The following is a 72,089-nucleotide window of genomic DNA, read 5'->3' on the forward strand; positions in this document are numbered from 1 at the left end:
GTCATACAATGTTCTTTAGCAGAACGGATCCTGTTAGGAATCTCAATCTCTGTTAGGAGATAAGTCTAATTAAAGACTACCTTGCTAGAGGATTTTAGATCCACAGATGTGAACCACCTTGTTAGAGGATTTACAAAAAGGCTTTTGGGCCTACCTGGTTAAGGGCTACAGACTTGTCAAAGATGTGAGTAATCAACAAGTGAGTGATCTAGCTAATAGCACGGATTGCTTGGTTAGATCCTTGATAGCTTGTTCCTAATACATTCTAGTATTACTTCAGTCTTCTACACATTCATACTCTCTCTAACTCATCAACCACCTTAAACCCTCACAACATTATCAATAGTAACAACAACCTAAAACCCTAGACATGATGTCCTTATAAAGGAATCTGATTTCATGTCGGTCCAATAGGATTACAATATAATTTCCTAGGTTCAATGCATCTAGACATATTCTGTAACACGACACAAAAAACACCGTTAAAGTGTTGGCACCATCAAACAATCGAAGGATGGTAACTCATCACAAAATGTCAGTTGGTAACTCATCATAGAGTATTACTAGTTTATACAAAATACCGGTTGTCGGTTTGACAAAATGAAGACTAGGAAATATGTGTTCTATCGCTTTAATCCTTTGTACCACTTGAGATCCTTGAACCGCTTGGGGTCAACATACCACTTCAGATCGGTAATCACTTTCTACAAAACACCAATAGTCTAAGGACTATAATGCATCATACCGGTTGGAACAAGTACCAGTTGAGCTTTAACTTATACATACAAAAGTGATCTCAATGCAAGTGTGTGTCCATCAATGACAATCACAACATAATCATCTAAAATGCCAATAATCTCCCCCTTTGGCATTGATGGCAACACTTAAAAAATTTTGACATCTAAGTGTTTTACAACAAAATATGCCAGAATCAAAATTACCCCCCCTAAGCATATACACTATCCCTTTTGCAGAAAATACAATGTATACTACTTCTTAATAGAAATAACATGAAAGTATACATCAAAACACTCAAAATTTATACTTCTCCCCCTTTGCCAACAATGACAACAAAGTATTACAAACTAACACCTGTGTCATTAGTATTAAAAGAATAAGAGTTTATGACAATAAGGAATAAAACTTGTCAAAAATAGATTTAAAGTCCTGCAAAAATTGTTTCATAGATAAAGACCAGGACTCAAGTAGGGAGGTGGCTACTTCTTTCTCTGTCTGCATCTGGGAGACTTGTTCTTCCATGGCATCTATTGTGCTCATCTCCTATGTCACCGTTAAGGCATCTAGATTAAGATAGCACTTCTGAAGTATTTGCAGATGTGGGAGTAGAACCAGTTGTAGCTCATACAAATCTCGTGACCAAGTGTTGATCTCATGCTCTATCTTAGTAGACTGGATATGAAACTGGTGAACATTTTTCCCATAAGCTTTAAAGGAGTCATATGGCAGCTTGAAGGTACTCATATATAACTGCAAGTCAGTTTGAAGCTTTTGCTTATGTACAAGCACATCATCATAGAAGATATGGGGTTGGAAAATCGTACTCAGTAGTAGATTCCCCTCATCCAAAACATTCCTTATGTCTTTTTGTGCTTTTTGCAGTTCAGACCGGAGCTCATTAAGCTTCTTCACTAGGGCAATGTTGAGAGCCTTTTGTTGCTCTTTCTTGGCATTTGCCTCTGCTACCTCCTCTAGGCTCTGCACTTGATCATCAACAACTGTGCATAGGAGCTTCAATTGGGCCAATGATGAGTTAGTACTGGGGATGTTTGTGTTGGGTAACAAACCATTTAGAGTGTCCACCACAGCTTGGATCACATCTTCCTCCTTCTTCCTCCTTAACACTTCAAGGAATTCTTGAGCAACCTTGATGCTCTGCAGTGGCTACATTTCACTTGCAGACTGGAGGTCAATAGGACTAGTGAGGTCAGCCGATTTGGCTTAACTACCGGTTGCCTTTGGAGTCTCCATCTGTGTGCTCTTTGCTGCTTCTGCTTCCTTGTCCTTCTCTGCCTTCTTCTTCTTCTTCACTTTTTTTCTCTTTTCCTCTTCCTTATCCTCCTCTGCCTTCTTCTTCTCTACTTCCTTCCTCTTCTCCTCTTCCTTTTCTTCCTCTTCCTTCTTCTTTTCTTCTTCCTTTCTCTTCTCCTCTTCCTTTCTCTTCTCCTCTTCCTTTCTTTTCTTCTCTTCTTCTTTTCTCTTTTCTTCATGTTTCCATTTCTCCTCATCTTCTTCCTTCTTCTTCTTGTCCTCTTCCTTTTTATTCTTCTCCTCCTCATCCTTCTTCTTCTTCTCCTCTTCATCCTTCTTCTTCTTCTCCTCTTCCTTCTTCTTCTTCTCCACTTCTTTCTTCTTCTTCTCCTCTTCATCCTTCTTCTTTTCCTCTTCTACTTTCTTCTTCTTCGCTTGCTTCTTTGCTTCCTCCTTTTTGTCCTTAGCTTCCTTTTGCTTATCTACCTATTCTGCTTGCTTCTCCTATCTTGTTGCTTCTGATGGTGTACTCTGAGCAACATCCTCTCCATCCAAAGTATCGACATCAATGGTGTCTATCGGTTTAGTAACCAGGTTTCCTTCATTATCAAACACTTCATCCGGTTTATTTATTGTCAGTTCTTGCTCAGCCTTCCTGTTGGCTTCAGCCACCTGGTGCATCTTAAGAGCTTTTAGAAAAAGAGTGTGTATTCTTGAGCACTTCTTGACCCTTCCCTTCCAGTAATAGGAGTCTTCTTCTTCTCATAAAGAAGAGGCCTTTGTATTTATTCATAACTTCAAATAGTTATGAATTTGATACGTCAAGAAAATGTTCAGCAAAAAATTTCTCTCTCATTTCCTATTCCTTCTCTATGGCAATGCACCATTTATTGTCTAAGGAATTATACAAAGAATCCAGTGTCTCAGATCTAATTTCTGAAGGTGACTGTTCATTAACACATAAATACTTAATGATTTCTTTTTCAACTGCTTCTTTTTCATCACCATTAAAATCATCAAAACAATCAATCAAATCATTCAGCACTTTTCTCCTAATATTTTTGATAGTTCTTTGACAATGTGTCAAAGGTTTGTAGGAGGAGATGTCAATATTTACCAGTGTCGATGATGCCAGTTCATTCTTTGTCTTTTTCTTTGCTCGTCTTGTCTTCTTAGGTTTTTCCTTAGACATAGTTTCTTCTGATTCCAGTGAGTTATTCCTTGTCTTCCTCTTTCTCTCGAAGACTTTGGCAGGTGCTGTTACTGGTTTCTTCTTTGCAGGTGACCGCTTGGTCACTTTGGGACTGGGTGCAGTAACCGGTGCTGATGTCGATGGCACTGTCTTTCCTTTCTTTTCAGGAGGTTCTTCAACTGGTGCAACCATTTCCAGATAGGTGTCGGTTCTCTTTTCCTTAGGATCAAGAGGTGAGGCGATTAGGGTAGAAGCATACCCATCTAGCATATCATACATCACCTCATAGCCCATAGGCTCCACTTCTTCCTATCTGGGCTCAACAGCCTCCATTATGCATTCATCAACTTTGATGATAAAGCAGATATCCTCTTCATATTTCTTGACAATGTCACTAGATATCCTCATCCTTAGGCTCCTCTTGCCTTTGAACTCATCAAAGTACTTATTCAGAACATCAGGGTAACCGGTTCCAACTGCTTGCAGTCTTTCTTTGATCTGCTTGGTAACCGGTTGGTCTGCAGACCACTAAATATCTCCCACTCTGGTAAAGTAACCTTGGAAGTAGAAAAATAGTCCTACTAGAAGTTGTCCAAACTTGAATTTTAATGCATTATCATGTTTGATTGATTTAAGATTCAATATGAGTTGCCTTTGCATACCGGTGCAGAGGTCAAATGATGCATCTTCCTTGATCATCTGGTAAGCAGCATTTACCGCTGTAGTAGATACAGAGTTAATTCTATTGGCAGAGAACATCCGGTATCCAATCACCATTCATGCATATTTCACGAGGTCATCCTTGATGGAATTAACAGTCATTCTTTGTGAGTCTCTCACTGAACCAGTGAGCTTGGACATTTACATCTTGCTGACCTTCCTAAGGGCTGGCACTTCCCCTGTATTGCAAAAACTAGTGACGGCATGAATAGCTTATGGTGTAATATCATGCGTTCGCTCTAGGTACATCTTGTCACCATGAACTCTTCTTAGAATGATCCTAATGTGGTCATCTGTGAAATCCTCTAGGAAGTAAACCGCATTGTGAAGTTTCTTCTTCTCCAAAATGCTATACTCTAGTTTGATCTTTTTATCCTTCCCACAGAATAGACCTAGCTACGAATGGATCACAAGAGACCCTAGGTCTTCGATTTTGCAGTCTATATAATCTGAAATCCCTTCTTCTACTATAACCCCAGCTGGTACTTGTGACAAAGAATTATATTTTGATTTTCTTTGAATGAAATCCATAGAATCGACAATTGCACTACAACTATCATGAGATGTGAAAGCCATGATTAAAACTAAAAACTCAAGAAATACCTTTCAGAAATTGTGAATTTAGGGCTTTCAGATTCTACTTCACCTCACACTCTGTCAGTTGCAGAATCACAGCTTTGTTTTCTTCCCTTGACCATTTGCAATTTGCTTTTCAATCTCCTTCAAGGTTTCCAACTTTCTCTGAATCACAACACAAATCACTTTATCGTCGCTCTGCACTTGAAAGCCTTCTTCGTTTCAAAAAATAATAGTGAGAAATGATTTGAAAAATTCCTTTTAAGCATATTCCTCACCAACTGTAATTAATGCTCCACCATTAGGGCGTAAACCCTAATTTGCCTTTTACCATTTTCGGTCTTCCGCCAAATGATAGGTATCACATACCGGTTAAGGTCTTTTACTGGTGTAAACCGGGGGTTCGAAATATTTCACCATTTTCTCCCCCTAAGATTTTCTGAAGCTTAGTTTGTCGGTTCCGTTATTTCCACACTAGGTGCAGAAACTGCTTCTTCTTGTAACACTGTCGGTTTCTTCTTCCAAGTTTTGTTCATATCCGCTTGAACGATGTCAATATCAATATTTCCTTCCGGAGTGACTGGTATATCATCTGATATGTTCTTTCTTGATCTGCATAATCTGGCAATGTGACCCGGTTTGTTGCAGTGATAGCAGACCATTCCAGGTGCTCTCCAAGGTCCATTATTCATGTTGTCATTCTTCCTCCTACATGTTGCAGTAGTGTGACCATGATTATGACAGATCAAATAGTTTTCTCTCCATCCGGTTGCCGCTTGATAGCCACCATTTCTTGACTGATGATTGAAAGCATTAAACTAGTTGTGATTCCGGTTCACAAAAGGTTCAGGACCAACTCCTTGAGTCCTCTGAGGATATCTTCTAGTGTTGTTCATAACAGTCTTGCATTCAGATGCTCTATGCCCAAACTTGTTGCATGCATTATAGTTACCATTGAATTTATAGGATCTAGGCTTATCATTAGAAAATAAAGAAAATTATTGTAAGCCTTACTCCTACACACATTGGAAGTATGTCCTTCTTTAAGACAGTTAAAGCAAATAGGTTTAAACTTTTGCTTACCTTTATCCTTTGATGTCGGTTGTTTCTTTGATGCTCCAGCATTTGTACCAGAGGTCTCACCTTCCTCATGAGAAGAATAACCAAGTCCATCAATATTCTTGATAGGTTTGGTAGATTCAAGCTTTTGCTCTAGCTAGACAGTACTCTTGTTGAACTTAGCAAGTATTTCCTTTGACTCAGAGAGTTCTTTGGAAATAGCAGCATTTTCTTCCATCAAGTTTTCATTTTCAGAGATGGCAATGTTCAGTTCTCCTTGCATGTCTTCCTTTTCCACTTTTCTCACATGGAGTTGAGCAGTTAGGGCACTGATCTCTTGCTTCAACTTGGAGTTTTCATGATCTTTGTCTTTGACCAGATCTTTAGCTTTCCTCCGATTCTCAAGCTCTTGACACATTAGAATAGTTAGTCCTTCCAATTCTTTTCTCAAGTTGGAATTGGATTCATTCATCTTTTCTACTTCTTGAATCAGGGCTTCCATGTCCGCTTCATCAAAGGAACTATTTTCAGATAGCTCCATCAGCTTTTCAGCATGTTCTCTCCTCTTTGCTTGAGATGCCTTATATTTGACCATAAGATCATCATAGGCTTTCTCAGACTGAGTGAGCCGATAAGTAAGTTCCCTCAATGTGTATTCCACCATATCTCTTTCCAAGTGGTTAAACCTATAGAAAGGTAGGCTCTGATACCAATTGATGAATACTAAGAGGGGGGGTGAATTAGTATGCCAAAAATCTTTGTACTTAAACACTTTTCTAGACTAACAGTAAATCGGTAAAACAGTTTAGCAGACAAACTGGTTAACACACATGCAAACCAAATAGCAACTAATGCATTCACCTATGGAAGCACAAACACCATAACACAAGAGATTTTGACGTGGAAACCCAAATGGGAAAAACCACAGTGAGATGGAACTCACAAGTAACTATCTGTAGAATAGAAACCAGACCGGTTAAGGTCATACAATGTTCTTTACCAGAACAGATCCTGTTAGGAATCTCAATCTCTGTTAGGAGATAAGTCCGATTAAAGACTACCTTTCTAGAGGATTTTAGATCCACAGATGTGAACCACCTTTTTAGAGGATTTTCAAAAAGTCTTTTGGGCCTACCCGGTTAAGGGCTACAGACTTGTCAAAGATGTGAGTAATCAACAAGTGAGTGATCTAGCTAATAGCACAGATTGCTTGGTTAGATCCTTGATAGCTTGTTCCTAATGCATTCCAACATTACTTCAGTCTTCTACACATTCATACTCTCTCTAACTCATCAACCACCTTAAACCCTCGCAACAACATCAACAGTAACAACAACCTAAAACCCTAGACATGATGTCCTTATAAAGGAATCTGATTTCATGTTGGTCCAATAGGATTACAATAAAATTTCCTAGGTTCAATGCATCTAGACATATTCTGTAAGATGACACAAAAAGCACTGTTAAAGTGTTGGCACCATCAAACAATCTATGGATGGTAACTCATCACAAAATGTCGGTTGGTAACTCATCACAGAGTATTACCGGTTCATACAAAATACTGGTTCAAGCAAAATATCGGTTGCCGATTTGACAAAATGAAGACTGGGAAATATGTGTTTTGTCACTTTGATCCTTCGTACCGCTTGAGATCCTCTAACTACTTGGGGTCAACATACCGCTTCACATCGGTAATCTTTCTGCAAAACACCAATAGTCTAAGGACTATAATGCATCATACCGGTTGGAACAAGTACCGGTTGAGCTTTAACTTATACATACAAAAGTGATCTCAATGCAAGTGTGTGTCCATCAATGACAATCACAACATAATCATCAAAAATGCCAACAATGGAAGCTAATCTACCTCATATCTACTGGAGAGAAGCAGTGAGTACAACAGTTTATACATTCAACAAAGTACATATCAAAGGGGAAACCAGTAAGACACCTTATGAATGGTTTGGTAATACACCTATAGTTAAGTATTTCAAAAAATTTAATGGTAAATTTTATATCAGGAGAGATGATACTATTGGGAAATTTGATCCTAGATGTGATGAAGGTATATTTATTCATTATTCTAATGAAAGAAAAGCATATATATGTTATAACAAGAGATTGCAGAGAATTCTGGAGAGTGCTAATGTCAAAGTAGATGAACTTAACAGAATTCAAATTAGAATTTATGAGAAGGAACCGACAGTGGAAATGGTTATATCTGAATTGGTAGCAACTTTATCGGAATAGAGATTTGAACCAGTTACTCCGGCAACATGAGAGAATTCTATAGTAACTGAAGAATAGGGAAGAGGAACAAAGAGTCAGAAGACTCCTAGGTATGTGAGATTGAATCATTCTAAAGATCAAATCATTGGGGATAAGAGAAATGGAGTGATGACAAGAAGAATACTGACAACTAATGAGGTATGTTTCATTTCACAAGTTGAACCAGTATCAGTAATTGAAGCATGTAAAGATGAACATTGGTTAAAAGCTATGGAAAAAGAATTAGATCAGACTAAGAAAAATAAAAAATGGACTTTGGTTCCCTGACCTAAAAATAAAAATGTTATTGGAACTAAATGGGTCTTTAGGAATAAATTGAATGAGGATGGTCAAGTTATAAGGAATAAGGCTAGATTGGTTTGTAAAGGATATTCTCAGAAGGAAGGAATTGATTATGAAGATACTTTTGCACCTGTAGCTAGGATTGACGTTGTAAGATTATTTATTGCCTATGCTGCTTATAAAAACTACAAGGTTTATTATATGGATGTTTAATGTGCATTTTTGAATGGGGATCTTGATGAGGAAGTTTATATTGAGAAACCTGATGGTTTTTCACTATCAGATGATACAGATATGGTTTGAAGGTTAAGGAAAGATTTATATGGATTGAAACAAGCACCTGAGGTTGGTATGCAAGGTTGGATAAATATCTTTTGAAGCTTGGTTTTACTAAGGGTAGTACTGATAGTAATTTATATTATAAAATTATTGATGATGATATACTGATTGTTGAAGTATTTGTTGATAACATTTGTTGGCATTCTACACTCAGATGAGAATAGTTGATGTTGTCATTGATGATAACCAGCTAGTAACATGGTTCACAACTTACACTGGCAACAAAGATCATCTACCAGCACCGGCAGGCACAACCAGATTATTCTCACTGGCACCCAGTCTACACCAACAGAAGATCTTATTGGCACCCCAGTCGACATGGAAATTATATTGTTTTGTATTGTAATATTATTATATAGCCGACCTGATGTATTGTAAAGACTCATACATGTATGAGATCTTATAGGTCATTTTGTAAGTGTGATAGGTATGTGAAATATGTATGGGTAATTAATGCAAGCAGTAAATGAGAGAGAATATTTGTATATGCATTTTGATGTAATAATTTTGATGAGAGAATAAGAGTAGAGTAGAGCAAAGAAAGGTTTATGGTAGAGGTATTTGAGAAAGCTTAAATTGGTACTGAATCAAGCATTGTAGATGCTATTTTGAGTAGTACATTGTCATTGGATTTAATCATCCAATTTTGTAGTCAGTGTGACTCATTTTTGTGATTGAGCAGTGAGCTCTAGGCTGTTGGCCTTCCTGCATGTGCAGGCCCCTATTGTAACAATAATATTTAATCATATTGGCCAGTGAGTAAATATTGTGGGTCACAAATCACATCGAGGTTTTTCTCCTACTGGGTTTCCTCGCCAAAATATCTGTGTTATGGTGTGCATTGATGGTTATACTCTTATTTATCTTTATTTCTTTATTACTTCTTTACCAGTACATTAATCCGGGTTGTAAAGTTGCAAACAAGTTTAAATATTTTATGTACCAGTTAGACACTGATTCACCCCCCCCCTGTCTTAGTGTCTTTGGGACTGATCAAGTATCTAACAATTGGTATCAGAACCTAGTCCTCTATTTGCAGAAGCCTAATAGCTTGAGGAAGATTCTGAAACTGGTATCAATGGAAAGCTTGAGACAACAGTTGGATGGAGCTCTTGAAGATTTTGATGCAGAAAAATTGAAGAATATCAAACTGGAAGATGAACTCAGAATGCTCGGGAATTTATCAAAGCACTTCAAGATAACCTAGTTATAGCAAAGAATAAGAGAAAATAATTACATGTACAATTGCAAAATCAAGATGATGAAGGAAAAGAAACTCTTAGAGATATTGCTGACAAATTAAGACAAGAGAACAATAACATGAAGGATGAGATGCAAGATTTAACCATGAGACTATGCAAAGATATTGAAGATAGAAAGAGGAATGAAGAAGATTTGGCAAAAAGACTAAATGAAAGATCAGATGATTCTCAAAGGCTTAGTTATGAAAATGATATGCTCAAAACTGATTTGATTCACATGCAACATGACAAAGATGAACTTTTGAGACAAGTTAGCACTTTGTAAAATGAGTTGATCACTTTAAATGAATACAAAGACAAATTCAAGAAAAGTTTAGATAATCTTGATGATATGTTGAAATGTCAAAAACCTGATGGAGAAACAGTTGGACTTGGATTTGAACATGGAGAAAGTTATGGGACTGCAAACAACCATGATCACAGCAAACCAATAAGGCAACCTAATGCTTATAAATTTAATGGGAAATGTTTTAAGTGCAACAAATTTGGTCATAAAGAAAATCAGTACAGATTTAGGAATAATCAGAATACAAACTCACCCACTAGTCAATGTTCAAAATGCAATAAAAATGGTCATAACTCAGACAATTGCAGAATGAATGTGAAATGCTATGTTTGTGATAGATTTGGACATTTATCTAATTGATGCAGAACTCAAACCGGTCAAGGTTATGGAAAAGCTATTCATAGAAACAATGTAACTTGTTATGCATGTAACAAGACTGGGCATATTGCAAAATTTTGTAGAAGCAAGACTATACCGGAAAACAAAAAAGGATCTAATAACAAAGACAAAGAAAAGATGACTGAAATCAAGCAAGAATTTTAAAAATAATGGATTAGGAAGAGAGATCAGAGAGGTGCTGAATCTGTCACTACATCAGCAGAATAGGGTAATCCTGCATCGGCAGGAGATTCTTCATCCAACTAAGGAATAATCCTTAGGGGTAAGGAAACAAATTGAAAACCATGCATTTACCCTCGATTGATGGTAAGAAGTTATATTTCTTTTTTACTAGTAGATATGTGGAATTTTTCACTTCACTAGCGAGCATTTATTGTGATTGTAAGTCAAATTTTGGTTATAAAGGCAATGTACCCTCTCATTTCAATTCACCAAGCATCCAAAGCATTCAAAGAGAGAAAAATTGAGAAAAGGAATTCTAAAGGCAAAGCAACAAAGGTCTTTTTTAGGGTATTCAAGGATTTCACAATTAAGAGGTATTTATCTTTCGCAATGGCATCTTCATCTTCTATTCCTGAATTCGTAGCAAACCCTACCATTGTGTAAAACATTCAATGACCTAGACCCATTTTTTAAATCATTCCCAAGATAGAAAAACAGGATGATTCTATTGGTGCATTTTCCAAAATCCCGAAGGGAGTCGCATTCACTGAAGACCCTAGGGCATACATACATTGCAACATAGAAATTTTAGGATCTGATGATTTAATGAACATGTACATGAATGTAATTACTTACAAGGATATGATAGTGAAACAAGAACATAAGGTAGTTAAGGATTTAGGTTTCATAGACATCCTCCATATGCCAGAATTCTCAAATGAAGTCATCCGTTATGTCCTTAGCAGGGTTCACGGAGAATTTATGTGGTTGGACTCAGTATTCAAGATTACCAAGGAAGCTATTAAAGTTGTTAATGGTTTACCCTCCATCGGTTCTAGACCTGACAAGAAGAATAAAATCCCTAACAAGGAAGTTATGAGCTTAACCGGAGCTACATATGACAACCAGACACTTAGGGTTAATGACATAAAGGATAAAAATGTTAAATTTACTAGCATGATAATTGGATATAAAGTTGGTCACACAAATAGGTTGAATTTTGTGTCTAGTTCATGCATTCATAGTGCACATGAGATGATTGTAAACAATGCAAAGATTGACATTTGTGAATGGTTGAAGGATGAATTGCTAGAAAATTTGGATAAGATAAAAGGTGATAAGAAATGAACATTCAAGTTTGGAAATCTATTAGTATGTTTAATGCTTTACTTTTCTAAGGAATCCCCAACATAGGTCATAAGGATTTTGCCTATGATATTTCTGTTGGAAAACAGATAAGGGAGATGATCACCGGTATGGGAGCTAACAGTGATGAGTTGGTTAAAGATTATTTTAAGAATTTTCAAACCAGAATAAAATAGAGAGAAAGGATTTGCCAAAGCATCGTAGATAAATATGATAAATAAATATGCTTCGTAGTAAAGAGAGATGAAATTTGGATGGAAGCAGTTAGACCCAGAATAGTATGGATTACTAAAATGGGATATGAGGTGGACTTTCACATTTTGGAATCATATGTAAAAACACTCCTAGATGCTCCACCAGAACCATCAGAGAAAATATTTGATAGTGTTGAAACAATTGAAAGTGATGTAGCCATGATGAAGCAGAGAAAGAAAAGAGACAAATTCATGAAAGATGCTCCTAAAATGGTAAAAGAAGTTACAGAAGGGTTGATGAGTCTTGGTGCTATTGCTGCTAGTATGAAAGAAAGTCAGTTAAAGCAGACACTGGTAGCTCATGTTTCCCCGGTTGTTCCTTCTTCTGAGACAGAAAGTGATAAAGTAGCTGAATTTAAAAGAGTTGAAATGAAGAAAAGAAAACCTTCACCGGCACCTGCCCCATCTCCAAAGAAGTCAAGGACAAAAAGAAAGAAGCAATAGGTTGTAAGAGAGCCTAGTGGTCCAAAGAAGAAGGTAACTCCAAAGAAGAAACAAGAACCTAAGGCATTGGATACTCTTACACCGGAAGAGTTGATAAATGAAATCACACAAGAAGATAAGAAATTAAAAGTAGAGGCTCTAGTTGTTGTGCATCCTGTTAACTCCAAAAAGGAAATTGATGACTTAATCTCAAAGGCAAGCAGAATAGTTTTTGTAAGTGGTCATCGGCAGGTTAGCCTTATGGCAGGCTGAGTTAAGGAAATTGCAGATGAGACAACAAACAAGTGGGCCATATTTTTTGTGTAAAGAGAAAAGAAAGAAGAAAAGGATAGATAGAAAATGGATGAGTCATTTGAAAAGGTAAATTAGAAGGATAAAGGTAAAGGTAAAATTGGTAGTGTACCTAATATAACGGTCAAGGATAACCTTCCTCCACCAGCACAAGACACCCCACCAATGACTGCAGAGGCACTGGTACAAACTGACAATCAACCAGAAGAGAAGGAAGAGGAAATAAAAAGAGATGACACCAATCTAGAATCTGAAGTTCTTTTTACCATGAATGTGGACACACGAGACTTCAACATTTTCATGGACAAGGAAACCACAGAGGTAAAGAAATTTGAAGCTACAAATATTGGGATCTCTGAGTCACCAGTCAACACTATTGACTCTCAGAACATTGAGATACTAGTAGAAGTTGAGAAACCTGATACCATCCCAGATGCTACTTAGACTAACATTGAGAAACCGGCAAAAGCACAAGCAGAAGCAAAGGTAAAAGCACAAACTGAACTTATAAATGTTGACACTTAGCAGAAGGTAGAGAAACTAGCAGAGAAAGAACCTGAACAGAGTATAACTGAATCGACAGTCAATAAGACAGAGAGTAAGGATGACAGTAAGGTTGAAAACAAAATTGAAACACAGAGTGAGCAAAAGGCAGAAATAGTGAATAAAGAAGAGGTCAATGATGGAAACAAGGAAGAAGTGGTTAAGGCAATTGGACAAGTATCTAAAGAAAAGAAAGTTATTGCTGATCCTAGCACTTCCTCCATGGATTTCAGGCCTACAAATGTGACCGATGTACTTTTGGATTCAATAAAGAGGATCACAAATTGCAATGCCTTAGAATTTAAGGCTATTGATGATATATTACTTATATTGAAAATGATTGCATCGGCTTGTAAGATAGATCATATTGATGGATCTTTAGGTAAATTGGACACATTGTCCAAATTCATTGCTTCAAATATTCTAACTGAGGATAAGATTAATGAGGAGACTATTAAGGAAAGGGTGAACAAAGAGAAAAGTGAATTCTTTGATAAGACTATCAAGGATTGTACTAAGCATATTGACTCTTTATTATTGGTACTTAATTCCACTATTTGGGAATATAAAGAATTGTATAAGGAAGCATGCAAGCCTCACAACTTGACAGAAGACATTGAGGAAGAGATAAAGAAAACACAAAAAGAGATTGATGATATAGCAAACAATATGATAGGTTCTTCAGAACTTACCTCAATTTTTTATCAAGAAATGATAGTTTTTGAGGAAAAGATTGAAAAACTATAAAAAAGAAAAAGCAAGGATAAAAATGAAGGCATGTGAGCTGAAAAAAAAACTTGGTCCTAGATTGGAAAACCTTATAACTCAGTGGATTGAGCTGTCTAAAGCAACAATTCAAGGAGAAAGATCACCGGAGCAACAGATGCATTATCTGACTAGTATGATCCAACAGACTAAAACCATTATCTCTGACAGTGCCAAATTCATGCAGAGTCTTAATCTGATTTTGGCGGATATCTTTCAAATTGTACATAACTAGATACAATCTATGAGGTAGAATTTTGAATTCTTTGATTATTTTTTACATCCTTTGTCATTGATGTCAAAGGGGGAGTAGTAGTGTGGAAAAAAATGTACAGAAGAGATCATTTGCTCAAGGGGAGCACTCCTATTTTTGGATTTTTCTCATGAGTGTTGTCATCAATGCCAAAGGGGGAGATTGTTAGCATTCTACACTCAGATGAGAATAGTTGATGTTGTCATTGATGGAAACCAGCTGGTAACACGGTTCACAGCTTACACCGGCAACAAAAATCATCTACTGGCACCGGCAGGCACAACCAAATTATTCTCACCGGCACCCAGTCTACACCAACAAAAGATCTTACGGGCACCCTAGCCGACATGGAAATTATATTGTTTTGTATTGTAATATTATTGTATAGCCAACATGATGTATTGTAAAGACTCATATATGTATGAGATCTTATAAGTCATTTTGTAAGTGTGATAGGTATGTGAAATATGTATGGGTAATTAATGCAAGCGGTAAATGAGAGAGAATATTTGTATATGCATTTTGATGTAATAATTTTGATGAGCGAATAAGAGTAGAGTAGAGCGAAGAAAGGTTTATGGTAGAGGTATTTGATAGAGCTTAAACCGATACTAAATCAAGGAATGTAGATGCTAATTTGAGCAATACATTGTCATTGGATTTAATCATCCAATTTTGTAGTCATTTTGACTCCTTTTTTTGATTGAGAAGTGAGCTCTAGGCTATTGGCCTTCCTGCATGTGCAGGCCCCTATTGTATCAGTAATATTTATTCATATTGGCCAGTGAGTAAATATTGTGGGTCATAAATCCCATCGAGGTTTTTCCCCTACCAGGTTTTCTCACCAAAATATATGTGTTATGGTGTGCATTGATGATTATACTGTTATTTCTCTGTATTGCTTTATTGTTTGTTTACCGGTACATTAATTTGGGTTGTAAAGTTGCAAACAAGTTTAAATATTTCATCTACCGGTTAGACACTAATTCACCACCCCCCCCTCTCAGTGTCTTTGGGACCGATCAAGTATCTAACAATATTAGTTTTGGAGGTGAAGATATGTTATGCATAGAATTTATAGGAGTTGAGAAAATACAACACCACAGGAGCCTAAAGATCTTCTGCAAGCCAAATAACCTGTTACAAGGAGAAGCAATGAAGCAAAATCTGAAGAACATACAAAACATAGAGAATATGCTCAAAAAGAGAGAGCTCAATATTCACAAAATATGTAATGTGATTCTTACAATGAAAAGAAGGAACTCAACCTTTAATAGGTCAAGAAACCCTAAAAAGGGAAAACCTAGGTTTGCACATAATAATTAATTAAAACAATTAATTATATGCACCTAAAGTTAGCTTAAGTGTAAAAGAGATAAAGGGAACTTAAATAATTAAACAAAGAATGTTTAATTAATCAAGTAAATACCCGAATACTCTAACACCCCCCCTTAAGCTAGACTTAGGGAGAAGCTAAAACCTAGAACAGCTACTGAAAGCAATAAAGATGGGTCCTAGCAACAAGGCCTGATTAGGTACCCAAATACAATGAAATCTTTATGAAACAGAGACAAAGGAGAAAACCCAGTGGGAGAAAACTCCTCTCCAAAAAGAGATAAAACAAAACCACTGAAGCATGAAGAACATGCAAACTCTGTCGAAAAATAACTACTAATCTGAAGAACATCCACTGAACTAGAACATGACCAAGTAGAGAAGACTGTAATCTGCATGAGTGCCCTCAAATGACACTACTCGAATCAGGAGGCAAACAAGGCAAAACAACTGAAATCGAAGATATAGATGGCATGAGAAACCAAAGCCTGAAGAGCTAATCAATCGAACCACGGAAGCATTAGAACCAATAGGATAAACCTCCCCATAATGCGGAAGTGGGAGAGGGACAAGAACACTGAAAAGGACAGCCAAAAACAACTGCATGACGAAGAACCAAGAACATCAAAGTTGCCGAGACACATCATCATGAGGCGAATGTCATGGACGGAACACTCACTTGACAAAGGAAGATGGCAAACAAAGGCAAACATCAACCCCCTCATGGCACTTGATCCACAGTGCATGTACAACAAGACACAAGATATGCAAGATTCCAAGTAAACAATGCATGATGGCACTTTATCTTAGTGCATTTGTATAATTACAAGCTACAATGATAAGAAGACTGGAAATAGAAACAAGAAGAAAAATAGAGACACCCTAATTAGAAAAGAGATCCCAGGACCTGAAACAACCACGATATCCACTAGAGTGCTGAAAAGAAAAAAACTAAATAAAATATGCATGGAGAAGAATCTGGAAAAAAACTCTTTTTTCCTGGAAAGTACACAGCACAAACTTTCCAAAAATATAAAGTTTTTGAAAAACGGAGTTCGGATGCTCATTCTACGTCTCCCGGAGTGCAAAAAAGAGACCTCACTTTGACTGTAAATACAACACAGTCAAACAGAAAAATTGGAAAAAATTACTAACACCATGAGGTCAGCCTCGGAACCAGCTTTTCGACGCCTATTCGTTTTCGAAAAAATGACTCTGTATGCCCAAGATAGGGCCAAAAAACCAAACCCCCCCTTGAAAAAGCCAAAAAAGGGGGTCTAGTGGCTTGTGGGTGGTCCGGTGGCCAGGGAGCGGTGCTCTGATGGCACACTGGTGGTGGCCGGGTGGCGGAGCAGTGGTCGGCCGAAAAAAAAAAAGCGTCCGGGGAGCGGAGCGGAGGGCGGCCGGAAGCGGCGGCGGGGGCCAAGGAGGAGGCCAGGGGCTGCAGGCGGCGGCGGGCCGGGCAGCCGGCAGTGCAGGGAGGCGGCAGCTAGGCAGCGAGAAGGCCAGGGAGCTGGGTGCTTGGCGGTGTAGCGGGGCTAGGCTGGGCAGTGGCAGTGGAGCCAGGCGGAGCGGCTGGGTCGCACACGGGGGACCGGGATCTGCATGGCCGGCAGGGGCCGGAGACCGAGAGCTGTATGGCCGGCGGGGGCCGGAGAAATGGCGGCAGCGGCCGGAGAAGGATGGAGGGGCCACCGACAGGGGCCGCAGGGGCCGGACTGACAGTTCTGACAGGCCTGTTAGTCCGGTACCCTGCGGTACCCACAAAAAATGTGCCCCAAAAAAAAAGAAAATTCTTAAAAAGAAACAAACCTCCCTTTTTTTTTTCGTTTTTTTGAAAGAATTTTTTTAAAAGCAAATTTCGGCCTGCATGCCGTAAAAAGGCAAATTTTTTATTTTTTTGAAATTTTTTTTCTTGATCTGCATGCCAAGGTCGTACGGCCTGGATCTGAGAAAAAAATTGCTCCCAGAGGCTCAGGAACCAAAATAAGTCGAATTTTATATGACCATAGGGGTTTTCGGGCCTTCTGAGCACGATGGTGAGGTCTATTTAGGCCTAAAGTGCTCAGAAAAAAAGCTCAAACCCTAGGTACATAAAAAATTCCTGAAACCCTAGATCTGCTTCCAAAGCAAAAAATTCTCAAAACAAGAGCAGGCAGCTGTAGATCCGGAGCTCTAATACCATATAGGAGTTGAGAAAATACAACACCATAGGAGCCTGAAGATCTTCTACAACCTGAATAACCTATTACAAGGAGAAGCAATGAAGCAAAATCTGAAGAACATACAAAACATAGAGAATATGCTCAAAAAGAGAGAGCTCAATATTCACAAAAATATGTAATGTGATTCTTACAATGAAAAGAAAGAACTCAACCTTTAATAGGTCAAGAAACCCTAAAAAGGGAAAACCTAGGTTTGCACATAATAATTAATTAAAACAATTAATTATATGCACCTAAAGTTAGCTTAAGTGTAAAAGAGATAAAGGGAACTTAAATAATTAAACAAAGAATTTTTAATTAATCAAGTAAATACCCGAATACTCTAATAGAATTTTCTAAGAATATGGATTGGTGAGATGAATTTTTTCTTAGGCTTGCAGATTACTCAGACTGACAAAGGTATTTTTATCTTTCAAACTAAATATGTAGGAATTCTTGAAGAAATTTAGTATGGGAGATTCTAAACCGGTAAGTATTCCTATGGTTACAAGTGAGAAATTGACAAGGAAAGATACTGATAAATCCTACAAGATACAAATCTATGATTGGAAGTCTGCTTTATTTGACTCAGACTAGGCCTGACATTATGAATGTTGTTTGTATTGTTTCAATATTTCAGAGTGATCTTAGAGAAAATCATGAGATGGCAGTGAAAAGGATTTTTAGATACTTGCAAGGTACATCAGAATATTGCTTATGGTACCCTAAGGATGATCACTTTACTTTATGTGCATATACAAATGTTTATTGGGCTAGATGTTGATGATCGGAAAAGTACTTCCGGTGGGACTTTCTTTCTTGGAAAGAAGTTGTTTTCATGGATCAGCAAGAAATAGTCATGTACTTCTTTATCTACTGCTGAAGTTGAGTATGTTGTTGCTGCTACTAACATTACACAAGTTTTATGGATGAAGCAAATGTTAAAGGATATAAAGGAGGATTGTGATGCACCGGTAGTTATTCATTGTGATAACTCTGCTTCTATTGATATATCAAATAATCTAGTATTTCATTCTAAGACAAAACACATATCTATCAAGTATATCTTTTTCAAGTAAAAGGTGGAAGCAAATGAAGTTATACTAGTTGATGTGAATGCTAAAGAATAGATTGTAAATATTTTCACTAAACCTTTATACAAAGAATCATTTGAGTACTTGAGAGACATATTGAGAGTTTTTACCCCTTCGGTAGAGACTTGATTGATACAATTTGGCATCAGTCTGACATGCATTATCTGAGATACTATTCATTCTGAGATTGATGTGGGATGCTACTGCTCAGGGGGAGTAGTCATCTTTGAGATTCAGAGGCTTATGTTTTTGCTTTGATATTTTTGTCAAATTTTTGGCATTGATGTCAAAGGGGGAGTGATATTGATGTGAAAAAGTAAATGTAAAAGGGGGAGAGATATTGATATTCAGAGCTATATGTGGGTGATTGTTGGTTGTCTTCCACAAAGGGGGAATTGTTTGGAATTTCTTGGTACTTAGATGTTTTTCACATCTAGTGTTGCCATCAATGCCAAAGGGGGATATTGTTGGCCATTTGGTGGAATTGATTATGTGTTGCATTAATGTTTTCTCATTGATGTCAACACTAGCTGTTTGAATGCTTTATCGACACCCTTCTTGTCTTGGTAGGTTGAGTGGTTTTTGGTTAACTTGGATCTGGCATGATCCGATATAATCTGGTGATGGAATTGGTTTTTTCATGATACTTATACTCATATTTGGCCAGTTGGTTTTGGTCCGGTGATTGGATGCTATCCTGTTTACTCAAAAGATTGGTTTCTAGTTCCGGTGAAGGTTTCACTGGCAGATCTTTTGGTGGAGATCTTTGATGAATTGCATAAGTGGTGTTGGTGCATCTTTTGATGGAGTTTCAGGATGTTGTTGGTGATTATGTTCGAGACTTGGCAGTTGGAGATCTTTGTTGAAGAGTGTGGACCTATACTTGGTCCCGGTTGATCTAGGTTATGGACCGGCTTTAATGTAACGTGTGGATAGGACCTATTGATGCATTTCCAAGATATCTTATGTATTGATATTATTTGTTTGGTCTAAGGCCGACATGGATTGTAATTATGTAATCAGTTTATTGTCTAGTGGTCGACCTGATTGTTTATGGTCGAGGGTTTGTATATATAGATGTAAGATCTCATTGTAGATCATCATAGTTGATGTAAGAGGTCATGGTCAAGGAATGTAATTTGCGAATAATGTAATATCATTCATGAAGAGTAGTTGTCAATCATTGGAGATTGAATTGGGTTTATGTAAGAGGATTTAGTCCTCTAGTATTGAGCTTAACCAGAACTGTACTCTGGCATAGGAGATGTTATCTTTTGCAGTTCAACACTTCTCCGGATTGTAGTCTAGATTTATATGTAGTCAGTGAGGCTCCTTTTGTGATGAGCAATGTGCTCTAGGTTATTGGCCTTCCTACAAGTGTAGGCCCCTTCATTATAATTCACATACTTACTATAGAAGTATTATCTAACTGTGGGTAGGCTTCCCACCATGGTTTTTCCCTTTACCAAGTTTTCCACGTATAAATCTTAGTGTTGTGTGGATGGCTTTTATTATGTGATTACTGTTTATTCTTAATTGATTAACTATTATTCTGGTATTATTGTTTTGGGTTCTGATATTAAAGTTTTAATTGTTGAATGTTCCTCTAATCTGTGACAACTTATTCACCCCCCCCTCTCAATTGTCTTCCGGTTATTTGAACTGTCTAACAATAACTAGGTTAAAGTAAGGAGTCAAAATAATATAAAACAACATTTACAACTCCTTGGGGGACTTATGTTTACGTGAAAATGCTATTTAAACTAACAAATGCTAGACCAACATTCTAGAGGGCCATGGATGTTACATTTTTTATTTGATAAAGATCATTTTGGTGGTCTATTAGGATGGTTTAACTGCATTTTCCAAGTGTAATGCCCTAAAAATGGTCACCTAAACCATGGGCCCCTAATCTCGACTACATCACCAAGGTCCTAACCAAAGGCAAATTAAATCAATCATGAGCACCTAATTAATTAATTCTCAGTCATCAATGTCACATGGCAAATAAATCATTCTATATTAATTAAATATTTATTTAATTAATTAATCATTCCAAGTGGATCATTTTAATCAATTATCCTATTTATTTAATTAAATATCCTAGCATATTTAATTAATAAATCAATTTGCCATTAAATCATTAAAAAATGAATTAATTTGAAAAAAGAATTAAAATTGAGAAAAGAAATCAAAATGGAATTAAATTGAAAAATCTCAGAAAAAGCAATTAAATCAATTAAATCAATTAAATATCAAAATTGAATAAAATATGAAATAAATCAATTTTTTCTGATTTTATCTTAAAATTAGTTCAATTTCCTTTAAAGCTGAGAAAAGTAGCCAATCACATCAATTCACCTGCATTGTGCTTCCTCTTGGAGAATCTTTGTCATTCATCATTGGTCAATCTTGACCATTGGTCTCTCTCTAGATTTTCTATAAATTCAGGCTCTCATCTCTAAAAAAAAAACCTAGAGATTATTGTTATTATGTTGTTTTTGCTCTAGGTCTATTGAAAATATTGCATTAGCTTAATCATATTGATTGAATCATGTTAGTTTGATTAAAATCATATAGATGGATAAATTACTTAAATCATGTTAGCTTAATCTTCATATCTTGCATCCACTTAGCTTAATTTCATACTCATATAGATTAATCCTTTGTTTAGGTGTCTTCTAGTCATTGGTGTTGTATAAACAAATCTGAGAGCAAAACTAAACTCACATCTACTAAAAGGCAATAGGTCTCTTTGTAATGGTTTCATTTTTCATTTATTATTGATTTACTAACCATGCATCTAATGACTTAATTGAAGTTTTGTGTATTCAAATACAGATACAGATACAAATCCACTTTTCACATACACATTTTTGGCGCCCATTGTGGGGCTCGAGAATTTAATTTTCGGCTTTGCAAATCTTTTTTATTTTTAAGGTTTCATCCATACAACCTCTTCAAAAGGTCATACAAGTGTTTACAACATACAGGACGAGTTTTGAGATTTGTCTTTCAGCTCTGTGGGAATCATCGTACGAGTATCTTCTTTGTTATTGTCTTTTGGGGTTTACTCATTCGGCTCAGTGAGAATACTCGTTCTTCTCTACGAGAATTGTCATATGGATTTTTTCTTTTCTCATTTTATAAATAGTATACCTTTTTGGGGTTTTCTTGATTTGTCTTTGGATTTTACTGACGCTAACCCTGAATTGTCTTCTATCTGCCTGAGATTTTCACAACCTAGCTGATTTTCTGCAGAATGCCTGTCAAAGAATGTCTCAAATCAAACTCACACATGTCAAAGAATCAAAAGCAATATGACTACTAATGTGTTGGTTTTGCAGGTTGCCTAAGGAGAATCGACCAAATATTGTGTATTCTTTAATTCATTTTTAGGCACTTAAATTTCTATTTGGTTAATGAACAAATCTATCTTTTGTGTTTGAAGAAAAATCTAAGAGGTATGAGCATATTCTCTTGTCTGCACAGACAATTAGAAATCCAAACCCTTGAAGCTTTTTCTATGTTTGAGATTTGTGTACCTTTTAGCAGGCCTGTCATAGCGGGAAAAAGTAATCACCCTATCAGAACAACCCAAGTGAGTACAGCTAAACCCAAGCATTCTGACTCACTATAATAAATAGGCCTTCCAGGATTAAAGTTTTAGAGGACGGGGTTATTTGAGTTTTCTCTTTTGAGATCTCTCATATTGGGCATTTTGTAGGGCGTCGCGGTCTCAATCATGCTTGCATGACTACAACTTGTTTCAGTACCTTGTCAGGCTATAGGCCTTAATCGCACTTGTGCGACTTTAAGGGGTAATTTCAAACAAAAATCTTTACTACAAACTTTAAAATAGTAGCTACTCGGTTCACCTCCAAAAGGGAGATAATATTTGTGCAAGAGAGATAGTAACTCTCCCAAGATACTTGCCATTTTGTGCTCCCATTAGCATTTGGAGTCGGCTAATACGACATTAAGAATCCATTGCGTGAGACTCAGTGGCCATATTTTGATTAGCTATTAGGTGTGTACCTGAGTCTGCAAGCAAAGTTTTTCTCTCTTAGCCAAATTCCTTAGAATTAGCGTGTTGTGTTTGAAATCACTTTGGATCTTACGTGTTTGTTGTGTTTTTTGTCCGAAACTGAAAAATTGAAACTCTAAAAAACTGGAAAAAAAAACAAAACAATCGAAAATAAAAAATAAAAAATAAAAATCAAATTCAGTGGTCACAAACTCAGTTTCCTTGTCAAAATTTTGTCCTCTGATCATAATTGTCATACGATCTTCCTAATTCATTGTCTGGGTCATCAAAATTGTCGTACGAGTTATCTACATTGTCGTCTGAGTCATCTAGTTTGTTGTTTTATCTTCTCCAAAATGTTGTTCTGATCTCTGAAGATTGTCGTATGTGCTTATAAACTCTTTCGTACGAGTCATACTGGTCTCTGAAGAGTTGTCACCTGGTGAGCTTTAGATTGTCATTCAAGTATAGGCAACAACTCATATGAGTCTGTCTTTATCATCTGGAAGATACTAAACTATCGTCTAGGTTGTTATATTTTGTCGTACGAGCCTTGGATTTTGTCAGTCCAGAAGTCTATCTTTTTGCATCCTTTTTTAGATCTGTCGTATTTGCCTAATCAATCTGTAGTGAGCGTAAATCTGGTCATTTTAATCTTGAGCATAAACAGCCTTGATAGTGTACCTTTTTCATTGTGTTGCATGACTTTTTCGATCATCTCCCAGCTAGTTCAATCAATTGCTTATCAAACTTAATAAACCTAGGTTGCATAGATCGCGTATTATACAAGATAGATCATTCAAAAAACCAGACTAGGTCTTAGTCACCTCTCTCAATCACTATGTTAAACACATAACTAGCTTTAATTTGATCTTGACATTTGTATCACATCTAACTCTAGGTCACGTTGGTTGTAAATGCCTATTCAAACTAGGAGCTCTTCTAAGAACAAGAAAAAGAAAAAGGAAGAGATAGTAACATTGCAAACTAATCCCTTTTTCCAAGAACAACCAATTTTTGACAAACCTTTTGAACAACAAACCTTAGACAAACCTTTGTATTCAAACAAACCACTTTTGGATCAATCCTTATCTTCCAATATGTCTGAAGGAAGACAAGAAAAAGAGACCAGTAAACATAAAGCTCGTGACGACCTTAGCATCTAGGCTAATGACAGTGATTCTTCTTCTAGCGATTTTGAAGTTTTCGAACCCAGAGAAGATACAATAGTAAAATGTCAAAAGGATAGACTTCAAAAAGATGATGAAGATTATCATGGCCTAATAAAAAGAAGAATACTTTCTAGAATTGGCCAAACAAGGAGCCAAACTCCCCCTATTTACAATGTTGAAAGTATTATCACTAAAGAAAACGATACTATTGGTATTATGGATGACTTCCTCATGTGTTGCATTGGTTTTGTCATTGATGTCAACACTTATCTTTTTGAAGGTCTACATTGTTGATTTGGCACTATAATTATATTGGTTTATCATTGAATTGACACATTGTGTTCACCAGCATGGTTATTGGCTTATGTACAGTCACCGGTATATGATTCACCGACAGGTTATATTATTCATCGGCAGTGATGATGACTTGTTATCATCTGGAGATCATTTGGTTATGTCGAAGACATGGATTGGATGTTTGGATTTGGTGTTTTTCTTATTGGTCTAAATGAGTTCACATATTTGCCTTTATCGGCAGATAGGTCTAAGTTATGGACCAGTACAAGATATCTATTCCAGATCAGCACGGAACGTTTTGGAAATGCTTTATTGATTGAATAATGTATTGAGCTGACAAATTGTATCGCATCAAGACTTATTTGTAATTGATTTAATTGTAATATCTTTACTGAGCCGACCTTAACATTTGGTCTTAGGTTTTGTATAAATGATTGTAAGATCTTATTTAAGATCATCATTATGAGTGTGTGCGAATATTGAAGAGTGAAAATAAGTAGATCCTTGTGTGAATCACGTAGACATTAGCCGAAGGTTGAAGGAAGGTTATGAAGGTGTTTGGAACTCATGGTCAGATCTTAAACTGATATTGAATCCAACATTCTAGATGCTATTCTGAAGCAGGACAATGGTTATTGGATTTAACCATCCAATTGTAGTCAATGTGACTCCTATTTTGTGATTGAGCAGTGAGCTCTAGGCGGTTGGCCTTTCTGCATGTGCAGACCCCATTTGTATACACTTACTATCTGTAGTAGTATCATCTAATTGTGCATAAGGTTTCCCACCATGGTTTTTTCCCTTACAGGGTTTCCATGTCAAAATATATGTGTCATGTGTTGTGGATAATGTTTCTCTTTTTGTTTCATGCATTAAGTTATACCACTACTGCTATAATAGTTAATCTATTTTATTGGCATTAAGTTTGTTTTACCGGAACTAAGTTTCAAGTTGGATTAATTGGTTTTGGGTTGTAATTTATTAACAATTGGTTCACAACTGATTCACCCCCCTCTCAGTTGTCCTTCCCAGTTCCTAACAATTGGTATCAGAGCTAAGTCCTCTTTTTGCAGAAGCCTAATAGCTTGAGGAGATCCTATGGCAACAAATATTTTTAGGAAGGACAGTCTGAAACTTGATGGAACTAACTATGGTATATGGAAGATCAGAATGGAAACACATTTGAACTGCATTGGAAGAGATATATGGGATTTTACTAAGAATGGCTATGGTGGTCCTACTCTAAATATCCCTCATCCACTGACATTGGCTAAAGACTTGGAGAATGATTGCAAAGCAAGAGAAGAACTTCTGAGTGCATTATCAAATCAACAAATCATGGGTTTATCAGACAGATCTACTGTTAAATCTATTTGGGATAAACTAAAAACATTGAATGAAGGAGATACCACTACCAAAATTACAAAATTGGAATATTACCGGGTCAGGTATGAAAATTTTTAAAATGAAAGAAGATGAAACAATTTCTGCATTTATGGAAAGAGTGAATGAAATTATTTTAGGAATACAATATTGTGGAGGATCCTTAAGTGAAGATGAATTGTCTCTAAAGTTTAAAGAGCTTTGCCACCGGCTTACAAAATGAAAGTGACTACTATTAATGAGTTGAGAACAGTGCCTAATACATCAGTTTCTAGAGATACTTTGGTTGGAAAACTTTCAGCATTTGAGCTTGAAGAGTTTGGTCCTGTTGCTACAATCAAAACTGATATAGCTTTCAAAGCATCATCATCATCAACATCATCATCATCTGACAAAAGTGATTGGAAAGCACTTTATACAAAAGAACTTGAAGATATGAGAAGAGAAAATGAATAACTTGAAGCCCTATTTGCAAGGAAGATGCCTAAAGGTCCAGCAGGAAGTAAGTATGAAGGTAAAGCACCTTTCAAATGTTTTAATTGCAATAAAGTTGGTCATATGGCTTCTAGGTGTCCAGATAGACATGCAAGACTAAGGGAGGAAGCAAAAAGAACATATAAGCCTAACCCTGAATATCAGAGATACAGATTTAAGAAAAACAGAGATAAGTCATGTTACTATGTAGATGAAGGTGCTACAAATGGTTCAGATGAAGATCCAACAGATAATGGATGGGCTTTTGTTGCAATAAAAGAAGATCAACATGCACCTATTGTCAAACTGGTAGAGTAGGCATTAGCAGCAAAATTGAAGAAAATGATAAATGGATTATAGATAGTGGATGCTCGCATCATATGAATGGTGATAAAAGAAAATTCTTATCACTATAGGAAATTCATGGAGGTCTAGTAAGATTTGGAGATGACAAAGCTTGTTTAATCAAAGGAAGAGGCACTATATCTTTGGATGGTAAGCATAATACTAACAATGTTTATTATGTAGAAGGTTTAAAGCATAATCTTTTGAGTCTTGGTCAGCTAGTGGAAAAACGATTTCAATTACAATTCAAGAATGGAAAATGCAAAATCATGAATAGAAATTGATTGGAGATTACAACCGGTAATCAAACTAAAGGTAATATCTTTCATTTGAATACCAGTGATAAGAAATGTTTGATTGTACACATTGATGAAAGTTGGTTATGGCATAAAAGACTCTATCATGTGAATTTTGATTGCATTTTAAAGATCAGTTCAACTAAGATAGTAAGGGATTTACCTAAGATTGTGAAACCTCATAATCCGGTATATAAGGAATGTCAAATGGGAAAGCAAGTTAGAACAACATTTAAGAGCATTTTTGAGAAATCCAATAATATTATTGATTTAATTCATATTGATTTATATGGTCCAGCAAGAACAAGAAGTCTTCAAGGTGATAGATACTTTATGCTAATAATTGATAATTATTCTAGAATGTGTTGGGTTACTTTTCTCAGGGAGAAATTAGAAGCTTTTGGAAAATTCAAGATATACAAGGCAATGGTAGAGAATGAAATCAGCAAGAAAATCGGATGTTTGAGATCTGATCAAGGAGGAGAATTTACATCTAGGAAATTCAATTCATTCTATGAGAAGAATGGAATCAAAAGATAGCTATCAGCACCCTAGACACCCTAGCAGAATGGTGCTGTGGAAAGGAAGAACATAACCATTCTGGATGCAACAAGAACCATGATGATGGAACCAAATCTACCTCATGTGTACTAGAGAGAAGCAGTGAATACAACGGTTTATACTCTCAACAGAGTTCACATAAAAAGTGAAACCGATAAGACCCCTTATGAACTATGGTTTGGTCATACTCCTACTCTTAAATACTTCAGAATATTTGGAAGCAAATGTTATATTACGAGAGATGAGTATATTGGCAAATTTGATCCTAAAAGTGATGAAAGAATATTTCTTGGTTATTCAACTAGAAGCAAGGCATATAGATGTTATAATTAAATATTACAGAAAATCATTGAGAGTACTAATGTGAAGATAGATGAACATTTTAGAGGAGAATCAAGATCTATAGAACCAATAATTGAAATGATTATAAATGAGCTGGCATAGATTGCATCGGTACAAAGTGAAGAACCAGTCACACTAGCATCATCAGAGAACTCAATTGTGACTGAAGAACAAAATCATGTGAATGTAAATCGGAATAAACCCAGGTATGTAAGATTGAATCATTCATAGAATCAGATAATTGGAAATAAGAATCAAGGTGTTATGACAAGAGGAAGATTGGCAAATGAAGAGGTATGTTTAATTTCTCAAGTTGAACCAGCCTCAATTGTTGAAGCATGTCAAGATGAACATTGGATAAAAGCAATGGAAGATGAATTAGAACATATTGAAAAGAATAATACTTGGATATTAGTTCCTCGGCCTAAAGACAAAAATGTAATTGGAACTAAATGGATATATAGAAATAAACTTAATGAGGATGGTGAAGTAATCAGAAAAAAAGAAAGATTAGTTTGTAAAGGTTATTCACAGAAAGAAGGAATTGATTATAATGAAACCTTTGCATCGGTAGCCAGAATTGAGGCAGTTAGACTATTTCTTGCATTTGCAACTCATAAGAACTATAAAGTTTATCAGATGGATGTAAAATGTGCATTTTTGAGTGGAGATCTTGAGGAGAAATTTTACATTGAACAACCTTATGGATTTTCATTGACAGATGATAAGGATATGGTTTATAGGTTAAGGAAAGCTTTACATGGATTGAAGCAAGCTCCCAGAGCTTGGTATGCTAGACTTGACAAATATCTTTTATAGCTTGGATACACAAAAGGTAATGTTGACATCAATTTGTATTACAAAGTTACCAATGATGACATTTTGGTTATTGAAGTATTTGTGGATGATATCATTTTTGGAGGTGAAGAAGGATTATGAAAAGACTTTGCTAACACAATGCAGGAAGAGTTTGAAATGTCTATGATTGGAAAGATAAAAAAATTTCTAGGTTTGCAGATTTCTCAAACAGATAAAGGTATATTCATATGTCAAACAAAATACTTGAAGGAACTTTTGAAGAAATTTGGTATGGAAAACTCCAAACCGGTAAGCACTCCTATGACTAAAACTGATAAATTGACATTAAAGGATGATTCAGCTCCTATAAATCTGACAAGGTACAAATCTATGATTGGAGGATTATTGTATTTGACACAAACCAAACCTGATATAATGAATGTAGTGTGTATTGTTTCTAGATTTCAAAGCAATCCTAAAGAAAATCATGAAAGTGCAGTAAAAAGGATTTTCCAGTACCTACAAGGCACAACAAATCTTGGTTTATGGTATCCTAAGGATGAAAATTTTGATTTATGTGCATATACAGATGCTAATTGGGTAGGAGATGTAGATGAAAGAAAGAGTACCACTGGTGGTGCATTCTTTATTGGCTAAAGATTAATTTCATGGATTAGAAAGAATCAGACTTGTACTTCATTATCTACAACAGAATCAAAATATGTTGCAACAACAACTAATTGTACTCAGGTATTATGGATCAAGCAAATGTTGAAGGATATAAAGGTTAAATGCAAAGAAATGATAATTATTTATTGTGATAATTCAGCAGCAATTGATATATCAAAGAATCTGGTATTTCACTCTAAAATAAAGCATGTTTCTATTAAGTACAATTTTCTGAAAGAGAATGTTGAAGAAAATGAAGTGAGATTGGTTTATGTGAATACTAAAGAGCAAATTGCAGATATTTTTACAAAGCCTTTGCTTAAGGAAACATTTGAATATCTCAAAGAATAGCTTGGGGTAATTTCCCCAACGGTAGAGACTTGAATGATGAAGATTGGCATCAAACCAGCAGGGACTAACAGAAAAATCTTTTTCCGACTTTGATGAAGGAGAGCTATTGTTCAGGGGGAGTAGTTAAATGTATTTATGTTTTGATTCTTAACTACTTTAGCATTGGATGCCAAAGGGGGAGAGATATCTATGGAAAAACATTGTACTTTGGGGAGAGATGTATTTTGATTTTGATTTCTGGTATTGATCTATTTTGGGATATTGTTAGTTTATTGGTATTTGGCATTCTGTTTTTGGTACTTAAATGTTTTTTCATCTAGTGTTGCCATCAATGCCAAAGGGGGAGATTGTTGGTATTATGGATGACTTCATCATGTGTTGCATTGGTTTTGTCATTAATGTCAACACTTATCTTCTTGGAGGTCTACATTGTTGATTTGGCAGTATGGTTAAATTGGTTTATTATACCGGCACATTGTGTTCACCAGCATGGTTATTGGCTTATGTACAGTCACCGGTATATGCTTCATTGACAGGTTATATTGTTCACTAGTAGTGATGATGACTTGTTATCATCTGCATTTGGTTATGTCGAAGACATGAATTGGATGTTTGGATTTGGTTTTTTGCTTATTGGTCTAAACAAGTTCACATATTTGCCTTTACCGACAGATAGGTCTAGGTTATGGACCGGTACAAGATATCTATTCCAGATCAGCACGGAACATTTTGGAAATGGTTTATTGATTGAATAATGTATTGAGCCAACATATTGTATCGCATCAATACTTATTTATAATTGATTTAATTGTAATATCTTTACTGAGCCGACCTTAACATTCGGTCTTAGGTTTTATATAAATGATTGTAAGATCTTATTGAAGATCATCATTATGAGTGTGTGCGAATATTGAAGAGAGAAAATAAGTAGATCCTTGTGTGAATCATGTAGACATTAGCTAAAGGTTGAAGGAAGGTTATGAAGGTGTTTGGAACTCATGGTCAGAGCTTAAATTAGTACTGAATCCAGCATTGCATATGCTATTCTGAAGTAGTACATTGTTATTGGATTTAACCATCCAATTGTAGTCAGTGTGACTCCTATTTTGTGATTGAGCAGTGAGCTCTAGGCGGTTGGCCTTTCTGCATGTCCAGACCCCATTTGTATACACTTACTATCTGTAGTAGTATCATCTAATTGTGGGTAAGGTTTCCCACCATGGTTTTTCCCCTTACAGGGTTTCCACGTCAAAATCTATGTGTCATGTGTTGTGGATGTTGTTTCTCTTTCTTTTTCATGCATTAAGTTATACCGGTACTTCTATAACAGTTAATCTATTTTACCGTCATTAAGTTTGTTTTACCAGTACTAAATTTCAGGTTGGATTAATTGGTTATGGGTTATGATTTATTAATAATTGGTTCACAACCTATTCACCCCCCCCTCTTAGTTGTCCCTCTCAGTTCCTAACAGATACTCCACTAGCATTGGTGACAAAACAATTACAAGAACTACAAACTGAAATTAAAGAAATGAAAGACAAACAAATATCCTATGAATTATTCCTTGGATACAATTTGCTCACGTCTATTTGACAAGAGTCTTTACATGCCTCAATTTCCTTCCATAATAGAAATTCCTAAGTTTGATAAATATGATGGCAACTCAGATCCCCAAGATCACATCTGAGAATTTTGTGCCCTATGTATGGAATTCATGCACGAATAGACTTATCTCATGTGCCTCATTCCAATAATTTTAGGAGGACAAGATATGGAATGGGTTTCAAGCCTGCCGATAGGAATTAAATCTTTTGAAGAACTAGTTGAATTGTTTCTCCAACAATACTCATATAACATTCACCATCTAGTCATAATGATTGAGCTTTGTAATACCAAACAAAAGATAGGAGAACCTTTTCTCTTTCCTTCAGTGTTGGAGAAAGAGATTCTCTAGATATTCACGACCCATTCTTAATTCTGAGAAAATGGACATCTTTGTCAATAATTTGATTCCTAAGCTGAAATATAATATCCAAATGCAAGTATACCCTTCATTCAACAAAATGGTGGATAGGGCTCTCAAAATGGAAGACGTGCTTGTAAGGAAAGGAGATCTATCACTTTAGAAACAAACACATCAAGGCTCTAGTTCCAAAGAAAAGAACAAATACTGGAAGTATGACAAAGATAATAACACAAATGTTGTTAATGATGGAGTAGTTGATAATGTCAAAACAAAATCAAAACCCGTAGTATTCAATCTGACTAGCAGAACACAAGCCCTCAAAGCAGCTGAAAGCACTACAGAAAACCCACTTAAGAAATCAAAAGAGTGGTTTAAAGAGAAACCTTGGGTTTCAAAACCTAAGCGTGATTTTATTCCTCTGGGTGAATCCTATGAGTCAACTTTTAAAACTCTATTAGCAAACGAACTGATCACATTGCCTGACAACTCTAAGCCATATGACCCTAAGGTCAAACCTAAATGGTGGAGGGAAAATGAGTATTGTGAATATCATCAAAACAAGGGTCATACAACAAATAACTAGATGAAACTCAAACACGAGATTCAAAACCTCATCGATGCTAGCAAAATTGTTATTGGAAATCATGCAACCAATACTGATCACAAGGCTTCAAAGATCCCTTGCCTGCTTATGAGCAAGGTGATTCCTCAAAATCCAAGGGACGTGCCAAAGTAAATTACACCTATGCCAACAATTACAATGTGATCAAAATTATTGAATCTTCCCAATCTGAATATTGCAATATGATCATAGTTAAAGATGAGCATAATAAAACGCAAACTGCAAATGTCGTAACCCATGCTCAAAAGAAGGTTACTCTTAAAGGAGCTAGCTCTTCCTCCCCTGATCAAACATCATCAAATCTATTGACAGTGTATAACCTACCAACTTCTTCAAACAAACAACCAGATATGATCTGTAAGCACCGAGTCAAGCGTGTTTTGATAGATTGAGGTGTTGGGTTGAATATTTGTACCTACAATTTACTAAGACGGTTGGGATTTTCTAATAAAGTCATTGATCCAACAAAGAAAATAACAATCAAAGCTTATGATGAAGAAGAAAGAATCTCTAAGGGTCTGGTACTATTACTGATCAGGGTGGGACCTATAGAATGAGATGTTACTTTTCAGGTGCCTGATCTTTCTCTCTCCTACAACATCTTGTTGGGTAGACCATGGATTCACAAAATGCAAGCAGTGTCATTTACTTACCATCAATGTTTGAAATTTTCCTACAATGGAATTGAATTCAGTGTTCATGTTGATACAACCTACACCTATAATTCTTTAAAGCAGTGTGTTGATACCCTTGTTCCTCATAACAGAGCAGCCTTTGTAGCTGAAAGTTCAAAAACTTTGATGAAAGACAGAAAAGATTGAAAATCATAGGTACTGGTATGGATGGATACATGATAGAACTTGTACTCTCATTGATGTCTCTTCCAACATCACCAAGACAGTTAGGAAAACCATCAGAGGCTATGAAGCCACAAACTTCAAATAAAAATGTCATTTATGATGGTATTTTTGTATAGTCCTCTACTTCCCTTGCAGATGAAATAGAAGAGGTGACAGTTCTCAAATGTCTTTTCAAAGAAGAGAGTAAAAATAGCAAAGGACAACACATTGATATTTCTCTTCACCAATATGGTCCATCTTATAAGATGATTGGCATGGGATATTCAAGTACCGGTCCTTTGGGAAAGCGCCAAGAAGGAATCATTAAACCTAGCAAGTTACAAACTAAGTCTACAAATGATAAAATTGGACTCAGCTACCATCTAGAAGAGTCATCAAATCAAAAACACACTTCTCATTAACATCCTAAGTGGAGGAAAAAGATACTATATACACCTAAAAATGGTCTAAAGATAATTAATTAAATAAGAAATTATTTAATTAATCTCTACTCCCCAATTTAATTAAATTCACTAAGCAATTTGATTAAATTTACCTTTTCATCTACTTATTAATAAATCTAAGGATTTATTAAATAGGTTCATTTCACCCCTTTAATTAATTAATTCAAATTAATTAATTTCCTCCACCAAAATAATTTCTTCTAATCCCTTAATTAATTAAAACAAATCAAATTTATGAGTTGTTGAGATTAATTAGCCTTTTCCTATTATTTGAATTTCTAAATTCAAATTCTCCTAACTTCTACCACTCCTAAACCTAACCATTCCTAAACCTAACCCATTCTACCTACCACCATGTCTCCTTTCATCCAACATCTTCTAGAACCTTTGTGACACTTGTCACTAAGTGTTTGCTTTCATCTAAATCCTTCTAGAAGCCTCTTGACACTTGTCACCATAGAGATGACAGATGTTCCCTTTAATCCAACCCCCTTTGCCATCCTCCTCCAATTTAACCATTGATATCTTCAGATCAATCTTGACCATTGATTCATGCCAACTCACCCCTAGCCCTGGAAAATCCTATAAATAGACCTTAATTTGGAGAAATATGGGTCCCAATTCATATCAATTTGATTCATCATTTGCATTGTTACTATAGGCATCTAGCTTATAGCTTATCATCTTTAGCAATGTTATCATGCTCAATTTTAGCTTAACTGCATCTTAATTATAGCTCATTTTCTAGATTCAGATAGCTTAATCATGCTATTCTTTCTAGATCATGCATTTTCAACATTCAAATCCTCCACCTAAGTGTAGTCAAGTCACTGAAGTATGCAAAATTAGATCTGAGAGCATTTTTCATACTCGCATTTACTAGGAGGCAATAAGTCGATTAGCTATGGTTTTGTCTTTCATTGTTTCAATTTACTAACCATTGCTTGTAATGATTTATTGAGTGCATTGTGTTTGCAGGTACAGGTACACTTCACAGAGCACGACAAATACTACATCCAATATCACAAGAAGTAAATACTCGGCAAATTCAGGATGAGTATAAGAAAGAACAAGAAGAACTGGAAATCAAGAGAGAAGAAGCAACTTGTAATCAAGTTCCAACCATATTAGAAATCACACTACAAGAAGTAGATGTTCCAAAAGACATGAGAGAAGAGGTAGAAGGAATTAAAAACATGTTTGCACCACTAAGCATGCATGTCACATATACAGGAAGAATGCAAACAGAGGATTCTGAGATAGACTTGAATGAGTATGAATGGGGTCCAGAGCCTTTATCAGATACATCTACTAAAGAAACTCCTGAAGAACCTAATGATATCATAGACTAAGTACAAGAAACAATACACTTGAAGCTCTAAAAGGAAATAGAGGAAATCATACTAAAATGACAAGAAGATTATGAACAACAGCTGAAAGAAGGAAAAGCATAGGAAATTTCTTCACCTACTATATCTCCCTCTAATGAGATAGAGAAAATCAGATATGGGACTACAAATTAAGAATTGGAGGCTAGAGAAGTAGGACAGGTCATCAATCGAGAGGAAGTTGAATGGGAAAGAGGATAGCGACTAACAGAGTCATCAAGGTTATGTCAATAGGTATGTCAACTACAAGTGATCATTTAACCAAATCATGAAGGAACTTGCAGCATCAAAGATGTTGATATTGATACTACACATGCTTTCACTAATCCACCTAAAGAGGAGCCAGAGGCTTCATCTTTTGACTCTGATCACTCTGAAATAAGATCTATTTATGACATTGCCTATTAGACACCACACTATGACTACTTTGTCATGAATGTTGAAACTCTATCTGAAAATCTTGTTACTTTTGAACCACAATATGTAGTCATCTGAAGTAGAGGAAGGTGCTAGTGGTAGGTCTGTTGGGTTAGGTCCCCTAAATACTAACGTAAAATTCAATAATTGTTTTCTAACTCTTCCCGGTTTCGAGACGCTTACGCAAGGTAGTCTTCTAGAACTCAACTTGTCGGTCTGAGGTTGTGATGAAAATATCATGAGTTCCCTTGAACGTATTGAATCTTTATCCCTGGCACATCCTGAGCTCATTGACTATAATCTCCAAGATCAACCCTTGAATATTCCTACCTTTGCCAACAACTATACATTAGCCTATTATCTTAATGAAGTTGAACAAATGGGCTCTTCCACTAGTGAACAAAGTGATAACATGACAGCAGCACGTATCAAGTATCTTAGTCTCTAAAATCAAAAAAATCAAAATAAGTGTTTTGATGGAAGAAACCACACTATGGCGGTGTCAAAATCAAAAATAGTAAAAATAAAGGACATACCTAACGGTGAAAATCTCTCTAAGGCACTTGAAGGTGAGATACTTGATATTTTGCCTAATCACTTTCAAGAGCGGTCATTAGTTTTGATTGAACCTACACAACCAGTAAACATTGGAACAGAAGAAGCTCAACATACCATACATGTGGCTCAATCCTTATCGGTAGATGAACTGAAAGAATTTGTTGATTTCTTCATGGAAAAAAAAGATCAATTTTGCATGGACATATGTTGATATGTCGGGTCTGGATCCTTACCTCAAAATGCATTATCTTTCTATCTCTCCCTGAGTTAAACATATCAAGCAAAAATACCAAAAAAATGCATCCTCATGTGGCATTACTTGTTAAGGCTGAGTTAGAAAAATTAAGAAAAGTTGGATTCATCAAAGAAATTGATTATGGTGAGTGGATATCTAATATTGTATTTGTTTTCAAACCTGACAAATCAATATGTGTTTGCACAGATTTCATAAATTTAAACAAATCATGTCCAAAAGATGATTTTCCACTGCCCAACATAGACAAGATAGTGGACATGACTGTTGGTTATGAAATGTGATCTCTGATGGATGGTTTTTGTGGATACAATCAGATCAAAATTGCACCAGAGGATCAAAAGAAAATAGCGTTCACATGTGCATGGGGAACTTTATGCTGGAATGTAATGCCCTTTGGCTTAAAGAATGCAGGTGCCACTTATCAAAGAGTTGTAACAACAAATTTTCATGATATAATGCACAAAAAATAAATGACTATGTCGATGATAATCGACTCAAATCTATGAAAAGATCAACACATCTCTCAGAACTGGGTCCAATCTTAGACAGGATGGAAAATTTCTAACTCAGATTAAATCCCAAGAAATGTGCATTTGGAGTCACATCTGGAAAGCTCCTAGGATACATTATTTCAGCGAAAGGAATCGAAGTGGACCCAAAAAAAATTAAAGCTATTATGGACATGCCACCTCCAAAGAATGTCAGTCAAATGAGGACTCTACAAGGGAGGCTCCAATCATAAGACATTTCATCTCTCAGCTTGCAGATAAAGCCTTGTCATTCACAAAAGCTTTACGGAAAGGAGTTACCTACAACTGGGATGAAGACTGTGAACAACATCTAAAGCAAATCAAGGAATATCTTTCTAATCCACCTATCTTACTGCCATCGATTCAAAACAAACCCTTGATACTCTACATATCAACTATTGATACATCACTGGGGGCACTTTTGGCTCAACAGGATGAGAATAAAAAGGAAAGAGCTATATACTATATCAGTTGGACATTGGTGTCCTATGAGATGAACTATATTATTATTGAGAAAGCTTGTCTGGTATTGGTCTTTGCATCATAGAAATTAAGACATTACATGCTAACACATTCTATCAAAGTAGTGGCTAAGATACATCCGCTCAAATATCTTCTCAGCAAGGCAACGCTTATAGGGTGATTGGCTAAGTGGGTTATGATACTTATAGAATTTGACATTGAATATATAGAACGCAAAGCTATCAAAGGAAAAGTCATTGTAGATCAACTTTTTGATGCTCCGCTTGAAGACAATCAACCTTTGCACATAGAATTTTTTTGATGAATCCATAATGCACCTTACTCGGCGATCCTAGAAAATGTTCTTTGATGGGTCTTTTACTCAACAAGGTTCTGATGCTGGAATTTTTTTATCACTCCTCAAAGATACTCAATCCCAAAGGCATATAAGATCCTCTTCCCTTGTACAAACAATATTGTAGAATATGAAGCCTTCATAAATGGAATCAAGCTCGCTATTGAATGGAAAGTTGTTGAGTTATACATATATGGTGACTCTTAGCTAATAATCAACTAGATCAATGATATATATCAAACTTGGGATGAAAAAATAATTCTCTACAAATGAATGGTTGATGAATTTAAGAAATATTTTACCTTTGTATCATTTCAGAAGATTCCCAGATCAACAAATAGAGAAGCCAATGCTATGGCTACATTGGCATCTATACCACAACTACAAGAATTTGAGTATCACTATGAATTCTTGGTGGAAGAGATTCATTATCCTACTTATGATTCCCTTGAGTCCCAAATGGTTTTTTCTATCATTGGACATGACTCACTTCATTATAGTCATATCTACTCTTACTTACGTGACCAAATTATCCTGATAACCTTACCTATAATGAGAAAAGAAACCTGATCTAAAATGTTTCACGGTATGTCATCATTGCTAACGATTTGTATAGGTGAGGTTTGGATAGTACTTTTCTTAGGTTTCTAGAACCTCAAGAGTCCCAACATGCATTATCTTAAGTCCATGAAGGTATTTGTGGATCTCACTCAAACAATCTAACTTTAGCTCGAGAACTGCTAAGGGTTGGCTACTATTGGCTAGATATGGAAAAAGATGCTATGAAATTTGCTAGAACTTGTGAGAAATGTCAACTACATGGGCATCTCATACATGCTCTAGCAAGAGAGCTAATACCTTTTATCACACATTGGCCTTTTCAACAATGGGCGTTTGATCTCATCGGCCAAATGTATCCTGTATCCTGTAATGGACACAAGTTTATCATAACTACAACTGAATACTTCACCAAGTGGGTTGAAGCGGTTTTGCTAATCAAAGCAACCAGCAAACAGGTAGCTATGTTTATTCTTAACTATATCATCTGTAGGTATGGAATACCTTCTTCAATTGTGACTGTTAATGAAGGACAAATCAAAAACAAGGATCTAGATGATCTCTTCGAAAAGTTCAAAATCAAATAGCATTGGTCTTCTATATATTACCCTCAACGTAACGAACAGACTGAATCCTCTAATAAAAATCTACATACTATCTTACATAGAACGATCAACAAATATGGAAAGGATTGGCATCTGCAGCTCAATCTGGCACTATGGGCTTATCTAACAAGCATCATCACACCTATAGGAGCCACACCTTTTGCTATGGTATATGGGGATGAAGCAGTCTTGCCTATAGAGGTGGAAATCCTTTCTTTGAGAGTTTCTCTACAAGGTCTTGTCACTAATGAAGATCACACAATATCTAGATTGCAATAACTCAAATTGCTAGATGAGAATTGACAAGTGGCATTTGATCATCTGAGAGATTATTAGAAAATAATGTCTATAGGTTATAACAAGAAAGTTCGACACAGATAATTTTAGGTTGGTGACCTTGTTTTAAGAGAGAATCCTCAAAATCAATAGTTTCGAGAACAAAAGGGGAAATTTGAACCCAATTGGCTGGGTCCCTACATTGTTACTGCAACCTTTGGCTCTGACACTTATCAACTCTCAACATCAGAAGGAGAATAGTTATGTGAACCGATCAACACCATCCACTTGAAGAAATTCTAAAATCAGAAAAAGTCTTGAAGAAATTCTAAAAATCAGAAAAAAGTCCTGAAGAAATCCTAAAAATCTGAAAAAGTCCTGAAAAAAGAATAGAAAAAGAGAAAAGAGAAAACAGCAAAAAATAAAAATATAACAGAAAAATGCTTTGGTGAAAACCTGGTAAACAGGCACCTTGGTAGTAAAAAAAAAAAAAAAAGAAAGAATTTTTACCAAGCAGGTGAAAACCTGGTAAACAGGCGCCTCTTGTACTAAAGTGCTCCATCTATCAATGCAAATTTGGCATTTCTTTCTTTATTTCCCACTTTTATGCATCTTCTCTTTAGCTTGTATATATCCTTTAGTCGCTTCCATGACACCTTGGTTCTTTTTGGAACCCTCATGGCTTGAAACTGATCAATGTCCTAGTCTTAGGGTAATCAACTGATCAATTTAAATGTCCTAAGAAGTTCAACTAGGTCATCTTTCTGTCGGTAGTACCAGGTCATCCAATCCGAGTCGGTACTTGTCTCTTATCCACTACAAAGTTATACCACTGAATAAACACACAAAGCAAGAACACTAAAAACAATCACTGAAAACTGTTTGAGATTTGATTAATTTTTTCTTTGTATGATGTCTTTTTAAAATTGGTTTTCGCTTATTATTCCCTCTGAGCAACTTGAGGAAGTCTATCTTGACTAAGAGGAGCAAGGATAGGGGGCATGATATTTTTCTTTGTTTTCTTCTTGTAGGAATGATTCTGATGTTCTGAAAACATCTCATAAGTTGGGTGTCTGTGATAAGTGCCTTCACATCAAGGTGACTCGCCACACATACCTCGACTCCATCTATTTGTATGCTACAAGGAGGTTGGAATCATTTCCTTGTCCATTTTGAGTAACTTTCTTTATCATGCAATCTGGATACATGCTTTATCTTTCCTAGGATATGAATGATACAAGGGTCATTGTGGATAAGATAATCAATATTGCATATAACAAGGAAGGAACTCTGCTTTGTCTGGTGTGTTTGCATGCAAGAAACATTCAGGTCATCCTGGCTCTTTATTCCTTGATGCTTATGTCCTCTTTCTATATTAAAAAGGATGTGGCATTCAAGTCCTGGCTCTTCATGCTTTGATGCTTATGTTTATTCCTACATTTCTACTCAATGATGATAAAAAGAAAATTAAAATTCAGTGACTCAGTTCTAGGTTGCATTCATTCTTAATTTTGTGCATTACAAGTTATTTCAATAAAATACAATTTATCTCTTTGATCTTTTAATGAGATACTAACTTCAAAACAATCATCATTTCTTTGCCAAGTGGTCAACTGACTTTATTGACATGATTGAGTTCTTGAGCATTGAGTTCTTGAGCATCAAAATCTAAATCTTACATGAGATGTTAGCTACATTCATGAGCATATCATATATAGATCCATAAGTTCATTAAGCATTCATTTTCATTCATATTATTACATGGAAACGAAAAAAAAAAAATACATTTACATCATTAGCTCATCATTTTTATCATTTATTGCATATGAAAAAGAAATAACAACATCCATATTCATCTGTATTACATACATACCAAAAAGAAAGGCATTCATTTAGAACATCACGTAGAAAAATGCATATAGAAAGACATCTCATAAACAATCTCATATAACTCAACACAAGAACAATGAGATCGAATCATGTGTTGTATATATCTCATCAAAAATATCAATGACAAAGGGGTACATATGATATAAACTATCATAAATAATGTCTATCAGGGATAGAATCGCATAAACTACAAAAATGGGGTATACAACATAACATAGAGCCTATAACAAACTAGTTGTGGCCCTCTCCCACATTGCCTAGTGGAGGAGGAGGTGTCTGCAGAACATCAAACTATCGAGGTGCCTATGCTCCCTCTGATCTAGCCATATACTATGAGTAAGGAGCCACTTGTTTGTCTGTCAGCACTACTGCCTATATGCTGCCACATAATGCACTGCTAGGCTAGACTGATGAAAAACCTCACATTGAGAGGCGGCTAACTCTCCTCGTAATCTCAACACCTCCTGGTCGGGCTTTGCAACCTGGGTCTACGTGATTTCCCGTTGTGTCTGGAAAGTCCTCACCTTCCCTCTCAGTGTACGGATCATATCCGCTGGTGTTTGTCCCTAACGTATCTCCCCCTCTACTCCCTTAGCCATCTCATCCCTCTGTTTTTGCACCTATCAAGGGGTAGCTCTCTCTCCCATCTCCCCCTCACTGCCAATAGAACCTCTAGCCCCTGCACCCCAAGCTCCATCTCCCTCACGTCCAACTGCACCCAATGAACCACCCTCTCCCCTCCTTAGTTGTTGACTAGTCACTGGTTCCCTACTACTACTTGTACCAGGATCACCTCTTGTCTGCCTAGGTGGATCTACTCCCTATCCCTGTCCCTGAGCCGATCCTTGTGCCCAAGCTAGTACGTCCTCTCCACCCTCATCAATCTGAGGCGCTCGCTCTCCTGGATCTGTAAACCGCAGGAAAGGATGTCTCAAGGACTCATCCCTATACTCTAGGGTCACCCCCGCATCAGTAATATCCTCTAAATAATCCCAGTGTTGTGGCTGGAGGGCTATCATCTCCTTCCTCTCCTCATCCCCAAATTGAGTGTAAGCAGTAAACTCCTATGAAATGTCTTGCACTCGCCCGCACTACCTCATAACCCGACTAACAACAAACCGCTCAATAACTATTTGTGATCTCCCAATGAGTGGGCATGTCATAAACATCAATCTTTGCTCACGCCTCCAGTCATCCCACTCCTCTAAACCCCTGTAAGTCTTCCAGACAGCTACAATCAAGTAATCCAATTGGAATATCTAGAAACGTGTCTTCCCCAAGTGGGGTTGTGTCAAATAACCTGAATATCGGCACACAATGGGCTGATGTGCCTCTCTTGAATCATTGACCACTGGCCTACAAACTGGGATATGCTCCCATGCCCATATCTATAGTATAAGAACCCCAATAACCATGCTCTTCGCATCTCGGTATGCGATCTCGTGCATCTCATGGTACATGTGTGCTAACAAGCAATATCCCCAACCTAATCTCCTTAGCTGAGAACCTAACATCTCCAATATCCTCCCCCAGCTATACAAGAATCTTTATTGTCCTCTGTCAGGCATAACAAAACATCCTATCAGTCGTTGAGCACATAAGAAATGAGAAATCTCCCTCCATATCTGCTCATCATGTCATCCCATGAAATAGATCTCACAATAAGACTGTCATCTTGAAATACCATACGTAATGTTGTAATCCCCACTTAAGGAGAAGAATCATAGTCCACTCTGCCACCTGAAAATGGAATCCTTAGAATCCTATATACGTCCTCGGGAGTGATTTTCATCTCCCTGGTAGGCAGGTGAAATGTGTTATGCTCTGAATGAAATCTCTCAACTAATGCACTCAGCAATCACTGATTCATACAAATATCCGGCATCTACAAAAAGTGTCCAAAACCACATGCATCAATATAAGCCCTCTGAGCATCTGAGAGCTACTGAACTAATCTCATGGTAGGTGGATAGGTACATCAAAACTATATGTCCAACAAGCTAACCTACAAAATTAAATGAAAAACTCATCAGTATGTAATACAAATTGAGTTAGAAAGTTGTCAAAAGTGCCCATAAATCTGACTAATCAATCATGGAAATCAAAATTTCAAGTTTCGATGCTAAAAAATGCTCACTATTTTTTAAATGAGTAAACATAGAGGGGTAACAACTCGTACAAGTAAATATTTCATGTAGAACGAGTAACCTATTTGATACGAGTAACTAAACATTGCAGAATGACTAAACAGACCCTAATGAAATGTTTTGTACAAGCTAAGGGCACACACCAAATGACAAAACAAATGACTTTATACAAGTAAACACTATTTAACAGATACTCGTACGATAAACCCTACTCGGCAATATGACAAAACAACAAGACATGAGCTAAAACAAAATTTAAAATGAGATATTCATGCAAAAATTTACAAATCTGGAAATTTAAGAAGCTCAAGATTGATCACTTACCATAGGGGGATAATTCCTAGGTCGATTATGTCGTCTTTGCAGCTCAAATTGGTGGATATGCTCAGGAATTGCCATTTTTCTCTAGATAAGGTTTTTGAATTTTTAAACTTTGAGAAGTAAAAATGAAATCAAAATGACCCTTTTCACCCCTTATATAGAGAACCCTAATTTTTCAACTTGCTCCGATGGATGTGAAAATTCTACCCTCGACTAAATCGACCATCCTGAGTCCATTTTCGGGATCGAAATCAAAATCTGAGATCATTTTTCTAGTCAAAATCTCACAACGTTGACCACTTGGTACTTTCATCTTCAGATCACTTTTCTCATCATTTTTTCACTCAAACCAATTCTGATTTCAACTTAAATCTCCAATACATCTTCGCGCTTAGATTATCATCATTAAATCTTTATATCCTTTCAATTGCCTAAAATCATTGTAACCTCTCCATATTTCGATTTCACTCCTAAGGGGGCATAATCATTACATTATTATTATCAACGATTGCATCATTAAAAGTCAAGATTTTTTTCAAATCTTCATCTAAAGTCAAGCAGAAAATCCTTTTAATCAAAGATTAATCAAACAAAACCTTATTGTTCTTCAAAATTGAATCAATCTCTAGGGGCATATCAGTTTCATCGCATCAAATCAATTTGATATTGTCTTCATCTGAATTGCGGTTAATTCAAGTCAGTGTTCAGTTTCATCGCTTCAAATCAAGTTGGACATTCTCTTCACTCTTCATCGGTTCTAGTTCAATCAAGTTTGGAATTAGTTTCATCTCTTCATCTAGTTCAATCAAGTTCTAGATCGATACTCATTTCTTGATCCATTAAGTTCAAGATCGGTATCTCTCTCTTCGTCGTTTCTAGTACAATCAAGTTCGGGATCAGTGTCGCTTTAATCAAATTTGTTCAGTTACGTCGCTTCAAATCAAGTTGAACATCTCACTCTTCATTGTTTGTGATCCATCAAGTTCAAAACTGATAATCTGTTTGACATTAAATTTTATTTGAATCAATGTGTTGCACGCACATCAATTCAAAGAGGGGCAAATGTAACGCCCTAAAAATGGTCACCTAAACCATGGGCCCCTAATCTTGACTACATCACCAAGGTCCTAACCAAAGGCAAATTAAATCAATAATGAGTACCTAATTAATTAATTCTCAGTCATCAATGTCACATGACAAATAAATCATTCTATATTAATTAAATAATCATTTAATTAATTAATCATTCCAAGTAAATCATTTTAATCAATTATCCTATTTATTTAATTAAATATCCTATTATATTTAATTAATAAATCAATTTGCCATTAAATCATTAAAAAGGAATTAATTTGAAAAAAGAATTAAAATTGAGGAAAGAAATCAAAATGGAATTAAATTGAAAAATCTCAGAAAAAAACAATGTAATGAATTAAATCAATTAAATATCAAAATTGAATAAAATATGAAATAAATCAGTTTTTCTGATTTTATCTTAAAATTAGTTCAATTTCCTTTAAAGCTGAGAAAAGTAGCCAATCACATCAATTCACTTGGATTGTGCTTCCTCTTGGAGAATCTCTATCGTTCATCATTGATCGATCTTGACCGTTAGTCTCTCTCTGTATTTTCTATAAATTCAGGCTCTCATCTCAATAAAAAAAAACCTGGAGATTATCGTTATTATGTTGTTTTTGCTCTAGGTCTATTGAGACAATTGCATTAGCTTAATCATATTGCTTGAATCATGTTAATTTGATTAAAATCGTATAGATAGATAAATTGCTTAAATCATGTTAGCTTAATCTTACATATTTTGCATACATTTAGCTTAATTTCATACTCATATAAATTAAATCCTTCATTTAGGTGTCGTCTAGTCACTAGTGTTGCATAAAGAAATCTGAGAGCAAAACTAAACTCACATCTACTATAAGGCAATAGGTCATTTTGTAATGGTTTCATTATTCATTGATTAATTATTTACTAACCATGCATTTAATGACTTAATTGAAGGGTTGTGTATTCAGATACAGATACAAATACAAATCCACTTTTCACACACACACACCTGCTATATGCATTTAGAAAAAAAAATCACAAAGGCCATAGAATATGGGATATCTCTAAATCCAAAGAAATGCAACTTTTCTATGACTAAAGTAAAGTTTCTTGGGAATATTGTGTCCAAGGATGGAGTCTACATTGATCTTGAAAGGGTTGTAGACATAGACAAAATTTACATTCCTAAAATGATCAAAGTAATACAATCATTCTTCAGCCAAATAAATTTTGTGAGAAGATTCATTTCCAACTTTGCAGAGATTGTTAAACCTATTTCCAAGATGTTAAAGAAAGGATCCAAGATTTATTGGACTGTAGAAGCAATTGATGCATTTGTTGCCATTAAGAGGGCTATTAAAGAAATGCCTATATTAAAATCACTTGACTTTGGTAAGCCCTTTCAGATCTTTTTGTTTGCATCCTTTCACATAGTTTCTATTATCATGCTCCACAAAAATGAAGGATATGAACAACCAATTGCATTCTATAGCAAATTGCTTCAAGTAGCAAAATTAAGGTAGGACATTGCAGAAAAACAAGCATATGCACTAGTGAAGGTTGTAAAGAACTTTAGGCCATACTTGTTAGGCTCCAAAGTTGTAGCATATGTCCCTAATGTAGTTGTGAAAGATATATTCATCCAGACTGAAGTAATAGGTTGAAGATGTAGATGGATAAATAAGATACAAGAGTTCAACATATAGATCGAGATCACTAAGTGAATCAGAGGTAAACGATTGGCAAAATTAATGGTTGAAACCAATTTGGATGTTGTGCAAGTTAATAATATGAATGTAGATGAAGAAAAATTTTGAGAGGACTCCATGGTACACAAACATCATATAATTCCTAAAGAATAAGAAATACCCTGACACCTTAACATATAATCAAAAGAGAATATTGAAATTGCAAGCTCTCAAGTAAGTGCTTATTCAAGGTGACTTGCATTGGAAGGATAGAGATGGTATATTGATCTTGTGCTTAGATGAGTATCGGGCTAGTAAAGTGTTGAAGGAATTTCATGAAGGATTGTGTGGTTCCAACTTCATAGCTAAGAGATCTACTTATAAGGTCTTAAAAACAAGCTACTACTGACCCACACTCTTCACTAATGCTCATAAATATATTAAAAAATATGAAGTTTGTCAAAAAATATCTGGTAAGTTGAAGTATGTGATGCATTGCCACTGAGTTCATTACAAATAGAGGTTTATTTTTACCAGTGGGGCATCGACTTCATTGGGGAAATTGTAGAGAACTCTAGTGGTCGACACAAATGAATCCTAGTTGCTCCTAATTACTTCATAAAGTGGATAGAAGTTGTCCCAACAAACCAAGCAACTAGTAAGGTGGTTATTGACTTCTTTATGAATAATATTATCACTAGATTTAAAACTCCTAGTTAGGTTGATCATTGATTATGCAATGCGCTTCAGATCTAAAGAATTCATTGAATTTTGTAGCTCTTATGGAATAACCATCTCATATTCATCTCAGTACCACCCACAAGGGAATGGACAGATAGAGTCCAATAATAAAATTATTCTAAAAATCATCAAGAGGACCTTAGAGAAGAATAAAAGAGAATGGAAATCAAATCTCAGGCTTGATTTGTGGGCTGATATAGTTAATATCAAGAAGGTAATGATGAAATAATCATTTAATTTGGTGTATGGAGCACAAACAAGGTTCTCTGTGAACAATTTGCTGCTAGTATAAAAGATCATTTAGGAAAATGATTGGGATATACTTGAACCAATAGAAGAAAGGATAATGTAGCATCCTAAATTGTACTCCCTTACAATTTTGTCCTCATTTAGGCCCTCACCTTGGGTTCATTTCCCAAGGCCTGATTGGAGCCCTAATTCTTCTCACACTATGCACCAAACTCAATATTTTCAACACCTAAACTTTCTCCCCCAAAATTATAAGTTTCAGATTCGTCAAGACTAGAGCGCTCATGCCATGGTCCTCATGGACCAAAGTGCCCTCACTCTAGTCCTCCCATTCAGGACCCATTTTGGGGCCTTATACTAGTACTTGAAATGAGCAGGAACCTAGATCCCATGACAACTCATGTCAAAAAGTTAATTTGTTTTTCAACCAAGCATGTAGAAAAGGAGGTCTACCCCTCTCATTTGACATCAATCTGGAAAGTTCAAGTCCTCAATTACATCCAGCAAATTCAAGTGAGCAAGCAATTAGTCTTTTTTCAAGCATTAAGTAGAAATAAAGAAGATTCAAGCATTGGAGATGGCATTCATGTTGTATGTTTTATGAAGACAACATGAAACCCTAATTTCTTGTGACCACAAACAAAACTTCATAAAAAGGCATATCATTAGTGTTTTAGACATTCACAGCATTTCGCTCAAAAGGAAATCATTTCCATTATAGCAATTCATTTACATTTCAACTCTATTTCATGGTTAATTCCAAAACCGGGTTTGACCTAAGGCAAAACCCTATTCACAACAAATTTATCTTCTCTACTATGGGCAAGAATAGGTACAAAGCTACAATTTTCAGGATCGAAATTATTCACAAAGATGAATAGATTCCCCTAGTTCCCCTTTAGACAAATTTTTTTTTAAAGGACCAGAACAATCGACACTCGAATCCCAACAATTCAGAATGACCTTTTGGGAATAGATCTGAACATTCACATATTGCTCAGATCCAAGTTCATAGCTCTATTTGATGACTATAGCTCACTGTGTATGCATAATTGCTTCGATTTCAACGTCTTTACCCTAATTTCAGCATTTTCACAATTCAACTTAAAAAGAGGGAATCAAATTCCAACCAGTTAATTTGATCAAAATTCTCAACCCTATCTTTGTTGGATTGAGGCTAGATCTATTGGATTCACTCCTCTTTAATGTATTTGGTCCCTATGAAAAAATTCGTGGTTTTACTACATTGGGTGAAACCTTAATTTTTCCCACATACAAATAGAGAAACTAGTAGAGTTGGATGAAATGAGAAGGCTCAAAAGAAAAATGCCAGATGGAACAACAAAGTAAATACTTGTTTGATAAAAGATCTTCAAGAAAAAAATTCAATATGGATGACTTGTTATTAATATGGAATTCAAAGGGCCAGGAGAAAGGTAGACACAAAAAAAATTGAGGCGTTGTAGTTAGGCCCATTTTTTATATTAGAGAAGAATGGTGAGGACTCATATTCCTTAAAAATGTGAATGGTGAAGTCTAGGAACTTTCGATGCACGAACAATTCCTGAAACACTTCTTTACTTAACATTTCTCTCCATGCACAGTAGATTAGAGTACATTTGGTATATATGTTTGTGTTTATTTTGTTTGTCTGGTTTTCCCCCTAGATTCTGGATTCTTTCCATGATCCAAGTAATAAAGCATCCCCAACTAGAGCCACTAGTAGAATTGTTAAAATTTTGGCAAAATTTGGTTGTGTTTGTCCTAATTTCCATGTTTTACCTGTGCTAGGGTTGAATAAAAAATAATTAACCTAGATGTCAAAAAATTACAACAAATTCTAGGTTTGTTACCCCTTCCATTCTAATTGTGTGTTGACTTGTTGAACTAGTTATCTAAACCTTTAGTTTTGACTTCAATTATATTATATCATTTTTTCACCAGCCCCTTTGTGTTAGAATTTACAAAATTCACCAGTCATAATAGTTTCATGGGCCTATTGTTTGAGGTTGTTTAAATTTTCCCTAAGTCCCAGGCAAAGCGACCCTGTGACCCTTTATTAATTTATGACAATGCTTGCATACATAATTGTTTACTTGAGTTTTCCCATACCCCCACACTTTATGACTCTAGTCAGATTATAGGTTGTAGGCTAGCAGGATCATACCTTGCTACCTTGCAAGGTGTATGATGTTAGCAAAAGGCAAGCCATGAGCTGGTGGGTTAAGGTGAAATCTCAAGGTAGTGTTTCCTAGCCACCTCGTTGCTAAGAGATAGCAGTTAAACAAGTTGCAGGCTAGCAGGATCAAAAGAGTAGAATATCCACTAGTCAAGGATTACTGGTCCTCGTCATCCTGCATCAATGAAGAAGTGTAAGTTTATGCATCACGAGATGGCGGGTTGTTATACCTTGATACCCCTCGTGGAGACCATGGGATAGAAAGAAGGTAGACTTAGAGAATATAAGATTCGCATGGCCCTGCAGGCCTTGACTTTAGTTAGAGAATATACCATAAGCTAGCGTGGATAAAAAGATAAAGGGAAATTTTCTCTGTTGTCCCATTGGAAGAAAATACAAGGGACAGTTATGGTGCGGTCCCATGGGACACTTTTCTTAAGAGGAAATAAATAATGCAATGAATGAGAAAATTCCATGTCATATAGTCAATTATAGTCAAGATGAAAAGCAACCATCCGATTAAGGATCAATAATGGAGTTTTAAAATTGATGTATCTACCACCTTTCAACACTCACACAAACTGAATTAATGGTGACTTAAGGATGCATTAAGACATACCATAAATTTTATTTTGAAGAGAATTTTTTCATCTTGTTTTGGAAAAACTTAGTGTAAGGAACTGCCAAGTGAGGAGAAGTGTTATGCACTAGTCAAGTAGGGTTTCAAAGTGTTGAAAAATTAGTAAGTTGACTCTACTACCTACTTTGTTTTTAGCTAAATTCTTCAATCTGTGGGAATAAGGTAGAGTTTTAATTATTAAAAACCAAGCATATTTCATTATAATGGCTCCAAAAATAAAACCTACAATTGAGAAGACACCCGCTCAAGGTGAAAGCTTGAAACCAAGAAGGAAGAATTTTGTTTTCTTAACAAGTTCCTATAGTTTCACCTCCACCTATTATAGAAAACCCTCCTGAATCTACTGAAAATCCCTCTCAATCCACCCAAACCATAGAAATTGAGAAGAGAGTTAGGGAAGATGTTAGGGGATTGCACCAAGACACGTGCAATATTCTAGTAGGGTCTGGCATTAAGGAAATCAAAATAAAAGTTTTCACTGACCAATGCTTGGGGTGTAGGGATGCCATTATAAACAATAGAGGATGGGATAGTTTCTATTTTTTCTATGGGAACAGGGATAAGAATGTGCCAATATAAAATCCCTAGATATTGGATGTAGGAAAATTAGTTGTTACTAATGTAATTCATTGAACTAGACTTGATCAAATTTTTGGCTAGGAGGTATCATCTAGAAACATTCACAATAAGGACAACAAAAGGACTAATCATAGCATATTTAAGTAGAGAGGCCATTATTTCTTGTTTCGGTTTGAATAGGGAGGCTATGAAGAAAATTGACATGAACAAGTTGGAACAAGAGTACAAGGAGAGAAGAAGGATTATGAGAAGTGACGAGGTGTCAAGATAGAGGAAGAAAAATTTCAAAGCAATAAGGTATGATGTTTCATCTTTGGATCAAGAACCATTCGAGTTGGTAACTTTTGAGCACTATTTTGTAAAAACCTACCATGCCCTATGCAAAATACTAGGAAAATATGCACACAAAGAAAGAATGTCTATCAACTTAATGATGATGGCAATGAAGATACAACATCCAAATGTTAATAAACAATATGACTTTGCTACATACATTCACAACCAGTTACATGAGGGGATATTGAGAATACAAGGAGATCAAAAGGTTGTGAACATAATTCATTATTCTTTATTATGTCATCTCATTATTTTTCAAAACAAAACAGTTTGGAGTCCCAACATGAAAATCACCATGTTTGATAAGCAGGGTGAGCCATCGCTTGTTCAGAGGTGGACAAAAATTTGGGACCAGAGGTTCAGGTATTTTGATTATGTAACTTTTCATTACCATTTTTTCATAAAGGTTCTAGGATGGTATGGTCTATCATACTAGAGATTTCCACCACTTGTCATGCAATTATTGAGGGCTAAATATTTGTAACCCACTGATAAGCTTGTGCTAGAAGATGCTTACACCCATAATTTTGGGGATTGTTTCTATTATGTTGAGTACACAATAATTAGAGTGTATGGTTTCCCTTAGGAACCACATAGGTTGCCTAGTATTTTTCCTACTAGACTTTATTTCATGGAGTTTATGTGGCAGTTGATGTGGATGCAACATTAATGGGTAAAACTAGAAAGAAAGGGAACACACTTGCCACAATTCATAAGGTTTCATGATTTTGTAATTGGTTGTGACATGTTAGAGAAAGTACAAGAGTTCATGAGAGATATGTACCATTAGAAAAGTGGTAAGGTGAGGGATTATGACCCGAAGGGTTACATAAACTATATGAGAACAATAAGAATGAAAATGAAGGCCTACTATCTTCAAGTTTTTTTTTAAAGACGATATTATCATGATTTGTTCAAGTGTTGGTGAGGCTTTGAATAGAAGAAAGAAGTCTATTATTTTCTTTATATTAGAAAATGAAAGAAGAATTTGGTACCCAAGATTTGCAATTTTTTTATGTAGAGATAAACGATGAGGTTAAAAGAATGGATCTTATGATCAAAAATTTTGAGTCACTCTATGGTCAAACACTTGCCAATGCACCTCTGATGGAAGAGAAGCTTGAATCACCAATAAGGGAGGCAAATATTTACAAAGGAAAAATAATTACCGAGGAGGGTGGTCAAGTATCACAAAACCACCTAAAAGGCTTAGAATTGGGCCCTAGTCCAATGTGGTAATACAAGAAGTGGGTGAGGAGGAAGGAAATAGATCAAAAGAGATAAAAAGTGATGTATTGAGAACCAGATTTGATTAAGAACCTGATCCACCACTAACCCCCTTCCAAAGTGATGAAAATGAGGAACAAGGATAAGAAGAAGAAGGGGTAGCATTGCCAAATGTTATTCCTATGGAGCAAGTGGAAGATAAGCAGATGATTGTAGCAATGCAGTTAATTGCTAATGAAGAGTTTATTAAGTCTCCCAAGTTCAAAATCTTTTGGCTACAAATGAAATTAAGGGAATCTTCAGAGGAGGAGGTTTAACACATCAATCTTGATGATATTAACTTTACTCTTTAATAAGCAAGGAAGATGGTGAAAGAAAGGAATTATTTTAATTCCAAATTGGGACCTTGAGGAGGTTTTCTTATTAGACATATCAAGAAACAATAGGATCTTATGTTTATTACATAATGTGATAGTGTGAGACCTGAGTAAGGGGAACTGGATATAACCCCACACTCAAAGAATTGGCATAATGGACAAAGGCACCAAGGACTAATAAGTTGAAGTTGCTTCATGGTGTTGAAGAAATAGTGGGAAACGCAATAATAAGAACCTTGAAGGATACATTTGCATGAGAGGTCACCATTGTCTCACTACAAGTTGCAATGTTTTTTTAGATCGTGGTAGAGGATATAAGCAGAGAAAATGGATGATTTGATGAAAAGGAATGCCAATTTGAATGAAACATACAATAAGACATGGAAAAAATGAGATTGAAGAAAGCTTTGGCAATCATTGAGAATCATCCTACTCTTGAGGTCATTGTAGCTATCTACCACCCTCCAACAATGACTCAGGGTGAATCTTCCACAAATGAATTATATTGAGGGACAAGATTAATTGCAATTTAGTAAAATTAGATGCCTTGGATGAAGCATTGCACCATGCTAGAAAAATTGCAAAGGAAAAGGCTATAGATATCATGATAAGCACTTTGAATCATATTTTGCAAAAGATACAAGGAAAGGTTGAAGAAGTGCACAAAGGATATCATGCCCTTCTACAAGAAAAAAAGTAGTGTAAAGAGATGATACTGGTTTTGAAACCACTTTTTGAAAGGTGGCAGCCAAAATTTTGTTAGGAACTAGAAGGAAACTGAGAGGGGGGGTTGAATCGGTTGTGAATGAATTTCAACCCAATTATAACTTGATCAAACTTGATACTTAATACCGGTAAACCAAACTTATTGTCAGTTAACAGATTAACAGTTAATATCAATACCAGTGAAACTTAATGTATGAAACAGAAAGAGAAACAACATCCACAACACATGACACATCGATTTTGATGTGGAAACCCTATAAGGGGAAAAACCACGATGGGAAACCTTACCCACAATCAGATGATACTACTACAGATAGTATGTGTATACAAATGGGGTTTGCACATGCAGAAAAGCCAACCGCCTAGAGCACACTGCTCAAATGGGAGTCGCAATGGCTACAGTAAGATGGTTAAATCCTAGAATAATGTACTGCTCAAAATAGCATCTCCAATGTTGGATTCATTATCAGTTAAGCTCTGATAAACACCTTCAAATCTTCTCTATGGTCTGCTCATATGATCTTCAATATTCACACATACCATGTTACAATACCATATCATAACCTTACATACCGTCTCTCATCTCACAAATGAGATCTTACATATATACAAAACCTAAGACCAAATGTGTAGGTTGGCTCACTAAGAATATTGCAATAAAATCAATTACAAATAAGTCTTGATGTGATACAACATGTCAGCTCAATACATTTACAACAATATTCAATTAATAAACCATCTCCATAACATGTCATGTCGATCTGGAATAGATAATGCATATTGGTCTATAACCTAGACCAATCTGTCGGTAATAACAAATATATCAACCCGATTACACCAATAACCAAAACACCAAAACCAAGTATCCAAACCATGTCTTAGACATAATCAAGTGATCTCCAGATGATATCAAGTCATCATCAGTGTCGGTGAACCATATAACCTGCTAGTGAACAATATATTGGTGACTATTCATAGGTCACTGAACTTGTCCATGAACACAATGTGTCAGTTCAACAGTAAACCAATATAACCATAGTACTAAATCAACAATGTAGATCTCCAGAAGGATAAGTGTTGACATCAATGACAAAACTAATGCAACACATCCATAATACCAACAATCTCACCCCTTTGGCATTGATGGCAACACTAGATGGAAAAACATTTAAGTGCCAAAACAGAATGCCAAAAACCAAAAACCAACAATCTCCAGAATAAATCAATACCATAAATCAAAATCAAAATACAAAGAGTATATATCTCTCCCCCAATGAATAATGTCTCATAGATCTCTCTCCCAAGAATGTTTTACCATAGATCTCTCTCCCCCTTTGACATCAAATGCCAAAGCAATAAAAAATAACTGAACATACAACCAACTACTCCCCCTCAGAAGTAGCTCTCCTCCATCAAAGCCCGAAAAAAGATTTATCTATTAGTTTCTGTCGGTTTGATGCCAATGTTCAATTGTCTAAGTCTCTACCGGTGAGGGTATTACCCCAAGATGCTCTCTGAGATATTCAAAAGTTTCCTTCAGCAAAGGCTTTGTAAATATATCTGCAATCTGCTCTTTAGTATTCACATAAACCAATCTTACTTGTTTTGCTTCAACATTCTCTTTCAGAAAGTTATATTTGATAGAAACATGCTTAGTCTTAGAATGAAATACCGGATTCTTTGATATATCAATTGCTGTTGAGTTATCACAATAAACGATTATAGGTTCTTTTCATTTTACCTTTATGTGCTTCAACATTTGTTTAATCCATAATACCTGAGTACAATTAGTTGTTGCTGCAACATATTTTGATTATGCTATTGATAATGATGTACAACTTTGATTCTTGCTTATCCATGAAATCAATCTACTACCAAGAAAGAATGCACCTCCAATGGTACTCTTTCTGTCATCCACATCTCCTGCCCAATTTGCATTGGTGTATGCACATAAATCAAAAATTTCATCTTTAGGATACCATAAACCAAAATTTGTTATACCTTGTAGATACCAGAAAATCCTTTTTACTGTTGATTCATGATTTTCTTTAGGATTACTCTGAAATCTTGAAACAATACATATTGCATTCATTATATCAGGTCTTGTTTGTGTCAAATATAGTAAACCTCCAATCATAGATTTGTATCTTGTCAGATTGACAAGAGCTAAATCATCTTTCAATATTAATTTATCAGTTGTAGTCATAAGAGTACTTACTGGTTTAGAGTTTTCCATAAAAAAATTCTTCAGTAGTTCCTTCAAGTATTTTGTTTGACATATGAATATACCTCTATCATTTTGTGAAATTGACAATCCTAAAAAGAATTTTATCTCCCCAATCATAGACATTTCAAATTCTTCTTGCATCTTGTTAGCAAAGTCCTTACACAATCCATCTTCTCCTCCAAAAATGATATCATCAACAAAAAATTCAATAACCAAGATGTCATCATTAGTCACTTTGAAATATAATTTGTTGTCAGCATTACCTTTAGTGTAACCAAGCTTCAAAAGATATTTGTCCAATCTAGCATACCAAGCTCTAGGAGCTTGCTTCAATCCATACAAAGCTTTTCTTAATCTACAAACCATATCTTTAACATTTGTCAATGAAAATCCATGAGGCTAGTCAATATAAACTTCCTCTTCAAGATCACCATTCAGAAATGCACATTTTACATCCATCTGATATACTTTATAGTTCTTATGAGATGCAAATGCAAGAAATAATTTAACTGCCTCAATTCTAGCTACCGGTGCAAATGTTTCATTATAATAATTCCCTCTTTCTATGAATATCCTTTACACACTAATCTTGCTTTGTTTCTTATTACCTTACCATCTTCATTAAGTTTATTTCTAAATGCCCATTTAGTTCCAAGTACATTTTTGTCTTTAGACCAGGGAACTAATGTCCATGAATTGTTCTTTTTAATTTATTCTCGTTCATCTTCCATTGCTTTAATTCAATATTCATCTTGACATGCTTCAATTACATAAGCTGGTTCAATTTGAGAAATTAAGCATACCTCATCATTTGCCAGTCTTCCTCTTGTCATAACACCTTGATACTTATTCCCAATTATCTGATTTTCTGTGTGATTCAGTCTTACATACCTGGGTTTATTCACATGTTGATGTTCTTCAGTCATTGTGTAATTCTCTGATGATATCGATGTGATTGGATCCACATTCTATATCGGTGCACTCTGTATAGGTTCATTTATGATCATCTCAACTACCGGTTCAGAATCTGCAGACCTTGAATTTCCTCTAAAGTGTTCATCTATCTTCACATTATCACTTTCAATGATCTTCTACAATCCTTTATTAAAACATCTATATGCCTTGCTCTTAGATGAATAACCAAGAAATATTCCTTCATCACTTTTAGGATCAAATTTACCAACATACTCATCTCTCCTAATATAGAATTTGCTTCCAAATATTCTGAAGTATTTAAGAGGAGTATTACCAAACCATAGTTCATAAGGGGTCTTACTAGTTTCACCTTTGATGTAAACTCTATTGAAAGTGTAAAGCGTTGTATTCACTGTTTCTCTCCAGTACACATGAGGTAGATTTGCTTCCACTATCATGCTTCTAGCTGCTTCTAGAATAGTTTTGTTCTCCCTTTCCATAATTCCATTTTGCTAAGGTGTCTGGGGTACTGATAGTTGTCTTCTGATTCCATTCACTTCACAAAATGTATTAAATTCCTTAGATGTAAATTCTCCTTCTTGATCCGATCTCAAACATTTGATTTTCTTACCGGTTTCATTCTCTACCATTGCCTTGAATAATTTGAATTTTCCAAAAGCTTCTAATTTCTCCTTGAGAAAAGTAACCCAACACATTCTAGAATAATCATCAATAATTAGCATAAAGTGTCTATCTCCCTATAGACTTCTTGTTCTTGTCAAACCACACAAGTCAGTATGAATTAAATCAAGAACATTATTGGATTTCTTATAAATACTCTTAAAAGTTGTTCTAACTTGCTTTCCCATTTGACATTCCTTACATACTGGATTATGAGGTTTCACAATCTTATGTAAATCCCTTACTTCCTTAGTTGAACTTATCTTTACAATGCAATCAAAATTCACATGACAAAGTCTCTTATGCCATAACCAACTTTCATCAATATGTGCAATCAAACATGTCTTATCACTATTGTTCAAATGAAAGATATTACCTTTAGTCTGATTACCGGTTGCAATCTCCAATTCAGTTTTGTTCATGATTTTGTATTTACCATTCTTGAATTGTAACTAAAATCCCTTTTCAACTAATTGACTAACACTCAAAAGATTATGTTTCAAACCTTCAACATAATAAGGATTGTCAGTATTGTGTTTACCATCTGAAGATATAATGCCTTTTCCTTTGATTAAACAAGCTTTATCATCGTCAAATCTTAGTAGACCTCCACTATATTCCTGAAAAGATAAGAATTTACTTTTATTACCAGTCATATGAGGTGAACATCCACTATCAATGATGCATTCATATTTTTCTTCAATTTTAGCTGCCAGAGCCTGCTCTACCGATGGGATAGTAGGTGTCAGTTGATCTTCTTTTATTGCAACAAAATCCCATCCATTGTCTCTTGGTTCTTCATCAGAATCATCTGTAACTCCTTCATCAGCATAGTAACAAGATTTATCTATTTTCTTCTTAAATTTGTATCTCTGATATTCAAGGTTAGGCTTATATATTCTTTTAGCTTCCTCTCTCAATCTCGCATGTCTGTCAGGACATCTAGATTCTATATGACCAATTTTATTACAATTAAAACATTTAAACGGTGCTTTACCTTCATACTTACTTCCAACTAGACCTTTAGGCATTTTCCTTGCAAATTGTGCTTCAAGTTCTTCTAGTTCTTCATTTTCCCTCCTGATATCTTCAAGTTCTTTTGCATACAGTGCTTTCCAATCAGATTTGTTAGATGATGATGATGATGATGATGCAGATGATGATGCTCTGAAGGCTAAATCTATCTTAATTTTAGCAACAGGACCAAATTCCTCAAGGTCAAATGCTGAAAATTTTCCAACCAAGGTATCTCTAGATACTGATGTATTAGGCATTGTTCTCAACTCATTAATAGAAATTACTTTCATTTTGTATTTCGGTGTCAAAGCTCTTAAAACTTTATAAATAATTTCATCTTCACTTAAGGATCCTCCACAACATTGTATTCCTAAAAAAAATTCATTAACTCTTTCCATAAAAGCATAAATTCTTTCATCTTCTTCCATTTTCAAGTTTTCATACTTGACCTGGTAACATTCCAGTTTTGCAATTTTGACAGTGGTATCTCCTTCATTCAATGTCTCCAATTTATCCCAAATATCTTTAGTAGTAGATCGGTCTGATAATCCCATGATTTTCTTATCTAATAATGCACTCAAAAGTGCTTCTATTGCTTTGCAATCATTTTCTTGATCTTTACCCAATGTTGGTGGATTAGGTTGATTCGGAGTAGGACCAACATAGCCATTCTTTGTAACTTCCCATATGTCTCTCCCAATGCAATTCAGATGTGTCTCCATTCTGATCTTCCATATACCATAGTTAGTTCCATCAAGTTTAGGACTGTCCTTCCTGAAAAATGCTTGTTGCCATAAGATCTCCTCAATTTGTTAGGCTTCTGCAAAAAGAGGACTGAGCTTTGATACCAATTGTTAGGAACCGAAAGGCAATTGAGAGGGGGGGGATGAATCAGTTGTTAATGAATTTCAACCTAATTATAACTTAATCAAACTTGATACTTAATACCGGTAAACCAAACTTATTGTCAGTTAACAAATTAACAGTTAATATCAATACCGGTGAAACTTAATGTATGAAACAGAAAGAGAAACAACATCCACAACACATGACACAAATATTTTCATGTGGAAACCCTGTAAGGGGAAAAACCATGGTGGGAAACCTTACCCACAATCAAATGATACTACTACAGATAGTATGTGTATACAAAGGGGTTCTGCATGTGCAGAAAGGCCAACCACCTAGAGCACACTGTTCAAATGGGAGTCGCAATGACTACAATAGGATGGTTAAATCCTAGAATAATGTACTTCTCAAAATAGCATCTCCAATGATGGATTCAGTATAGGTTAAGCTCTGATAAACACCTTCAAACCTTCTATATGGTCTACTCATATGATCTTCAATATTCACACATACCATGTTACAATACCATATCATAACCTTACATACTATCTCTCATCTCACAAATGAGATCTTACATATATACAAAACCTAAGACCAAATGTGTAGGTCGGCTCACTAAGAATATTACAATAAAATAAATTACAAATAAGTCTTGATGTGATACAACATGTCGCCTCAATAAATTTACAACAATATCCAATCAATAAATCATTTCCATAACATGTCATGCTGATCTGGAATAGATAACTCATACCAGTCCATAACCTAGACCAATCTGTCGATAACAACAAATATGTCAACCTGATTAGACCAATAACCAAAACACCAAAACCAAGTATCCAAACCATGTCTTTGACATAATCAAGTGATCTCCAGATGATAACAAGTCATCATCAGTATCAGTGAACCATATAACCTGTCGGTGAACAATATATCAGTGATTGTGCATAAGTCACTGAACTTGCCTGTGAACACAATGTGTCGGTTCAACAGTAAACCAATATAACTATAGTGTCAAATCAACAATGTAGATCTCCAAAAGGATAAGTGTTGGCATCAATGACAAAACTAATGCAACACATCCATAATACCAACAAAGTTCACATATTCAATACCCTAGTTCTAGCCACACAATATACACCATCAACTTGTTCTCAGATACAACCTACTAATAAGAAGATCGATATGTTAGTTGAGGAGTTTCCTTTTATTGAATCAAGAGAAAAATTAATAAAGAGTAAGCTAGAATTCTTTTAGTCCTTGGCACATTGGTCTATCCCAGAGATACATAGTCATAATGGAAATTTAAAGGACCTTGAAGATTGGAGGAATGAGTTTGAAATGTGTGTACCGTATATTATTTCCATGGTAGATGATAGAAAGAATCTACATATGGGTGTCCTTAATGGAACTTTGGATAAAATCATAGAGGTGAATGCAATATACAAAAAATTGATCAATAGCACTAGGGCAATCCTTGATGATAGAACCATGGAAAGGCCTACCAAAGTACAACAACTCTAGGAATTCTAGTGACTTGATAAATTAACAATTATGGAGTGGCATAAGAAATATTGTACACACAAGGCATAAAGAGGGAAACACCATGGAAGGAGGGATAGACTATGTTTTAGATATAATTCAGCTATATATATGGATACCTTTCTAGATCATGCAGATCACGGATACTCCATGTAGATTTGAAGAAGCTATTTATTTCTGGAATATAGATTCTTTGGTCAAACAAATTTCAGTGCCTTCGTTGCTTTTCAAGGTTTATTTCCAATTGCTCCATATTTCTTTTATTTTTAGTTTACACTCTTTCTACCTCATCACCTGCCATGCCATCGACCACTTTTGTTTCTATTGAAGCATTCGAGAAGCTCAACATGTTAGAAGAAACAACTTTTATCCCAACAGAGCATCCAATAAGCATCATTGATCAGCACCTAATACCAACACACCAAAAAAAGTGGCAATTTTGAAAGAAATGATTATATTTGCACTTTCTCACTTCAAGAATGCAAAAGCTTTGTCCTATATGATATTGAAAAGGTGCCCTACAATATTCTTGTATAGGAAAATTAAATTTTGACATGTCAACAATTGGCCCAAAGCTTGTTTTTCTCCCTTCTTTTCTATAAAAGGGAATTCAAGGCCAATTGCAAGGGGTTTTGAAATTCTAAATTTTGTAACTAGGCAAGTAGAGTAGCAAGTCTTATTTTGAGCAATAGAAACTCATTTTGTCTCATAAACTAAATGTCTCATGAATGTACTAGCTAAATTGAATGAACGGATGGGTAAAATTTACTTCAAATTGTCTCCTACTTGTGGCTTCTAATTTTGTATAAATTGTTTTTGTTGAGGATAACAACATTTGTCTCTGCAATTTGTCTTGTAGATGTGATTTATGTTTATAGATTCTCTTCAAGGAAGGGATTAAGTATTGTGGATGTATTTTAGAAAAGAGAGGTGAACTAGTGATTCATAAGAAGAATTTGGAATGATTTATTGACTTGCATTGGTGTCATACACTAATGTGTGAGGTCTTGGTAGCTAAGTAGTTAAAGGTTCATGGAGATATTCAATGCTTTTTACAATTATGACTATATTGCTTGGATTGGGCATTGATCCTTTAGAATTTAAGTGAATTTCATACTCTATCTCAAATATTGTTGATCTCTTTTCCTTTTCTATTTGTAGGATTAGGTTTAGGTTAGAATTCACTCTCAATTGTTCCCAATAGTGATTGATAGTCATGAATTTAGCCAAGTCAAGGTTAAATTTAGGCAAATATGGTTGATATTTGTTGAGAGTAATCTACATTTTAGCAACATTAATTACTTTTATTGCAAAATTAAATATTGTAAAGGGTCACTCCCTTGGATCTTGCAGAGCATAAAGTGTAGGAGATCTTTGAACCTTTGGTTGAAATCTTATTTATTGGCCACTAATCCAAGAATCTATTGACAGATTGTGGCTACCTCTTAAGAATTTATGGGTAATTAGTTGAAAACACCAACACAAGGGAAAACATTTTTCTCTTAACCAAGTTGACCTTTAAGTGGTTTGAATTTGGGCCCAAACACTAGGGAGCAGGATGTCTTGATTGGCTTTCTCTTGAGAGAGACTCGCTCTAGGTGCCTTGTTTCTTCCAATGTGGCTGTAAATTGGGACTTGAGGTCCAGAATGGGAAGGAGAAGCCAAAATGAGATCTGGAATTGAGTTGGGATGAATGGGTTTGATGCAAGAGGTCATACATGCTAAAATAGGGCCTAGCTGAGAAAGAAATTATGCAGAAATGTAATTTATGATGCTAAATTTAGCCCCCACTTTAGTGGGAGATGATCCTACACACATACTCATGGTAAAGTAGAATAAATAGAAAGACAAAGAGGCATTGGGAAAGCTTGAAAAAAGATAAGACATCACTAAGTTCAAGGGAACAAGCCCCCAAACCAAAGATCATAATTCATACAACCACGTGCAAGGACACACACACAAAAACTAAAGACACACAATAAGGGGTTATTACAAAAAACAAACGTTTCAAGTAAATTAGTTGAAGAGACATCGATAATCAAAATGTCTCAACCACTAATATAACTCTCAAAATGTTATTGTAAGAGCATAAGTGGTTACCTAGAAAGAGTAAGAGAACGCATCAAAGATGAGACAAGACTCCATGGTTCAATCAACTAGAAAATTATGCTATGGGATCATAGAGGAGAGAGAAGGAGAGCATGGATTTTGTAGGCTAGTGATGCATCCATAACTAATAAACCATCAAAGAGAATCAATCGACTTATGCAACAAGAGTAACACAATGAAATCAGCAAGAAAACTTAACAAGATTACAGAAACAGATCATATTATTACCTTTTAACTTTTGGCAACCAACTAGTTATCATCATATAATCATTTGAGAACATCCAGTAGTTAACCGGTTACATGTAGGCTTTAAGCCAGATACAATCCAACTTAGACTCTAAGAATCAACCAGACCACTAAATGTGAATCTCAATCCTTATTCTCAATTCTACTTCCGCTGCCCCTACAAATGATTACATAATTCCATATCTATACCCACCAGAACATATTCAGATCAGCCTCATAAGATTACATTTACCAATGTAGTAAAATAAAATGTGTAACTAGGTCGGCCCTAAGAATTAAAGATCTTTCCGAAAAATAACAACTAAGAAGTGCGGTTCAGTAGGAAGCTCGACCAAATGCCAAAGAACATCAGACAAGACCCAAACTAGATCCACAAGCCAAGAACGGCTCCGGTAATGAAGGAAAGTCAACTGACAAACACAATAATCGTCTCAGAACCTAGAAATAGTAAACTGGGAGCAATAACTAACCAGAAAAGAATCCAAATGAATTGAAAATATGGAATTAAGCACATGAACCAGCCTAGAAACTAGAAATGGGATCTGCAATGAAAATAAAGCAACTACGAGTACCAACTGGTAAGTATACAAAAAACTGCACACTGAACTAAACAAGAACTAAACTAAAAGGAAATATTTTTGGTTGATGCAAGATTGCTCAAAGACCGAGGATTCTTTTACATTAGACAGCCCAAGTAGGAATAGATGTTCCATGAGAGGCAAATCATGAAAATCTAAAAGGATTCGGGATAAAGAATCCATGCTCATTTCTGATCCAAACATCTTCCTTATCTGTCAACCTCTTCTTTAGCTCCTCCAATGCCTCATCCGGCTTCTCTAACGTCTAACTCTCTTTGTTTCTCTTCCTTTGCTTCAGATCTACACATTGTCTCTATTTACTGCTCTCTTTCTTCTGCAACTCTGATTTGTTTCTGCCACAAGACTTCATCTAGTTTGTCGCCATAAGCTCTCTGTCATCCGATTCTATCTGTCCATCAAGCTTATTTATCAGACCCTTCTGCAAACTCATGTCACCTTTCAGTATTACCTCTACAACCGGCTTCTCAGTACTGCAACTTTTCTCAGGATTCAGATTCTTCATCTCCTTCTCTTTCTCCTTCAAATAAATCAATGTGAACTTATGCCCATCCTTCTCAATAATGACTAGGTTTCTTCTACAGTCGTAAATAGCTCCTCTATCAAACTGCCAAGCTCTTCCCAACAAGACATGATAAGCACTCATAGATACAACATCACACAAAACCTCTTCTGTAAAAGGCCCAATATTAAAATTCACCAAACACTGTTCCTTTATCTCTATCTTTTGATCATCTTGTAACCAACTCACCTCAAAAGGACAAGGATGCTCAAGCCTCTTTAATCCAAGATTCACAACCATCTCCTGAGATACCAAATTGTCAGTACTTCTGCTATCCATAATAACCTTGCAACACTTACCTCTTGATTTGCACATAGTCTTGAAAAGACTCTTTCTCTGAGTAGGTCCGGTATCCTCACTGCTCTATTCTATCACGACTCTTCTAAACATAAGGGATTCTCCTTTCTCCGGTATACAGTCAAGTCTGGTAACTTCACTTTCTGGTTCCTCATTAGCCACACAACTTCTTGGCATTCCCTACTTACATTCATAAGATCTATGTCCGGTTTCTCCATACTTGAAACATTTGCTAGGAAATTCTCTACCGGTACCACCAGTGCCTATCCTCTATGTTTTTTGTTTCGGTTCTTTACTCCACTTAGGTTTTGATTCTTCCTCAATAGTATGCTTCTTTGTACTCATCTGTCCCTTGAATCTATCCTTCCCTTTATTTAGTTGTCTTCTTCTCATCTTCTCCTCAGCCTTCAAAGCATACTGGTAAGCTTCTTAAACTGTGGAAACCCTCAACATACTCATTTCATCCTGAATGTTAAATGCAAGTCCATTTATGTACGGCACACCTTTTCTTTGTCCATCTCTCTATGCCCAGATCTAATCATCACCTTGTATAATTCCTTAGTGTACTCTTTCATAGTCATGTTTCTTTTTTTCAGGTTCTGCAACTTCTTGAATAATTCCAACTCATAGTCTCTCGGTATGAACTTGGCCTTCAACCTTGCAACCATCTATCTCCATCGGGTGATCTTCATTTCACCATTCTCCTCTCTGTCTTTATGCAATTATTTCTATCATAAGGAGGCATGCCCTTTCAACTTAGTCTGTGCCAACTAGACTCTCTGTGGGTCCTTGACATCCTCAAACTCAAAGTAGTCCTACAACTCTCTGATCCAATCAATTAGATCCTTTGGGTTTAGCATTCCAAAAAAGTTTGGAATTTCCACTTTGTGAAATTTAATTGCTTATGCTACTACTCTCAGGAATCTTTCATCTCTTCCATCTTCCAGTCCTTCAACCTCTTCTTCAAGCTCGTCATCGGCTTCTTCATATTCATCCTCATATTTAGGGTTTCTCCACAAACCAACCAAAGCGTTTTGGATTCCGTTCCTCACTTCATTCTTGAATTCTTCCATCATATTATCTACCCTCCAGGGGTTTATCCTTCTAGGTAGCATCTCCTCTCCCACTCTGGTGAACTACCTCAACTCAGCGATCTAACTACCAATTTCAATTGCCTCCCCTCGACGATCTATTGAACACATGCGAAACCTGCCTCCAATTGGTGATCTGTCCACCCAAAGGAATGCCTCAATGTTTGCAAACAACTCTTCCAATAGCCATTTCATAACCAGCTCTGATACCACTTGATGCAGCCATAACCGGTAAAACCCTCCAAGAGAATCAACCAGCTTATGCAGCAAGAGTAACACAACGAAAGAAACAAGAAAACATAACAAGATTGCAGAAACAGGTCATATTATTGCCTTAGAACTTCCTTCAACCAGCCGATTATCATCATATAATCATCTCAGAACATCTCATAGTTAACCGATTACATGCAGGCTTCAAGCCAAATACAATCCAACCGAGACTCTAAGAATCAACCAGATCACTAAATGTGAATCTCAATCCTTATTCTCAATTCTAATTTCTCTTCCCTTATAAATCATTACATAATGCCATATTTATACCCACCAGAACATATCTAGGTCGGCCTCATAAGATTACATTTACCAATGTAGGAAAATGAAATGTGTAACTAGGTCGGCCACGCGCCAAAGAACATCGGACAAGACCCAAAATAGATCCACATGCCAAGAACAACTCTGGTAATGAAGGAAAGTCAACCGGCAAGCACAAGAACTATCCTGAAACCCAGAAATAGTCAACCGACAAGCACAAGAACTATTCTGGAACCCAGAAACAGTCAACCAGGAGCCATAACTGACCCGAAAAGAATCCAAATGAACTGAAAATGTGGAAATAAGCACATGAACCAGCCTGGAAACTAAAAATAAGATCTGCAATGAAAAGCAAGCAACTACCGGTGTCATGCTCTGTGAAGTGTACCTATACCTGCAACCACAATGCACTCAATAAATCATTACAAGCAATGGTTAGTGAATTAAATCAATGAAATGTAAAACCATAGCTAATCGACTTATTGCCTCCTAGTAAATGTGAGTATAAAAAATTCTCTCAAATCTAATTATGCATATTCCAGTGACTTGACTACACTTAGATGGAGGATCTGAATGATGAAAATGCATGATCTAGCAAGAATAGCATGATTAAGCTATATGATTTCATGATTATTCTAGAAAATAAGCTAGAATGAAGATGCAATTAAGCTAAGATTTGAACACGATAACAATGCTTAAGAAATGATAAACTAGAAGCTAGATGCCTATAGTAACAATGCATAAGATGAGAATGAGATGGGATCCATATTGCTCCAAAATAAGATCTATTTATAGGATTTCCAAGGCTAGGGGTAAGGTGGCAAGAATCAAGGGTCAAGATTGATCTAAAGATATCAATGGTTAAATTAGAGTAGGATGGCAAAGGGGGTTGGATTAAAGGGAACAATTATCATCTCTATGGTGACAAGTGTCAAGAGGCTTCTAGAAGGGTTGAATGAAAGGGAACATGGGTAAATGGAATGGGTTAGGTTTAGAAGGGGTTAGGTTAGGTGGTTAAAAGTTAGGAGAATTTGAATTTAAAAATTCAAATAATAGGAAAAGGCTAATTAATTTCAACAACTCATGAATTTGATTTGCTTTAATAATTAAAGGATTTAGAAGAAATTAATTTGATGGGGAGAATTAATTAATTTGAATTAATTAATTAAAGGGGATTATTGGAATGAACCTATTAAATAAATCCTTATATTTATTAATAAGTAGATGAAAAGGGGAATTTAATCAAATTGCTTAATGAATTCAATTAAATTGGGGAGGGAGATTAATTAAATAATTGCTTATTTAATTAATTATCTTCAGACCATTTTTAGGTGTATACAACCGGTACCAACCGGTAAGAACACAAAAAACTGCACACTGAACTAAACAAAAACTAAACTGAAAGGAAATATTTTTGGCTGATGCAAGATTGATCAGATACCGAGGATGCTCCCGCATCAGCTAGCAAGATGTGTTATACTAGGAGATCCACGAAATAGAAAAGAAGCGTGAAAAATAGTCTAGCAAGCTATGTTATGCTAGTTCCACTCATCCCAAGAGAGTTTGGTGCTAAGAGAGAGTTGAATAGTCTACCAAGTTGTGTTATGCTAGTGAACCCATCTTGAGGATATCTAAGGAAAGCATTGTCTCCTAGGAAATCTACCAAAAATGGTACAAAAGGGATAACCAAGGAAAACATTGTCTCCAAAAAAAATCTGCTAACAATGGTGCAAAAGGAAAACCAAGGGAAGCATTGTCTCCAAGTAAATCCGCTAAAAAATGGTGCAAAAGGATGAACAAGGAAATCATTATTCCAAGTAAATATACTAAATTTGATGCAAAAGGATGACCAAGGAAAACATTGTCTCCAAGGAAATCCTCAATATAATACACAAGAAGTTTGCATATATGCCAGCTCCTTAAGATGGCAACATAGATCTATGGTGGCATCTTAAGGAAAAGAAGAACAAGAATACACACCTCCATCACCAAGGAGATATCCATAAACAAGGATGTACATGCAACCGTAGCCAAAGAGGCATAACTCTTGTGAGCCAAGGAAGGGATAATTGTGAGATATCTTACAACAAATATAAAGGGGTCCCTTTGAGGGATACACAAGGAGGAACAAATCTTTTCTCAAGGAAATTTACCTCCAAGAGGATATCTTGAACAAAAATAACGTCATTGACCAAAAGAAAGGAAGGAGAACAAGAATTCATCCTCTCATTCCTAGGTAAAGGGATTCTTGAAGAAGGATAACACACTTTTTGCCTCAAAGTGAGGGATTTGTAGAAAATAGACATATATCATCGAGTGAGGAAGAGATTGTAGCCAAGGATACACACCTCTTGCATAAGAGAGAATCCTTGAGAAAACAAACAATTCCACATAATAAATGACATTGTATCATAAGAAAATACCACCCAACCAAAGAAAAAGTAGATCCTTAGAGAGAATAAGAGATAGAATCCTTGACCCTCAATCATGAATTCAAGTGAAAAAAGATATTATGTTTCTCACAAAGTAACATTGAAAATTAAAGCATAACACCATGAAAAACAAAGAGTCCCCTAAAAGGTGAACTTCTAATACTACATGGTGTGGATCAACATAATAGGCAAAGTGGGTGCTAAGGCACAACCTTTTCACCAAGAAATAGAATAAGATCAGTTGTGAGAGTAATACGAGCTTTATCATATTGATCTTGAACAAATTCTTTAAAGGCTTTACAAATTCCAAGAGAATGAGAATAACTATGATGAAAAAGACAGCACACGTCACCATCTTTTTTTTTTTAATTATTGACATATCTTATGAAAATAAAAGTAACATTCTTGTCATATTCCAACCTCCAAAAGATTATTGTAGCTAATTGTTCTTGATTATCGATATGAATAGGTCGTGTCTCTTGAGATGTAGGGCCAAATGTAATCTTAGTGCCACTTCTATAGCTACTTTAATATCACAATGATTCTAAGAGTAAATTCCAAGGGCATGTGGCGAAAATCATTTAAGGCCCTAAACAAAATATGCTACAACAAAAGATGGCCCTAGAAAGAGCTCCAATACCAAATGTTATGGTTCTTCTTGCAACAGATTAGTCAAATAATAAAAATTTAAAAACATTGTTACAAATGAAAATACAAAACTAAGATTGTCATTTCCCTCTTTGAGGGGGAGCAATACTAAATACACTATAATTCATGGATGATCCATTCTACTATTAAACACTTTATTTATACTACTTTTGCTCAAAATAACTACTACTTCCCAATCATATAGAATAAACTAGTTTAGAAAAAGGGATCAATTGCAAAACAAATGTGTCTAATGCTTTTATTAATGAATCTTAATAGAAAATTAATTAATTAGGAAAAATGGTTAGCGTCATAAGCCCTACATGGTCACACAAAGATGTTCTTTCCAAGGGACAAACTTCACAAAATTTTCACCGTTTTATTAACTACCATTTAACATTGAGAATATTTTTGGATGTCTCATAAATACATCATATGAGCAATAATAATGTATTATTAGATTCATCATACATCCTATATGCCTTTGAGGAAATAAAATATCTTAGAAATAGATTAATGATTTTGATGGTCCAACTTACTTCTTTTTTTCCTTTGGAATCAAAGCATAACAAGTGAATCCATAAATTTTAAAATGTCAGATAGATGAAGGATGACCAAATAAAACTTCATTAGTTACTTGGTGGAGATTAGTTGAAGGATATATATTGCAAATAAATAATTATTTAGCTAATTTTGTAAAAAAATCTACTTTACTCTTAAATATGCATTTCCCTCACCATATTCATGATAATTCTTCATTTTTCAACTACAACTTTTTGTTGGTGAATGCATTGAGCAATGAGATTATTCTTAATCTCATTTTTATGAAGGTAATCCAAAAAAATGGTGTAAACTCTCCATCTTCATTTACTTGAAGAGTGTCAATTTAGTTTAAGCTTCATTTTGGATCATAATGTTAAAATTCTTACAAGTTTCTTGAAAGCTTCCAATTTTTCCTATAAAAAAAAATCTTTCATTCAACTATGACCATTAATAAACAACATAAAATACTAACATTCTCTAGTAGAAAAGGACCCACACAAATTGAAGTAAATGATTTGTAACCTTCTTTGTGTTTGCCAAGTTTAACTAAAGAAAATATCACCATGTTGTTTTATTAACATATAAGCTTCAGGGGATGACCCTTTGGTGAAATGGTGGGGCTTCTTGCCTATAGTGCCTACAACCTAGGTTCAAACCCCGCAGGTTCATCTCTACCGTGTTCACAATGGAGCATGTTTGTCCATGGGGAGAACCTTGGAGAAATGGTGGGGCTTCTTGCCTGTAGAGCCTACATCCTTGGTTCAAACCATACAATTTTTTAAGAGGAGCGGCCAGATCAAAAAGCAGCATGGGAGGAGTGGGAGCGGGAGCTCAAATTTCAAATTTCTAGCAAGGCGGGAACCCTGGTTCCAATGGTGAGAGCGGCCAGATCAATGGTGTTGGTCCTATTGACGATAAGGACAAGTCCTCGGACTTCCTAGTTCCTGTTGCTGACTCACAGTCTGATGGTACTCTATTTGCCGTGACAGCAGATTCTTTTGGGCATCTGGGGGAAGGGTCCAATGGGAGGCCCATGCCACTAGTTGACCCCATGGATAATGGGAGGGAGGGGAAAAAATGGTCTTCCCTTTTTGGATCTAGACCAACTGGTAAATCCTCTCTTCCTCCTATTAAGAACATTTCTGACCCTTCTGGTGGTAAGTTTGCTATCTCCATCCCTGACTAGGTTCTGGACCATAATATCAACAGTATGTCGAACTCCTTGATAGGGAAATTTATGGGTCCACGCCCAAACATTGAAGTTGTTAGGGCCTTTGTTAAATGAAAATGGGCCCTTAAAGGAAACATTGAGGTCTCGGCACTACCCAAAGGTCTTCTATCTTTCTCTTTTTCGTGCGAAGAAGATAAGGTTAAGATCTTGTACGGGAGTCCCTGGATGGTGGGAAAGATAGCCCTGGTTCTAAGAAAATGGCATCCAAAATTAAACATGAATGATTCTCTTCTGGCGCAGGTTCCAGTTTGGATAAAGCTCCCAGGATTGCCTCTTGAGTATTGGGTAGAAAGCATCTTCTCTGGAATAGTAAGTTCTTTTGGTGAGCTACTCTCTATAGACCCAGTCACTGCTTCAAAAAGAAGATTAACCCATGCAAGGTTTTGTGTTGGAGTAGCCCCTGAGGCAGATATGCCGGAACAGATTGATCTAGTTTCAAAACTAGGAACCTGGAAGCAACATATAGAATATGAAACTATTCCTTTTGCATGTTTCCACTGTAAAAAGGTAGGTCATTGGGCAAAATCTTGCCCAAAAAAGCAAAAGGCGGAGCCCAAACAGTTAAAACCTTAGATTGAAAGCCAGAATATGCCAGAGAAACGGGTGTGGCAAGTTAAAAACACAGAAAATAAGGAAGAAAATTCCAATCACTTTTCTCCTTTGGGGGAACAAAAGGAAGCCTCAAACTCTATTTTCAGTCCCACGGTACAGGAAGCAGATAGAAATGAAACAACCAAAGCTAGTCCCATAAAAACAACTCAGAAAAAGGATTTGAACGATCAAAATGATCCTCCAAAGCGAAAGATGAAGTGGCTGATGACACATATGAAAACAAGGCAGTGAAAGCTAGAGACTATCAATCTGAGGAAGGTGAGATCCCAGATCCACAAGTTGAAAGGACAGACTCTTCTGTAGCCATACCTAGTTTTGAAATTCAAGAAGCCCAAAAGTGTGCAATTTTGGGATTGAGTCTTTTGGATTCGGATCAGAACTCAAGAACAACAAACATTATTTCAACTGAGTCCAGAACTCCTAAATGGGGTAATGAAGATGAAATTTCCAAAATCCTCATCAATCCGGAAGCGGCTCTTGTGTCAAAAACGGAATGGAAGCAGCCTAAAGACAGGAGTAAGAAAGTAGCAACACCCTCGACATCCCTGATCAGGAAATCCAGTAGAATAGCTCAAGTTGATGTGGGATACATCTCCTCTTCCCTAGGATGACCCTCTAACCACAAAGTTAGAGATATGGAGGCTAGCAAGAACATAGCAGATGGAACTCAAAAAACTCTCAAGGAGCTGGGAATTGGTAAGTAGCTATGAAGATAATTTCTTGGAACATAAGGGGTCTAAACAATCCCCATAAACATGATATTATTAGGAATATGATAAGAGATAGCAATCCTGACATTTTTCTTATTCAAGAAACGAAAATGAGTAGAGAAAAAGTTGAATCTTTGAAGTTCTTCAAACATGGTAATATTAGTGGGGGAAGTTCTGAGGGTGCTTCTGG

General features: G+C 35.8%; 1 protein-coding gene across 1 annotated transcript; it reads left to right on the forward strand.

Annotated features, from left to right (window-relative positions):
• The first annotated feature begins 16,907 nt into the window (after positions 1 to 16,907).
• LOC131861077 (uncharacterized) lies at positions 16,908 to 51,456 on the forward strand. Its single transcript, XM_059214913.1, has 2 exons — positions 16,908 to 17,343; positions 51,380 to 51,456. The coding sequence occupies exons 1-2, from the start codon at positions 16,908 to 16,910 to the stop codon at positions 51,454 to 51,456; spliced, it is 513 nt and encodes a 170-aa protein (XP_059070896.1).
• Positions 51,457 to 72,089: the final 20,633 nt, after the last annotated feature.

Source organism: Cryptomeria japonica, chromosome 2 (genome assembly GCF_030272615.1).
Source record: "Cryptomeria japonica chromosome 2, Sugi_1.0, whole genome shotgun sequence".
NCBI classification, from domain to species: domain Eukaryota; kingdom Viridiplantae; phylum Streptophyta; class Pinopsida; order Cupressales; family Cupressaceae; genus Cryptomeria; species Cryptomeria japonica.

Coding starts and splice junctions, on each gene's coding strand:
- LOC131861077 (XM_059214913.1), top strand. CDS start 16,908: ATGGCACACTGGTGGTGGCCGGGTGGCGGAGCAGTGGTCGGCCGAAAA. Junction 17,344..51,379: donor TGTTAGTCCGGTACCCTGCG/GTACCCACAAAA, acceptor TTTATGTGGCAG/TTGATGTGGATGCAACATTA.